At 44.3% G+C, this 71,929-nt stretch overlaps 1 protein-coding gene across 1 annotated transcript; it reads left to right on the forward strand.

Annotated features, from left to right (window-relative positions):
* Window positions 1–20,894: 20,894 nt before the first annotated feature.
* Window positions 20,895–56,084, forward strand: CAPN14 (calpain 14). Its single transcript, XM_070574174.1, has 21 exons — window positions 20,895–21,042; window positions 29,949–30,225; window positions 31,450–31,519; window positions 32,365–32,483; window positions 32,620–32,756; window positions 33,182–33,356; window positions 33,958–34,023; window positions 36,242–36,327; window positions 38,827–38,898; window positions 40,042–40,205; window positions 41,237–41,400; window positions 41,914–41,922; window positions 43,833–44,038; window positions 45,003–45,039; window positions 45,518–45,574; window positions 46,968–47,025; window positions 49,522–49,602; window positions 50,929–50,985; window positions 51,638–51,739; window positions 52,338–52,454; window positions 54,693–56,084. The coding sequence occupies exons 2-21, from the start codon at window positions 30,001–30,003 to the stop codon at window positions 55,064–55,066; spliced, it is 2,376 nt and encodes a 791-aa protein (XP_070430275.1). The 5' UTR covers window positions 20,895–21,042; window positions 29,949–30,000; the 3' UTR covers window positions 55,067–56,084.
* The last annotated feature ends 15,845 nt before the right edge of the window (window positions 56,085–71,929 follow it).

Genomic DNA, 71,929 nt, shown 5'->3' on the forward strand with positions numbered 1-71,929 from the left:
TACCTCTGAATGTCAGCCCTGAACATTTCATTTACTTGGCATCTGTTGACACCTCCACTGTAGGTCTTGATCCTGAAGGGTTGGAAATCTACCTTCTTTAAAAAGGAGCTGAGTAATAATGCAGCATTTCTATACCCTAGCAATAAAGAGTTACAAAAGAGAATTTTTAGAAAGGAACCATTTGCAAAAACCAAAAAACCTACGGATAGATCTAACAAAAGATGTGCAAGACCTTTATCTAGAAAATATAAAACTTAATGGAAAGACATTAAAGAAGTTCTAAATAAATGGGAGAGACATATCGTCTTCAGTCGTGGAAAGATTCCATGTCATAAAGAAGTGAATTCCTCACAACATAATTGCTACATGCAATAATTGATAGAACTCAAAATCTGAACAGGGTTTTCCACAGAATTCACGAGGTGATTCTAAAATGGGTATAGACAATGGTCTGAAAATAGCAAAGATATTCCAGAAGAAGAAAGAAGAGGAGAGGGAGGAACAGGAGGAGAAGGAAGAGGAGGAGGGGGCAGGAGGAGAAAAGAAGACAATAACAACAACAATGGAACAACTAGGTGGACACCATTATCAAGTTGCAGAGGTTAAGATGGTGTGGTTTGGGCACAGAGATAGAACCAGTAGAACAATGAGACAGCAAACAGCCAGCAAATACGGAAACCTGATGTACACAGTGGTTGCAATAGAGATCACATACGTATTAGCACAAGGTCAGGAAAAATTCCTCCAATGAGACACCAAACTGCAAATGAAAAGATAAATAAATTTGGCAAGAACTTTTGTCCAACTAAAGATACAAAAGACAGTGAAAAGATATTTACACATAAAACCAACAAAAGAGCATCCAAAATAGATAATTAATGCCTGAACGTCTATAATAAAAAGACAAACTTTCCGATAGGAAAAAAATGGCAAAAGACACAAAAACTCCTTTTACAAAAGACGCTACATGAATGTCCTATAAACAGAAGAAAAGAGGTTGAACCTCTTTCATAATGAGAGAAACACCAAACCACAAGGTAACACTTCACACCCACCAAAATGGCCAGGAATAAAAAGAGTGGATGCTACCAAGTGGTAGCGAGAATGAGGAGCAATGGGAACTTTCACACACTGCTGGAGGGGATGTTGATCAGCACAAACACTTTGAGAAACAATTTGGCATTACCCAGTGAAGCTGAAGATGTGCATGTCCAGCCCCCCGCCCCCGTCTTTCCACTCCGAGTATTATCTAGAGAAACTCTTGCACCCATGCATGGGGAGATTCATATAAGAATGTTGATGGCAGCATTGTTTGCAGCAGCAATATATTATAAACAACTAAATTTCCTTCACCAAGAAAATGGGTAAACAATTGTGCCATGTTCATATAATAAAATAAATTTCATATAGTGAAATAAATACTATACAGATGAGAAAATGGGGGAACTGGAGCTCCTGGTCCCCAAACAGAGTGCTGAGTAAATAAAGCCAGAGGTCAGCTATTATGCTTAGTGTAACACCACTTTTCTAAAGTTTTAAATCAGGCAAAAACCACTCTCTGTTGCTCGTGGGTGCATATATGTGTAGAAGGTTTTAAAGAGAGAAGTGGGGAATGTAAAACAATCAGGAAGGTGGTATCTTCTGGGGACTAAGAAGGGAGACAGAACTGGGGATGGGTCCACGGCGGGTTCCAACTGTATTTGCAGTTATATTTCTTAAATTTGAAAATAAGTACTTGGCTGTTCATTTATTATTCCCCCTATCCTTTATAAAAAAATATCTGGTCCTTGGATGCACAAAATTAGACTTTTTCATAATTGTGGTTCAAAACAAACTCTTTATACCTGGCTTTATCATTCTATTTTTTCTTCCTTTTATTTAACACACTTTTAAATAATATAATGAACCCGTGGTAAACGCATCAATCAATCCAAGGACTAGAAAATTCACAATAATTTACATCTACCCTGTGTTCTTTCCCTATCCTGTCTCCTGCCTCCTTCCCACCCCAGAGGGAACCGCTACCTGGAATTTAGTGTGGTTTTCTTCCCCTGCTTTTTAAATTATTGTTATCACATATATATGTAAGCCTAAACAACCTACTGTTGAGGTTTAGTGCTTTGAAGCTTTTTAAAAAGCATATCCCACTGCATGTAGTCCCCTGGACTTAATTTTTTCTTACTTGACATGTTGTCAGCAGCGTTTGTCTTCAGCTCCCTCTGGCTCTTCGATGCCTCTCTCCTGCCAGGGGCTTCTTCCAAACCCAGCATGTGGCTTCTGGGTTCTGTCACCCTGGCAGCTCATGGGGGTTCCCAGTAAGACAATAGATAGAGTCCTGGTCCCCCAGCATCCTAGCTGTGTGATCTCAGGGAACAGCTTCAGTCTCCAAGCCTCAGCTCCCTGGTCGCTGGAACGGAGGGAGTAACGATATTTTTTCAGGATTAAAGGAGATAATGCATATAGAGTGCTTAATGAGTGTCTGCTCCATTGAGAGTGCTCAATATGCATCGTTGGCTCTTAATATTATAATCACTATTATTTTTATTCACTGCATGGGCACTGCCCTGTGTTCTGGACCTATTTAATAAGCCAGCACGTAATAAGTCAGTGAGTAACTCCTTTTGGTTCATTTGTATCTTAACTGAGGATGGCTCGTTGACTCAGGAATACAATTGCTAATAGTGGCATTTGTGGCATTTGCTGTAGGCCCTTGGGGTTGATGCTACGAAAGTGGGGCTTTTTCCTTCTCTTCCCTGTTCTCTTCCCTTTTTCATCAAGACCATTAAGGTCCGGACAGAAGTAGAGGAAGAAGATAGAAACTGCAGTGGCAACCTGGAAAAAGAGCTTGGTCCCTGGCTAGGGGAGGTTAGAGGAGTCAGAGGAGAGTTAAAGTGGAGGCCCAGCCTCCACAACCCTAGAACCCAGGCTCCTCTCGGCCTGGCCCTGACCATACGAATAAACCATAGTTTACTCGTTCTGTTGACTTCCGTTGAAGGGGAAAGTACGTCAACTCAGCCAACTTCTATTGTTGAGAATTAGAGTAAGCTATTTACCCTCTTTTTATGACGACATCCACGTCTGTGAACCCAGGCCTAGCAATGACACTTAACAATGCTGTTGTGGGGATAAAACAAAGCAGGGTAGGTGAAGGACCTAATATAGTTTTATAAACCTATATATAAATATCGATCTCTGGATATAATTATAGATATACATATATAGTACTCAGTAAACAGTAGTTCACTTCCCCTTTGAATGAATGAAAATTGAAGGCACACAAGGAAAGGGAAGTCTGGAATAAAAATAAAAAGATTAGGAAATTGTGCTCAGGAAACTTATAAACAGAAAAGGAGATGAAGAAACAGGGTCAGGCTGAGTCCACCAGTCCAGTTGTCCTGGAACAGCTTTTCCCATCCACACCATTGCTGCCACATCTACTTAATTGTTGGGACGTGTGTCTCTCCCACATAGCAGCTCTCATGGGCAGAAAGACAGTTTCATCCTTAGGTGTACCGTGAGCAAAGCCAACCTGAAAAGTCCTCCGTCACAAAGAGGAGAGCCCACACCATGAAAGGCAGTGGTATATGTCTGGCTTTATTAAAATGCCTGCTTGATGAGCCCCCACAGCTCAGTTTTCCCTCTAAGAACCTCATCTCTCAAAGGCAAGACATTTGTTAATTACAAGGTGTGAGCTGTAGTTAGAAAACCTCCCCGTCATCACCTTCATCCTCAGTCTCTGCTTTCATAGCCCATGTGTTTCTAGAGGGTGGACCTTGCCATTGCAGCATCTAGTCCCCACAGCAATCCTGAAGGTGAGGATAAGGACGTTTCCCAGAGAGGGACTATCAAGCACAGACAGGTTGAAAGCTCTGCCCACACAGGTATCCTCTATGGAACTGTCTATCATTCTATCTCCTTTCCCCTCAATGCACAAAAGATGCCGGGCAGCTTACCCAAATCCCTTGAATTCCAAAAATTAATTTAATCTTGAGGCAGTAGATAGGAGAGGAATGGGCAGGTGGGTAGTGAAGTGATAAAGTCAGGGGGAGATGAGCTCACCCAGTGCTCCTCAGAGGTGAGCACCACGTGTGGCTCTGAGCTTCTTGATCAAACAGAAACAAGTTCTTGGTTCTGAGCCCAAATATATCAATCTGTCCCTGAGAGCAGTGTCTTGATTGCCCCATCCCACTAAACAACCTCCCTTGGGTAAGAAAAGTGACAAAGCAGCCAAATGCCAAACCCACAAGAATCCATAGCTGAGAGAGCCTGGAACCAGCCCTGAGCATCTTTCCAGGGTTGTAAATTTTCTCTGTCTGCCCACTAGGGGAGCTAGAGGAAGCTCCTCGGGGAGGAAAGCTGGGTTTTCCTCTCTTTTTAAGCCTAGCACAGGGCTGGTGCTGACCTCCAAACTTGACTCATCTCTGAATTGGCTCTGGATGAGCAGAGAGGGGAAATGTGAATTGCCTGCAGCTGGCCAATAATTACAAAATAATAAGCCTACGGCCATCATAAAATGTCTCTGAGCAGAGGGAACCTGATAAAGGGAGAAGATATGAGCCGGAATTATTTAAAAATACAGAAGCAGACAATGGTGGAAATTAAAAGTCAGCTACTCTGCAGCTATATCTCGCTTCTTCTCTATTTTAAAATTGTATTTATTTTTATTTTGCTTAGTTTGTATTTTGCTTTTTAATTTTGATTATGGGTTTTTTTTTTTGCTTACTGAAGTTTAAAATTATTTTATAGCAAAAGCTATTGATTTTATTCTTTGTGACTTCTTTTGTTATTACACTAAACTTAGAAACTGACTTCCCCTGCTTGGGAATTTGAGAATTTATTTTCTTGAAATTTTTGTATAGTTTAAAATTTTTATATGTGACTTTTAAGTTCAGCATCATCTTTTTTTTGTATAAAGTTGCGGGGCGATGATGTATTAAAAATTATTTCCAGGTTCTTTACCAGTTCTCTGTTGAATAATCCTCCCTTCTCTTATGATTTGTCATTTTCTTAAAAATAAATTATTATAAATTATTAGATAATATAAGCCATATTTCCAAATTATCTATTCTGTTTCAGTGAGCTATTTGTTTTATTTTTAGTAACGTGCATTTAAATTGCTGTAACCTTATGACACATGTTAATATTTGGTATGAATATTCACCCTCCCTTACTAATATGATTTTTTAAATTTCTTAAATCTTCTTACTTTGTTCTTGTCCTCACTATCTTCCTCCTCCTCTCGCTCTCCCTCTCTCTCTCTCAGTCTTGTCTCTTCTAAAAGTAATTACGAAAATTTGGGGTGATTTTGCTTCAGGCTTGTTTCTGTGCATGTATGTTCACTTACCATCTGCTTTTTTTCCCCAGTCAACATCGTACCATGAGTCTTTCACATGTCCGGAAAAACTATTCAAACAATTCAATTGGAACGAATGCTAATATTCAGCTCTATGGAAATTCCATAATTAATTAGCCATCCTCAATGATGGCCATTTAATTCATTTGCAGAATTATTGTTAACAATAATAAAAGCTCTATTTCAGAGTAGTCGATTCTGTGTCGGTGATTATCATTAAAAGGTGAATGTCTTGTACCTAAATCTTCATCCATGGTTTTATTTACTCAATATATATTTTATAAATGGAATTATTGGGAACATTATTAATGCTTTTGATACTGACCACCAAATTGCCTTCTGAAAGAGGTACATCAATTTATATACCTATCACAATGATATCAGAGTTTCTAGAGTTTTTTTTTCCTCCAGCACTGTATGGTATTATTTAAAAATATTCACTAATTTGAGAAGTAGAAAATGTTATCTCATTTTTAAGGATTAGTATAAATATCATTTCAAAAAAGTTTGAAATTTTTCATTTGTTTATTAACCATTTATATTTCTTCTATAATTGTCTGTTTATCCTTCATTTTTCTAAAAATGCTTAGTGTTTTCTCATTGTTTTGAAAAGAGCTCTTTATTTTTACAATAAGGACGTTAATCTTTTGTCTGTGTGTTTATTCATCCAGATTAATTTTAAAGACGTTTTGTCAATGACCTTCTCCTTGTCTCTTCCCTCCTCCACAAAACAGGATCATTAGGATTTTTTAAAATCAGAATCTCATTAAAACCAGAAATTAATTTTAGGAAAAATATCGTCTTCTTAATATTTAATCTTTCCATCCAAGAATATGGTATGAATTTCCATTTACCCAAATATCTTTTACATCTCTATGAACTTTTTGTAATTCTCCTCAAATAGGCCAAAAACATTTCCTTGAATGTTATTCTCAGTTATTTTATGTTTTTATTGTTATTAAGAATGGATATTTCTATTATAGTAAATTGTAACATTAACATGTTATTATATATAGGAATGACATTACTTTAAAAATGTTTATCTTATGTATACTTATTTTACTTAATACTCATTAATATAATTTTTAGTTGATTCCTGGGTTTTCTAGTTATATGAAGATCATCAACTAGAGTTTTTCCTCTTTATTAACACTATTTTGGTTTATAATTATATTTCATATTTTGGTCGGAATTTTCAGAACAATGTTGAAAATAAAAAAGGAGCATTCTTGGTTTGTTCCTGATTTTGATGCCATTCTGATACCTGTCTCTATTTGTCTTTCTTTTGATCCCCTGACTTGGGAGCTGTGATCTCTTTTAACACAATTTTTTTTCCTTTTGATCAGATAAAAATATATTTTACCAAAATAAAGCATCTAGTATGTAGCATCCTCTCAAATTCAACAGACAATTTTGTGTGTATATAGAATCCTACATACATAGTTACATATGTATGTTGTGTACTTTGAGTGTTCTTTCTTGGAAGGCTGGGTTATGCCATTAATAGAAACTGAGACCACAGGAGGAGCAGGTTTGGGGAGTTATCTACTGAGAGCCACAAGAATACTCAAACTCGGTCCCAGCAACTTCTCAAAGAGTTTTTCCTTTATAGGAGGGGATAGAATTCACGTGTTAAAGAGATGAGAGATCTAATTGACAGCAAACTCAACGTGAGTCAACACTGAGATGTACTTGCCAAAAATAATGATAAGGTTCTAGCTACATGAAGACAAACACAGGAGATGAGAACTGTCAACGTTGACTGAGAGCCTGTTACACGGCAGGCATTATGCTAAGCGTTCTCACGTAGATTAGTCATTTTCTTTTCACAGCAACAGTTCAAAGTGTTATTATTCTCCCAGATAGGGAAGCTGAAGACTTGCACCTAGAACAAGGCAGAGCAGAGGACGTGCCTCAGCTTTTATCAAGTGTAGGGTCGTGAACTAATTAATATACCCCAGATGTGGCCTGATATGTGCCATGGTTAACAGTGAGAGAGCCAGTCACCACATTGTGTTGTGAATAATTTAAGGAACTAAAATTTTAAAAGTTGTATTTGAAGACCTGTCACATGAGAGGGCAAAAACTATGAATACAGGGTGAGCCAAAAACAATCAATCTACTACTATGATATTACCCACTTGCAAGATTTCAATGACCATCCACATGCAATCTTAAACATTCATATCTCCAGCCTAGGTGTCCCCATTTTGTAGATGCCAAAACTGAGGCCCTCAGACATAAGTTAGTGCTTCAAGGCTATCCAGCTATTTAAGTGGTGGAGCTGGGTTCAAACTCCAGCTTTATCTGGCTCAAAACATAAGCTCTTTCTAGGACACAAACTCCACAGTACCAGAGAGGGCAGAAGAAGGCAGAACACACCACGCACTGGGGGAGGGGTCTAGAGATGAGGGTGATGAGGTGATTAATGTCGCCAGAGATGCTGCCTCATTCCTGAAAGCCCAGAATCAAAAGCTTGTCAGAGATTTGCTTGTCAGTTAAAGGGATGTTCCATCTTTTATGTTTTGAAAGGCACACGCAAAGCCTTCCACAGAACTGTAGGAGGAAAACTTATTTCAACATGGATTCCTGCCATGTTCCTGCTAAAAACGGTAGCCCACACATTCCAAAAAAATGCGTTGTCTTCTGGAAAAGAAGAAACCCCTTATTTTAGGAGAATCAAGGTTGAGGATGGCTAGCAGACATAATTTTTAAAGTGAGGAATTCCTTTGATTGCAGACCCTGAATCCTCCATACTAGAGGCATCATGTTAGATGTTTACGCATGGCGAAACTCTCAGGAATTGGAGCTACTATGTTGTCAGCTCTACTCGAGTCGTCACCCTGGCTGGAATGCTGCTGACTTTGGGACACTCTCCACCTCCTTTCTTGCATCTTCTGGGCGTTAGGCACCATGTCTTCCTCATTTTTCACCCCTGGAATTAGTCATGGTTTATTTACCATCAGGACTTCTTTCCTAACAGACATCTTGCCACTACCTCTTGGAAGGAAATAGGGAAACCATACTGCTTTCCCCAGCCGTCACTTTCCCCATCTTTAGCATCATAATGGCAAACAAACTTGGTGCCAAGAAAGACAGGCCAAAACACAGGGCAAAAGAAGTACAAACAAACAAATAAATAAACCAAAACAGACAAATAAGTAGAGGTAAAACTGTAAGACACTCAGGGGAAGATGGCGTCAAGATCTGTAGTTGTGTATCGATTGAGACAAGTTTAATGATGCCAAGAACACAATTAAGAATAGAGTCAGAAAATGAGTGATGTGCACTATGAGACTTTAAAAAAAAAGTCTAGACAACAGTTTTTGTGTCAGGGGACCAGACTAGGAGCTAAAAAAGAAATGAAAAAACAAATCACATAGTAGAACTTTTTTTTGTTTTCTCTCTTTGGACAGGCTTTGTTTGGAGGAATAGTCCATAACTTCATAATTGTGTGACTTCTGGGTATACCAGAATGCCCATCAGGCCAAAAGGATCCCCCTACAGTGGCTTATTGTTAGGAGATAAAGCTCTGTGCTTCAAGGTCTATATTTTGCAGTTGAATCTTTGGCACTTGCCAGTTAAACTGTTATCAATCATGAGCATCTTTTCATGAATTAGATGATTATCAGATATTTTCCAACAGTCATGGGGAAAAACCATGTTAAAAAAAAAGAGGCTAGAGTGCTGGATTAGTGGACACTTTATGAACTTGCCAGAAAAATGCCAAAATGCGCTACTTCTCTAACTGAAATGTTTACCCTTGTCATAGGTAAGTGTGCCCCAGTATGAATCCAAGTGCTGTACAAACCTGTTCCCCTGGATCAGTATTAGATCAGAGAAGCGGGGTAGAGAAGACAGCAACCAGAATGGAAGATTTTTATTGTCCTGGTTCTGCTTCCATTTAACCTCCATCCACCCAAGATATAGTGACCAATTCTGCCCCAAGACTGGGGAAATATCTAGGGCCCAATTTAGATATTCTGTGGGGCCTTGAAGTCTATTTCAATAACTTGGTTTGTTTGATATTCTATGATCAAGAAATTGTCTTGCATCCTACCACTAAGGGATCCCTGCCTAAGACTCCTTTCCTATGAGACTAAGGTCAGCCTCACCTCTCCCACCTTTCCAGGAATTTAGCTGTGCTCTGTGGCCAGGTCACCATTGCTGTTTTGGACCCTCTCTGAAGCTGCGCGTCTGGAGCTTGACCTCGGTGTATTTCTGCATCTTTTCAGCCTCACCTACTCCAGGCCATCATGCCCTGCCTCCCTGCTATGCGTGGCTCCTAGTGCATCCCCAGGCCCTTCCAAGATACAGTTTACCTTGTCAATTTGAGTTCACCTGAGTTATAAGTTAGAAATAAATGTCCTTGAAATTCTAATGAGCTCTCTGATAACTTAAGAAAATACCCTCATGTTGAAAAAAATAACTTGTCTGTTTCTATTTCCAAACTTCACAGTGAATTTCTTAAAGAAGATCTTCCTTTGACATTCTGAAAATATTTTTAGTGTGAAAGAATTAATAACTTAAGTCTCAGAATTTACTTTGGAACCTTAGAAATTGATTTTTAATTTGTGAGCTAGCCCACAAAGCCTCTTTTTATTATCTTGGTTTTTGGATAAATTTCTACTGCTTGAAAGTTATATATGGAACCACCAATTTTTTCTTTTCATTCTTCTGAACATGTTATTGCCCTTTCTCCCACTCACAAATCAGATCCCATCTCTTTTCCTTGTTGGATCTTAGTTTTAAAAACATATAACCAACTGAACAAAATTAAATGGGAAAAACGTCAGAGAATAGTAGAAACTGTCAACTGATTTTATGAAGCTTTGGTGCTGCCAGAACCAGCAGGACCTTAAATCCCTGTCTATAGGGCTGCCAGAAGTAATCCTTGCCAGAGCTATAACATCTCATGATTTTCTTGTTTTATTCTTATATCTGCAAAAAAGGGAATCAAGGGTGATAGCACCATGGTGGAGTGAGTTGCTCTCTTTGTCTCTCCCCTCTAAGGTACAACCAGTTGGACATCTAGTGACCAACAGAGGGTTCCCTACACAGCACAAAAGGACATGTAAGAGATCCAGGCATCTATACAGTTGAAGGTGGGTGGACTGGACCTCCGGGGAGGTAGTGGAAGTAGCAGAGCAGCCCCTCCCCTCTCCTGGGTACAGATTTCCGTATTGCTCCAAACACCTGTGAGAAAACAGGCACCACTTGCTCAAGTGCTCTGGTGGGGTCAGAAAAGGTGGCCGGCTGGTTACCTTCATGTCTCCCAGAAGAATTAGCCTGCATGACCTTGAGTTGTCCTGGTGGGGACAAACAAGGCAGATCGGATTACTCCCTGCCCATCTAGCAGCAGATCCAGCTTGCATGCCCCCTCTTCCCCAGCAGTGGCCAGGGCCTTCCAATATTGGGGATAGTATATAAAACTCGGATTTTCCTGGCTGGAGTGGGGTGTTCTGACCTGACTTTTAAAAAGACACTGGCTGGCACTAAAGACCAGAAGCTGCACAGTGAGCAACAACAGACACCTCTCCCCGCTAGCAGTAGCAAGTGGAACCTGTGACCAGAGGCTTCAGGAACCACAGCAGAACCTGTGACCCAGCCACCAGTGGTGGCATCTCCAACTCCAGCTCCACCATCCATGGGGGCTGCACATAGTTCCCAAGGTCCCCTATCCCCTGGAAGTGATAGAGACACTTGTGAGACCAGCACCCTGGCAGTGGTGCAACCAGCACCTGCAGACAACCCAGGAAAAGCAGCACAGGTGGTGCACAGGGCAGCAGCATCTGAGCCCATGGAGAGCTCATGGAGGGCCGTTGGAAGAACACAAGACCCAGGCAACCCTGGAAGCAGTAGAAGTGCTCCCAGCCTGGTGACCCTAGTGGCAACACTTGAGACTAAAGTGAAAGCACCAGCAACCCTGGAGGCACAGGTGGCACAAGGAGGGTGCTGACAATGCTCCTGGCAGAGGCGTTGGAGAGAGGAAAGTGTAGGCTCTCAAATACAACCAGAAGCATCACAGAGCCAAAGTAACCAAACCTGTACTCAAATAAGAAAGTTGGGTACTACCACAAAGTGCCAGCAGAGGATCAATTCATCAACACCACGAAGGACTACAGTAACATGGAAGAACAGAGGAAGAAGGACGACTCTTCAGAAACCAAACTTGAAGTCGTAGAATATTACAATCTGACTGACTGAGAATTCAAAATAACTGTCATAAAGTAACTCAACAAGTTACAAGAAAATAAAGAAAGACAGTTCAATGAGCTCAGGAATAAAATTAATGAACAGAAGGACTACTTCACCAAAGAGATTGAAGCTCTAAAAAAAAAAAAAAAAAACAAACGGAAATTCTGTAGATGCAGAACACAATAAATGAGATGAAAAATAATGTAGAAAGCATAAAAAATAGAGCAGACCATATGGAGGAGAGAATTAGTGAGCTTGAGGATAGAAACTTAGAAAGGAGTCAGGTGGAAGAGGAGAGGGAACTAACAGTTTTTAAAAATGAAGAAATTCTTTGAGAAATATCTGACTGAATTAGGAAAAATAACATAAGGATCAGAGGTATCCCAGAAGAAGAGAGGGAGAAAAGAGCAGAGAGCTTATTCAAAGAAGTAATAGCTGAGAACTTCCCAAACCCAAGGAAGGAACTGGACATGCAAGTATGTGAAGCTAATAAAACTCCTAATTTCCTCAATGCAAAAAGACCTTCTCCAAGGCATATCATATTAAAACTGTCAAAAGTCCATGATGAAGAAAAAGTATTAAGGGTAACAAGACAGAAGAAAATAACCTACAAAGGAATCCCATTAGGCTTTCAGTGGACTTCTCAACAGAAACCCTGCAGGCTAGGAGAGAGTGGAATAATATATTCAAAATACTGAAGGATAAAAACAATCAGGCAAGAATACTCTATCCAGCAAAATTATCCTTCAATTATGATGGAGTAATAAAAGCTTTCCTAGACAAACAAAGCTTGACTGAGTCCATTGCCACTAGACCTGCCTTACAAGAAATGTTAAAAGGAGCCCTCCTACCTGAAACTAAAAAGCCAATGTTTACAAAACCTTGAACAAAGAGATAAAAAGACAGAATCAGAAAATCGCAGCTGTATATCAGAATAGGTTAGAAAACAATTATAACATAAAAGATAAAGGGAAAGAAAGTATCAAAAATAACTATAACCAAAACAATTAGCTCAAAAACTCACAACACAAAAAAGAAGAATTTGTGACAAAAAAACATAGAAGGGGGAGGAAAGGGACAGAACCCACATAGGCTAATGGAGATAAGAGGCTATCAGAAAAAGACCTATCTCGTCTATGAGATCTTTTATACAAACCTCATGGTAACTACAAAACAAAAAAAATCAGAGCAGAGTCACAAAGTATAAATAAAGAGAAAATATATAAAAGCATCACAGAAAACCACCAAACTGAATGGCAGACAGAAAGACAAGGAAAAAGAAACAATGGAAATATAGAACAACCAGAAAACAAAAGATAAAATGGCAGTATTAAGCCCTCATATATTAATAATCACTCTAAAGGTAAATGGATTGGATTCACCAATCAAAAGATACAGTGTGGATAGATTAAAAAACAAGACCCAAAAATATGCTCCCTTCAGGAAATACATCTTAGCTCTTAAGACAAACATAGGCTCAGAATGAAAGGAAGGAAAATGATACTCTAAGCAAACAGCAATCAAAAGAAAGTGAGTGTAGCTGTACTTATATCAGACAAAACATACTTCAGGCTAAAAAATATAACAACAGACAAAGAATGGGCATTATATATGATAAAAGGGACATTCTACCAAGAAGACATAACACTCACTAATATATATATGCACCTAACACAAAAGCACCAAAATATATAAAGCAACTATTAACAGACCTAAAGGGAGAAATTGACAGCAAGACAATAATAGTAGGGGACCTTAAGACGCCGCTTACGTCAATGGATAGATCATCCAGACAGAAAGCCAACAAGGAAACAGTGGACTTAAATGAAACACTAGACAAGATAGACCTAATAGATAGATATAGTACACTCCATCCAAAAACGGCAGAATACACATTCTTCTCAAGTGCACATAGAACATTCTCAAACATAGATCATATGTTGGGAAGCAAAGCAAGTCTCAATAAACTTAAGAAGATTGAAATCATACCAAGCATCTTTTCTGATCACAATGGTATGAAACTAGAAGTCAACTGCAAGAAAAAAGCTGGGTAATTTACAAATATGTGGAGATTAAACAACATGCCACTGAACAACCATTGGACCAATGAAGAAATCAAAGGAGAGATCAAAAAATACCTGGAGACAAATGAAAATGAAAACACAACATGCCAACTCTTATGGGATGCAGCAAAAGTGGTATTAAGATGGAAATTTATAACAATACAAGCCTACTTCAACAAACAAGAAAAATCTCAAATAAGTAATGTTAGACTTCTCCTAAAAGAACTAGAAAAAGAACAAACTAACCCCAAAGTTGGTAGAAGGAGGGAGATAATAAAAATCTAAGCAGAAATAAATGAAATAGAGACTAAAAAAATAGAAAGGATCAATGAAACTAAAAGCTGGTTTTTGAAAAGATAAGCAAAATTGACAAACCTTTAGCCAGATTCACTAAGAAAAAAAGAGAGAAGACTCAAATAAATAAAATTAGAAATGAAAAAGGAGAAATTACAACAGATACCACAGAAATACAAAGAATTATAAAAGAATACTATGAAAAGCTATATGTCAGCAATTTGGATAACTTAGAAGAAAAGAATAAATTCTCAGAATCATACAACCTCCCAAAATTGAATCAAGAGGAAATAGAAAATCTGAGTAGACCGATCACAAATAAAGAGATTGAAACAGTAATCAAAAACCTTCGGAAAAACAGAAGCCCAGGACCAGATGGCTTCTTTGGTGAATTCTACCAAACATTCAAAGAAGATTTAATATGTATCCTTCTCAAACTATTCTGAAATATTGAAGAGGATGGAAGCTTCCTAACTCATTCTATGAACCCAATATTACCCTGATACCAAAACGAGACAAGGACAATGCAAAAAAAGGAAAATAACAGGCCCATATTACTGATAAATATAGATGCAAAACTCCTCAACAAAATATTATCAAATCAAATACAACAATGCATTAAAAGGATCATACACCATTATCAAGTGGGATTTATTCCAGGGATGCAGGGATGGTTCAACATCCACAAATCAAGCAATGTGACACACCACATTAACAAAATAAAGAATAAAAATCACATAATAATCTCAACAGATGCAAAGAAAGCCTTCGACAAGATCCAGCAACCACTTATGATAAAAACTCTCAATAAAATGGGTATAGAAGGAAAGTACCTCAACATAATAAAGGCCATAGATGGAAAACCCACAGCAACATCTTACTCAACAGTGAAAAACTGAGAGCTATTCATCTGAGAACAGGAACAAGACAAAGATGCCCACTCTCGCCACTCTTATTCAACATAGTACTGGAAGTTTTAGCCAGATATATTAGGCAAGAACAAGAAATAAAAGGGATCCAAATAGGAAAGGAAGAAGTAAACTCTCACTGTTTGTGAATGGCATGATTCTCTGTGGATTGGAAGAATAAACATAGTTAAAATGTCCATACTAACTAAAGCAATCTACAGACTCAATGTAATCTCAATCAGAATCCTGAGGACATTCTTCATGAAAATAAAACAAAGAATCCTAAAATTTATGTGGAACAACAAAAGACCCTGAATAGCCAAAGCAATCCTGAGAAAAAAGAACAAGCTGGAGGTATCACACTCCCTGACTTCAAAATATACTACAAACCCATAGTAATCAAAATAGGATGGTACTGGCATAAAAACAGACACACAGATCAATGGAACAGAATTGAAAGCCCAGAAATAAAATTACATGTCTATGGACAGCTAATCTTCAACAGAAGAGCCAAGAGCATACAATGAAGAAAGGAAAGTGTTTTCAATAAATGGTGCTGGGAAAACTGGACAGCCACACACAAAAGAATGAAAGTAGACCATTATCTTACAATGTACACAAAAATTAACTCAAAATGGATTAAAGACTTGAATGGAAGACCTGAAACCATGAAACTCCTAGCAGTATCTTTTCAAATACCATTTCTACTCAGGCAAGAGAAACAAAAGAAAAAATAAGCAAGTGGGACTACATCAGACTCAAAAGTTTCTGCAAGGCAAAAGAAACCATCAACAAAATGGAAAGACAACACATCAACCAGGAGAAAATATTTGCAAATCATGTATCCAACAAGGGGTTAATTTCTAAAATATACAAAGAACCCATGCAACTCAACAACAAAAAAATGAACAACCCAATCAAACAATGGACAGAGGATTTGAACAGACATTTTTCCAAAGAAGATATACAGAGGGCCAACAGGCACATGCAAAGATATTCAACATCACTAATTACTAGCAAAATTCAAATCAAAACTACAATGAGATGTCACCTCACACCTGTCAGAATGGCTATAATTAACAGGACAAAAATAACAAATATTGGAGAGGATGTAGAGAAAAGGGAACCCTCATACACTGCTGATAGGAATGCTACCTGGTCCAGCCACTATGGAAAACAGTATGAAGATTTCTCAAAAAATTAATAATAGAAATACAATATTATCCAGCTATCTCACTGCTGGGTATTTATCCACAAAACTTGAAATCAACAATTTGAAGAGATTTATGCATCCCTGTGTTCATCGCAGTGTTATTCACAATAGACACAACATGGAAGCAACCCAAGTGCCCATCAGTGGATGAATGGATAAAGAAGATGTGATATATCTATATAGTAGAATACTACTCAGCCATAAAAAAGTCAAAATTGTGCCATTTGCAACAACACAGATGGACTTTGAGTGTATTATGCTGAGCAAAATAAGTCAGACAGAGAAAGACAAATCCCATACGGTTTCATTCATATGTGGAAGATAAACAAATACATAGATAAGTAGAATAGATTAGTGATTACCAGAAAAGAGGGGAGTAGGGGGAAGGCAAAAGGGATAAAGAGGCACATACGTATGGTGAAGGATATAAACTGGACTGTTGGTGGTGAACACGATGTAGTCTATACAGAAACTGAAATATAGTCATGTACACCTGAAATTTACACAATGTTGTAAGCCAATATGACCTCAATAAAATAAAATTTAAAAAAAAGAAATCAGTGCAAGTAGTAGTTTTTCCCATTTGTAACTGTTTTGGACACATAGCAGTCTTACTTGTTTTTTAATGTGAGTCTAATTAAATAGCATAAATTACCCATGTGAGTAACAATGAACACTTTTGAGCTGTCATTATTTCCTATACTGAGCACTTTCACTTATTCCTAAGCTGGGCTTTTTCACTTCTTATTCCACTGCCTGAAATTCCAACAATCAGGGATTCATTTGGGTAAGGAGTTTTCTATTTTAAGAAAGGCAAATACCTATGGTGAGGTTAAGGTTTTGTAAACCGTTCACACGTTCACAAGAGCCAGCTCAATCAGATTGTTTCCTGGTGCCCCGAAGGAGTGAGAATGTTGACTGGAGGAAAGGGAGGGAGATGTTTTCGAGAGGGCACTTGGGCTTGTGAGAAGGGCTGGCTTATTTGGGTTCTTGGACTCAGAGAGGAGAGGACTAGGAAGGGGGGATCTCATCCCAGAAGTGAGGTAAGAATGTGCCAGAGACACCCTTGACCTCTTTTGAATGTTTTCTCAGGGCAAGTCCCAAATGGAATCTTAGAATGTCATAACAGCCGAGGGATGATGGAGCACAACTTCCCAGGGTTATGTAACTGACTGAGTCTCAGAGAGAGGAGGTGACTTGCCCAGCATCACGGAGTCAGTGGTAGATCCTGGACCTGAATCCATGTTTCTTGACTCTTGAACCAGTGCTCCTTCTCCAATACTCTGCTGCACAGCACAGGCAAGGAAACGCTTCCTTTCTCCCTCAGGCTTGTCTCCAGGACCTAGAACTCCAGTAAATGCTCAGGTCCTGCTGCCTGGGAGATTATGTAGGCCACCAAAGCTCCCCTGGGAACTTCCGTTCTCCTTATTTCCTCAGAAAAGTAAATTCCTGGTCATAAATCACAAATTCACCAACGCATTTTTGGTCCATAGCCCACTTCTGGGTCAGGGGCTGCCAGTGCTATGCAGAGATAGGCAGAGTCATTCTCAGATGGACCTGACTTCACTACCTTTCTCTCAGGAGCATAGGTCTGTCCTGGGTGAGAAGCAGAAGCCTTGGGAGGGGACATATGACCTCTGAAATACCAAAAGTCATATGTCTGGTGTGAGAGGCCAGTGAGCCTCTCTGGCCCCCTGTTTCCTTCACCCAGAACAATAATTCTCAAAAGTTGTCAAAGGAAGAAATGGCCACTGGGCCTCACCCTCTGCATCTAGAGGGCTCTGATAACACTCAGCACGATTTAGGATAAGTCCAATGAAGACTATAATAAAAACAACTCTGACGTACAGTGAGCCGCAGTCCTGTGCTAGGTATGGAGTGGTGACCCAAGGATGAGAAGAAGCCCCCTGCCGGAAATTCCTGAAACAACGACAAACATTAAAGGGAAGATAATTAAGTGCCAGGATGAAGAGATGAAAATGAAAAAGTCTGGGAGATAGCTTGGAGATCAATAATAACAATGGCCCTCTATGTGTGTGTAGATAGAGCCCTGCAGTTTTTATAAAACATTTTCACATTTATGATTTGATGTGTGTCCTAAATGATCCTCAAGTTGGAGATAAATTTATTATTCTGATTTTTCAGAAGCAAAAACTGAAGTTTTCTTAAGTAAACAGGATTTTATCCTCAGTCTTTTGATTCCCAAATCCACTGCTCCTGTATGCCCCTGTCGACGCAAATAATCCATAGTCAATCTATAAATCCAAATTAGGGTGAGTTTATTATGAGCCAGAGCTGAGGACTAGCCCAGGGCTTTCCTTTCCCAAGGAAGGAAGGGCACCAAAGAAGTGGGGTGTACAGAGTGGTTATATACTGGGACAAAAAGCATACATCACATATGACAGGAATGTCCCTTTTACAACAGTCATGAGATTGCTTTGCTGGCACAGCACGTTGCTGAACACAGCAGGTTGGTGGTCACAAGGTGAGCACAGCAGGTCAGTAATTAATCCTTAGTTTAGGGAGAGATCCTTATTCTGAAGGAAATGCCAATATGGGGGATGTTACATCCCTATCTTTAGGGGCATCATTCTCGTCTTTGGGACATAGTAAATGTTTAAAGCAGATGTACGATGCCTGCTCAACAGGCCACATCAGGCCCTTTTGGAAAAACAAGGTCAGGCCAAATTAGTTTTACACCAAATGGCCTCCTCATATTCTCCAATATATCCTATTGTTTTTCATTTATTTATCACCCATAACACCTTCAGACTGATGAAAATAATGTTTTCACATATTGAGGCATACGGAGAAGCTGTTCTGGTTTAAATTTGATTTGGCCTAAAATTTGTTTTTCCCAGAGCAGCCTGACTTACGGCCCACCAGAAACGCATTGTACACCTGCTTCAAACATTTTCCCAAAGCAAAGAATGGACTCTTTAAAGATAGCGATGTAAAGTCTTGCTTTCTATGATGCTGATACCACCCCTTCTTTGAGGATAAGCTTTTCTTCCCAGAGAATCAAGTTCAAGTGGGCCTGCTGTGTATGTGCTAAACTTTGGCAAAACACCTCCTTGTGACTTTGGGGGAAAAAAACTGTATTCCTGTCATGCTCGATGTATGATCTTTGTTCTGAAATGGTACATAACCATGCTGTGAACCACGCTTCTCTAGAGTGCTTTCTTCCCTACACAGGAGAGCACTTCCACGCCAGTCCTCACATTATGCTCAATAAATATCACCCTATCTTTCTTATCTATGGATCGGTTACTGATTATTTGCATCGACAACACCAAATAGTGTAAGGAGAGTTGGCTGTTCAAGGAGGCATGGCCCCCGTGTGAGATGGAGGCAGGGACTCAAAGAGCTTTGAACTCAGGAGGAAGGCTTTGGATTTGACTTAACAGTGACAAGGAGACACTTTCGTGATCAATATGATGAACAGTTAGTGAAATATGATGTGTCGTGGACTTAGTCCCATCTCAGCTGTCTACTAGCTATAGCTATCTTGGTTAAGTTACCGCTCTGTGCCTCAGTCTCCTGTTTGCAAATTGGGGATAATTATAGTACCACCTCACAAAGTTGGGAAGATTCAATGAGACTCTGCATGTAGTGTGCTTAGTATCATACCTGGCATGTCAAAAGTGCTCAATAAATGTTGATTATCGTCTTAGTCTGCTTAGGATGCCATAACAAAATAACATAGACTAAGTGGCTGAAGCAAAGAAATTCATTTTCTCACAGTTCCAGAGGCTAGAGGTCCAAGATCAGGGTCTGGCAGGGTTGGTTTCTGGTGAGGGCTCTCCTCCTGGTGTGTAGACAGTTGCCTTCTCATTGCATCCTCACATGGCCTTTCCTCAGGGTTCAGAGAAAGAGAGAGATCTCTGGTGTCTCTTCTTATAAGGTCACTAATCCTGTCAGATCAGGGTCTCATTGCTATGACCTCATTTATTTCCTTACTCCAAATATGGCTACCCAGAGGGGTTAGAGCTTCAACATGTGAATTTTCTGGGAGGACACAAACATTCCGTCCATAACAGCTATTATTATCAGTATTACCTTTCTCATCAGCACTAATAAAGTAAGTGAGGTGACAGCTGCACAAAAAGGTCAAGGTGTGAGAGATCAGAGTCAGGGCAAAGACCACTGTGGAGAAGCAGGAGAGAAGGGAGAAGAGCGAGGAGTCCTAGAGGTGAGGTACTGACATGTACTGAGCGCCTACTGGGTGTCAGGCATTGCTCTGCATCCTGGGAACCCGAGGTCCCAGCAAGCACGGGCTCAGGCAAGCTAGAACTGACTTAACTGCTGTGATGACTAGTGTGCAAGTGGTGGTGGGACCCTCGGGGAAGGATCCTGGGAGAGCCAAGAAATCATCACTAAAGAACAACCGTCTGAGTATTAGGAAGTGTTTTGGGGGAGGAATGGCCAGTGTAAAATGTAAGGGAGCCATCAATAGGGGTCATTGTTTCTAGTCCTGCGTGGCCAAAGAAATGAAGACAAAATTGGCAGAAATGGGGGATTCAGGAAGTAGATTTGGGAAGGGAGAGAGAGATCTTCAGCAGCGCAAAGGAGTCACGAAGTTCCTCCTCAGCAGGAAACATCCCTGAGGGCTGCCTCAAACTCTGAAGATCACAAAAGAAAATAATAATTGCTTTATTTCCTGCAATGAAATCATGTTCTAAGTCATATCTCCAAACACCCTCCCTAATCTGGAAGTGAGAAGATGACTAACTCTCTCTCTTGTGAAGGCATTACCGGAAGAAGTTCTGTTTGTGTGGTGTTCTAAGAAAATAACTGGATTTGCAGAATAACATCACGAGTTTCTGAGTGCTCCCCTTCCTTCCAGAGAAGTGGGGAGGAGCCAAGGCTTTCGCCGATGGAGACTCAGACTCTCAGTCAGGCCCCTGTGCACAGAAAGGACCAGAGATAAGGGTGGTCTTGGGCAGTGGGCTTCTGACTGCATTGCAACTAAAGCCTGTCCATTTCCTCAAAGAAGCAAGATCTTCTGTGCAGGTAAATTTCTTTTGCTCCAAACGTAGGTCCGGTTTAGCCCAGAGCCCACAGTAGGCCTCTGTAAGGTCTGGGTTCAGAAAATGTGAGACAGGTAATTACTTCTCTTGGTTTGAACTTTGCAGTCAGAGTGTATGTGGAAAGAGCCCTGGAGTCCGGAGATCAGAATTTTGTTCTCAACTTTGCTGTCACTAGTCAGTGTGACCTTGAAGAGCCGACTTGATTCTTTTTGCCTAGACTCCTCAGTAAAATAGGAGAGTCTTTGGGCCTGAGTGGTCTCTGAAGTCCCTCCAGCTCTGATTTCTCTCCATGGTTATTTGGTGGAGTTACTGATGCTGCTAGGTGCTGTTATTTTACAGGGCACAGAACATCCCAGGGGTCTTCTGAGCCGCCTTGATTTTGGAAGGGGTCTAGAGGTGGCTGGGATCCTGATATTCCAGGAGGCAGGCTACTCTCTGGGTGCTAACAGACAGTAAGGTTGGTCTGACTTCTGTGAAATCAGATGTGAAGAAGACACTGATGACGATGCTCACATTCTGTGAGAGTGAAACTGTCCCTGATGGAAGCCAGAATATGTCACACCAAAATATGCCTCTTTGATATAAAAGATTATTTTCAGCTAAAGGCAATTAAGAAGCAGTAGGCACGGACAAAACTCCCCCTTTTCCGCCCACAGGCAGGAAATAAATTCTCCTTTTATTGGAGACAGACTCTCATCAGCCCAGAGAAGGCACTGGAGAAATCTGAAAATAAACCTTGTTAAACTCACCCTAATCTTCCTAGTTACTTCTTCAACGTTTACTGCCCCTAGCCCAAACCCTCTGTCTTGTCAATCCTTCATATTTTGTGTGTGTGTGTCTAAAAGGTATGAAAACTTCCTGCTCTGCCCACTTCTTCAGGTCTTCATTTCTTGTGAAGGCTCCCACGTATATGTAAAAATTCTGTCAAATTTGTGTGCTTTTCTCCTGTTAATCTGTCTTTGTCAGTTTAATTTTCAGACCCAACCAGGACCCTAAGAGGGTCAAGGAAAACTTTTTCCTCCCCTACATCCCTCACAGGATAATTATCAGCATGGTGCTGGGTGACAGCCCTGGCCCAGACTAGAAATCTAGAAATCACCTTGGCTGGAGCAGTTTGCTGGCCTCTGGACATCAGAAGTCACTGATTGAGGCTCTGAATGACTCTGGAGGAAGGCAGTTAGCTCTCAGCTCAGCTTGTAACCTTTTCCTATGTTTTGGGTGGGTTGCAGCCTGGATATGGCTCAAACATTTTTGTTTCAGAAATGCCAGATGTAGTCTACAAGAGCTCAGGGCTGGAACTATGATCCTAATCTTGAACCAATAGAGCAGACGTAGGTTTTTCAATCTGGGGAGATCTCCCAGACCCGACCGGGGGAGAGGGTATGTTGACTTTCTAGAGTGAGGATTCTTGGGCAGGTGAGTACTGATCATCACACAGACTGAGCACCTCACAGTGAAAAGAAGAGAACTCCCTTAAGAGTGGGAGCCTGGCCATTGGACTGTGACTTCCTTGGGAGACACTCAATAAAGCCTTGTTTAAATGAGTTGAATCTACCACTTTTCAATCTCCCTTGTAAATCTTTTTCCTGACCATAAAACAATCAATAGAAAGGAATAGAATTGATTTAACTGTTAGTGGTATAATTGGTTTTGTGATAAATCTCTCCACCCCAAGGGTAGCCACTAAGCTGATTTCTAACACAGATTGGCACCTTTTTTTGAAAGTTATGTAAACGTAGTCATAGGGTTTCTGTGTCTGGATCTTTTCCCTCAGTACTCTGTATGTGAATTCCACCCATATTGCAGTGTGTAGCTCTTGTTTATTCACTCTCGAAGGTGTGTAGTATTCCATTGTGTGAATATACGCCAGTATTATTTATCCATGTTCATGGGCATGTGGGTAGTTTCTCAGTTCAGGGCTATTTTGAATAGCGCTGTTATGAATATTCTTGTAGTTTTCTTTTGGTGCGTAAATTTAAGCATTTTTCTTACCCAGGAATTGTGTCATAGGATGTATATATGTTTAGCTTTAGTACTCACTACCAAATAGTTTTCCTAAAAGATGTTTTTGATTGACTTGACTTACTTTTTCCAAAGTTTTGCCAGGTTTCGAACTGCATAGCTCGACGTGCCAGTGTAGCTTAAATTGTAGCCTAAAGTGGGAAGCCATCCATCCCTCAAGTCCAGGACTGAGCTTTCAGAGGAAAAGAGGTGCTGTTACCCAGCATCCTCCTCCCCACTTCATGCCCTTGAACAAAGGGCAAGTACTCCATCATAACAGGTTTTCAGGGCAGCTCCTTTACATCAGTCTCTTCCTGTCCCACAAGGTCGGATCAGAAATCCTTAGAATACCTTTGCTGAGCTGAAAACATCTGTGCATCATAGAGGCAACTGGCTGTGAGGAGAAGAAGATAAAATGTGCTGGAGGGGCTAGGAAGGCTCTGGGGAGGGGGGGAAAGCTGAACTGAGCTTTGAAGGATGGACACAATTGGAAGCAGAGAGGGCAAGAAACATCTTGTGTTTGTGTGCGGGGAGAAAGATAAGTTGGGATGGAGCAGACGGTGAGTGCTGCAGGTTGTTTACACAGAAGCGGGCCAAAGCACAAGAGCCTGACTGGTTTGAGGCCACCACGTGCTGTGTGGGTCTGAGGGGAGTGACAGGACGTGGCCAGTTGGATGGTGAATGCAGGATCAGAGGGAAGAAAAGTGACATCTATCTGATCGGGTAAAGCAGCTCTAAGTATGTGACTCCTTTAAGATGTAAATATACCTGAAAAAATAAGAGGAGCTAATATACACCTGTTTAAAACTCCTATTCAAATGTGTTTCAAATATTCAGAAAGGAGAAAAATCAAGACTTGGTCCTTTAGAAGTGTGGAAGGTGGTGGAGAAATAAGAGTAGGGAATGGCTCTAAGACTAGGGTGCTGCCACCTCCTGGGTGGGAATCATAAAACCAGAAGCAGGCTTGAGGGGAATAGAGTGACCCCACTGAGGTTCTGGATGAGGACCCTGTAAGAAAGTGAAGAAGAGGATGTGCCAAAGAGATGCCCCAGGGCTCATCCCAGTCAGGTTGAGCAGGCCAAGAGCCCACTGGAACTGCTCAGAGGTCTTACTTGTACACAGGGGCAAATTCCTTCGAGCCTGATATTTCGTTCACCTGCAATGAGTGACATCAGGGTCTGGTTTCCACACAGGCCAAGGGAATATTCCTAAGTCCAGGGAAAGCTGTCTCCACTGCCTGGCAACTCAAGGTGCAGACTCATGCTCTGGCAGTGTCTGGGGGTATCTGCACTTCTACAAAGATTTATGGCTGTGCAGTGTCTCATGGAGTCAGACGGAAGATGCAGCAGCTGGGAGTGGGTAGGGAGCTCCACCAGCCAAGTTCTTATATCTCCAAATAAGCATGCAATCAGCCCAGAGGACCTCCAGCATCACTAGCTAAGGCGGGGGGCTTCCTGCCTCTCTTCCCCCCAGTCTACCCCCAAGATGCATGTTCCCTTCGGAGACTCCTTTCTCCTTGATGGCTGATCTTGATTTTACTTTGTTCCTGGATCCCACATCACCCCCTGGAAAACAGCCCTACAGCAAGCCTGGGTGAGAAAAGGGGGCTGTTAAGGAGGCCCCTGAAAGCAAGCCTCAACCTCAATCAGTTCTCGGGGATGTGATCAGAACACCAGAAGAGCAACCAAATCATTGACAGCTCACAAAAGGTTTTCACATCCTTTATCTCATTTCAGCTTCGTACCATGAGGGGCAGAGAGGGCTTGCCTTGTCAGTCTTTACATTTCACAAATGAAGGAACATTTGTCCATTCAGCCAGTCAATCAGCCAGTCAACAAACATTTTTCAAGCATCTCTTTATTCATGATACAATGCTGGGCTCTGGGAATCAAGAAAAAAATGTATACTATTCTTGCCTTCAATAGCTCACAGCTAGGCACATTCTTCATTGTTTCCTGAAGGGCAAATGTCTGCTCTATAAATCAAGAGTGCTTGGGGTCTTCTCTTAAAAACTAAATCTAAATGCAGACAGATATCTAAATAGTAAAAACTTACAAGATCCTTTCAAACTATTAATTTTGCAAAATCACATCCGGTTTCAGGAACAGGTCATGATCTGTACATGGAGAGGTGGGTTTTCCTATTCACCATCAGTACACACAAAACCCTCTGAAAACTGCCCAGGAAGTCTGATGTCATCACATCTCAAAATGAATCAGAGGCCAGACTTTAGCAGAGAGAAATAGCAGGCCACATCTTCAAGTCTTTTTGAGACACAGATGTAAATGGAAATGTTTATAGTCTGTAAAGAAATAAATGAATCCACTAGAGTTAAATTCAGTTCCATTAAGAGGAATTCTTGATGATGGACTCAATTAACCACATTCTATTCTGTGAGTCCCTCCTTGGAGCTTACTCCTGTGCCTAGCCCTGGGCAACAACAATCTACCTGAGTGAGCCGGTGCCTTAAGCAAACGTCTATAAAGGGCCAGCCAGGAAATATTTTAGGCTTGTGGGCCATATAATCTCTGCTGCAACTACGCAACTCTGCTGTTGTAAAGCAGACATAGACAGTATATAAACAGGGAAGAGTGCCATGTTTCAATAAAACTTTATTTACAAAAACCAGGGGTGGGCCAAATTTGAACCTTGGGCCATAGTTTGCCAAGCCCTGCTTTAGACTAAAGTTTCTTCAAGCCACTTCACATTGTTACCTCTTTTGAGTCCTGAGAGTAGACAGAGCATGTGTCAGCTCCATTTTATAGGTAAGAAAACCAGCTTAGAGAGGGTAAGGGGTCTGCCCACAGGCACATGGGTAAGAGGCGGCAAACCCAGCCACCTCCTGGGTTTTCTAATTCCAAATCCAGTGTCCACGGCCAGTGTCCAGGGCCTCTTACACAAAAGAAGTACAGTCCCTGCCCAAGATACATCAGGCAGAGCCGATAGTTAGTCTTGTTCTTTTGTTCCAACTGTCAAGAGCATGGGATTGATCATTTTTTCAATTCAACGCTTTTTATCATGTAGACAGAGCCATTGCGCAAGGAGCCTCAGTTTCTATTCCAATTTTACCTCAGACAACTTAGTGGGCTGTGGCAAGATGCCAGAGTTCTCTGGAAATTAATCATCCCCGAGGAGGATTCTACAGGTCCAGAGCACCTGTGAGCAAGGACGTGGTTCTGATTTCTTTTGTTTCCTTTCCAGATCCCCGACGCCACCCTTATAGGTGAGTAAAGAGCTGGGTGTACGTGTCCAGCATAGGCACAGTGGCGAGCTCATAGCAGGTACTCAGTAAACATTGGAATGAACTGAACATCAGGGCGGGGACCGAAGGCATGGAACACACTCAAGTGTCTTGCCTGGTGATGCTCCTCAATGTTCACCAGCTGGTGAGCACTCAAAGGCCTCCTTGGATCATGAGAACTAGGGGTAACCCTCATCATCACAAAGCTCTCCCTTGCACCTAACATACAGAGAGAAGGCAAGCATAGTCAATATGGAAAAAGTGAAGATTGTGGCTCTGACTCTCTATTTGCTGAGTACAAATGAACTCTGACATGAAGAACATGACAGAGGAGTCTCCCACCCTCTGGGGAGCCAAGGAAAGGGCTCTCAGACACGGGCAGCATGCCTTCAGGCTGCACACTCTAATATCTTGTGCCCCAGCTAGCTTTTTCCTGTTTATTTGTATAGCCTTATTTTATGGGCTTGCCCCAACACTGTTCACTTTCAATAGTTAAAAAGAATTTCCAAATACAACCAAGACCTGTCTGGCCCTTTGCAAAGAGCTGCAGCAATCTGAGAATGAGCCAATTTCATCCTCAGCTTATAACCTACAGAAGATAGGCAAGAACTGCCAACCACCCACATCTGTGTCTAGACTTTCTTTAAAATGGCTAAGGAATACTTATTTAAAGATAAGGTGATGGTGTGTGGCCTCATTCTGAAGTTTGGAGGGTGAGAGGATCCTGTGATAGGAATTTTGTCCTCTGAGCCTCACGAGGCACCATATCATGAGATGCAATGTTTTCAGGCTTGAAGAAGAATCTGTGTGACCCAGTGCTCTCTAAGGAGAGCGTGTGCCTGGGTCACATTCTGAAGCCAAGGGACCCGCTATCATTTGTCATGTCACAAGCAGCAAAGGGTTGCTCTCCAGGCTTGTAGGACAAAAATGTGCGACCTTGCCTCTGTGTGGCCTCTTGTTCATTTGTATATGTAAATGTGATCCAAGAAACTTGTTAGGGTTAGGCTGGAGGAAGCTTTGCCTGTTAGTCCATATTAGGAAGAAAGACTCAGGGGGAAACACAAGACTTGGGTAACAGCTTCTGATCCGTATGACTCAAGTTAGGAGAGGGTTGGGTCTTCCCCCGGGAAGATCTGTGACACGCACCTGTGACAAATAAGAACACCAGGAATCTGATTGTCCTAACCTCCGAGCGGGGTAGGGTATGAGACCAGTAGCATTTCCCCAGTGTTAATCCCACGGAGGATGAAACCCTGGCATGGGGCAGAGGAGGTTTCAATACACAACTTGGTCAGAGCAGAGCAGAGGACATTGGAGCCCACAGAGGGGTACAAGGACAAGGCCAGTCCACGACCTGGTTACCGCAGAGCAGGATGAGCTAAGTACAAAAGTAAGGGTAAGTGTTTAGAAACTTTTATAGCAAATGAGCAAGTAATTTTCTGTTGAATCTGAAAAAAAAAAAGTCTTTTAAAAGGAGGGCTTGTATTTTGTCTATCATTTTTAAATTTTATTTTTCTGTTACTTTATTTTCATTAAGTTTCTGATAAACTGGAAACAAAAGAATACAGGTCCTTCACTAGTGATAATTTGAGAAGCACCAATTAGAGGGCAGTAGGGTGCCCTGTGGGGCAGACAGTGGGGCAGAAGACAGTCAGGATGAGGGGAACTCAGTGAAGGCCAGGCACTCAAGGAAGGGGGATCGAGTTGGACTGTGGAGAGTGGCCAAGATCTTGACCAATGAAGAGGACCCTCAGATCACTCCCACAGCCATGAGAGAGTACCCATACTTGGTATAGACCTATTTGCAGGCTGCTTTGACTGCATATACATTCTGTCCCACACACTGTACTTGGCACAAATAGGAGTTGCTGGCATTGAAGGCTGAGCATTGTTATGGGATCAAGGCCCTGGGTTCTGGATAGGGCTCTGATTCAGTTTCCCTGTGCAGCACCAGAAAGATAATTTTATCCCCCTAGACTGTAAGGTCCATGAGGACAGGGACTATCTCTGATGAATGGTGCCTAGCTCAAATCAGGCAGATGACAAGTTCCCAATAAAGTTTTTGATGAACAAATGGATGAATGAGTTTCAGTTTTAACACTCAAATAATGAAGGAGGCTACATAAGATTGGTGGCTTTCAGACCATAAAATGAGAAACCTTTCAAAGATGCACTGAGGTCTGATTTGCAAACTCAAGCCTCCACCCTTGAGTTCTGTAGGATTTCACTTGAAGAAGGAACCCCATCGCTAAAATAATTTTAGGAAATACTTGACTAGATGATTTCTAAGGCCTATTCTAGTTCTGACATTTTCTGGTTCTACATGGATAAGAATGCAAAAAATAGAGGTCATAAAATCATTGACTTAACCAATCACAACCGCACAAAAAGAGATGCAGGAGATGTAAGGATATGCTGGAATATTGGGGTTCGTGGGACCCAACTGGCTTGCAGAGCTCTTAATATGAAGCTCATGGGTGAGCTGAGGGATCCACTGACCCCTAAAAATGTATGTAAAATTTTACATGCCATTGAGTATCAGTTGAGAGTACTATGGCTGCATGTAATAGACATACACACAGCGGATGACATAAAGAACACTGCAAAGTCTAGCCACTACCCTGACTTAAGTAAGCAAATGGTTTATCCTTCTGATGTAATACAAAGTCCAGAGGCAAGCCACCCAAGGCTGGTGCATTTGTTTAAGGAAATCATCAAAATTCAGATTTCTTTTAGCATGTGGTTTTTTCCTTATAGTCCCAAGACAGCTGCTTCATTTCCGGGCATCACATCACACTCCAAGCTTTCTAGGAAGGGAAAAGGGGGAAAGTCAAAAGTAGTGCCAACTGGGGCCAACCCTTTTTACTGGGGAAAGTCACAGCTCTTCCGAAAGCTTCACCTAGTAGAATTTCACCTTCATCTAATGGGCCAGCACTATATTGTGTGGCCAGTTTGCCCTGCAAGAAGTTCCAGGAAATCAAGTTTTATAGCCGGATGATCAAAACTGAGATTCTATTAATACGGAAAAGGGGTGAATGGCAGATATAGGCAACTGTCAAATTTGCCACAATATATGAGTGATTTTTTTCTTACATTGCCAAAAATATCTTCAAGGAAGGAGTTAGTTTTGAAGAGAATGTAGAAGGAGGACAGCCAGAGACAAGGTTCCAGGGAAGACAGAGGAGGACATTGGAGCAGATGGAAGAATGTGTGTGGGCTCAGAGGCAGCAGCAGGCAGGTCCTGCAAGGCAGGACAAAAGGGACAGCCACTCCTCCCTCCTTATCTGGCGCATGGACCCTCAAGCCCAATGAACTGAGCTTCAGCTTCTGCGTCTCTCCTCCCTGCCTGTCCTTTAAGCAGAAGTGGCCCTGTGACATTGGCTCAGTCGGGGGCCCAGGACCTAGCCCCGAGGCTGGAGAGACCCCTCTTTACCACAAGCTTTCGCTGTGGGAGCCTCTAGCCCCCACCAGGAACCGAAGCACTTGAGCCAATGCTCAAGGACCCTCACTCTCTGGGGTAAGAATCGAACCAGGTGCTTCCTCACAGGCTCATTTCTCCTTCTCACATGTTCTCCACCTTCCTCCTCCTCTCTGTGGGAATGGCAGAGCATAAGCAGGAAGTGAGTAAACCGAACTCTCCATTTCAGGGGCAACAGAGACCACCCAGAAGACCCCTGGGGTCCAGACCCACAGCCTGCCATGTCTCTGTGGCCATCTTTCCGAGGCAGATGGAAGCTGGGGCGGAAGGACTCAACGGGGGGCTCCTCGCAGCTCCCCAAACAGGACTACGAGGCCCTCCAGGAAAGGTGCCTGAGGGACAGCTGTCTCTTTGAAGACGACAGCTTCCCGGCCACCCTGAGCTCCATCGGCAGCGGACCCCTGCTGCGGAAGCTGCCACGCCGCCTGCAGTGGAGGAGGCCGCCGGTGAGGGGCCGGGAAGGGGCCTTCGGACACACGCAATAAACCTGTCAACCCAGACCTTCCTTCCGAGGGCTCAGGGCTTTCAGATATCAGGTCTTACTGTCATTGATCCCATGTGAAGGGAGCAGGGTAAGTCCCCTCATTCCCATTTTCCAGACAAAACCAGGGGTGATCCTGAGAGGGGTCTAAGATGGAGCTCTCCCTCAGGACTGCCAGGAAATACACAGAGCAGCTGCAGCCAAAAATATATCAAGGTACTGTTGAGCTCCATCGGAGATGCCAAGGCATCCTGAGTCACCATCCAGAGCATCTGCCAGAGAGACAAATTCTAATATATCTTCACTCCCCTTCTCCAAAATCAGGCTCGTGAAACATGCAAATTAGGAAGCTGCTAATCACTTTACAGAAGTATGCTTCACTTTAGAAAATGCATCAACAATTCCTTTAAAAGTCAATGTGTTCAAGTGCAATCCAGCTCCCTCAAACTTGATTAACCTGCAAGATTTCCAGAATGTGGCTAGTGAACAAGGTGAAGTCAACCTATGCTGCAAATTCTCCCTTTTCTGCTCCCTATTCAGCCATCACCATCAAAGCCTGCAGCCCCAGGCTGATCAAGTCCCTACTATGTGTAAAATTCCCAAGTGGGCCTCTTAAACTAGATGGCAGCCAAGATTCTACTTCTCCCGGAAAAATCTTGGGAGCTGCTCACGTAGAGTCTGTCACACATCTGACCTTGGGGGAACTGTGCCCGTGCAAAAACTGAGAACTTAGACCATGGAGCAGAGAGCATCCCCACTTACCACCCCCACCCCAGCCCACATCTCAGCATGCAAAGTCAAAAAGGCTGTTATACTGGGGGTTTGGGGTGGGAAGGAGGAGAAGAGAGAGAATATGGAGAATGGGAAGATCTCTAGGAAAAATGAGAATATGCCCTAAAAGAGGTGCTTCCATTTTTTCATAGAAACTCCAAGATACAAGTGGTACAAGTGCTGTTTCTCACTACCTCCACAGAGTTCTCCAGGACTCTGACTGACACGACTTGCAAGAAGGAATGAGAAATACAATAGGCAGAGTCTGTGTGCCAGATTTTCTGGGACAACCCTGATTTCACATGTATGCTACATGTGTGTTCCCATCAGTCCAGTTGTGGGGTATGGGAAACTATGGTCATTGTAGCTCCAGGATCTTTGTTCTCAGCCAGAATGATGAGTCCATCTGTCCCCACAGGAGCTGCACAGCAATCCCCAGTTCTATTCTGCCAAGGGCAAAAGGTTGGATCTGTGCCAAGGAGTGGTAGGTAAGTCTGCACAGCCCCTGGAGACACACCTCTGGTGCCTGTGAGCCTGGCCTAGCCAAGGCAGAGTAGGAGGGAAAGAGGGGAATCGAGAGATTTCAAAAGGGCAAATGGCCACCCTGAACTCCACCTTGGCATGCTGTGTCAAATGCAGAGAAAATGATAACAATTGGTCCTCTGCGGTCATGGGAATGCCAAAACTTGCCTAATGGTAATCCTCCTTCCATAAGTTTCATCTTGGGAAAATGTGCTCACTCTTCTTTAGACACCATAATGAGTTCTTCTTGGCACACCAGTCACTAGATAGATGCCCCAGAATAGAACAAAGCAGGCCTATCCTCCACCCAACTTTATTTTTAGAAGACTAGAAAAAACCCTTGTCCCTGAAGGAAGGCACAAATGTAGTGATGCCCACTCCACAGATAGAGAAATGGAGTCCAGAAGGGTTGAGGCTTTCCCAGAACATAAATCACTTGCAGAGACAGCACTTGAAAATGTTTGGTTGAGTTTGGATCCAAGTTCCTGTGGATGGGGCATTTGGGAAGCTAAAAGGTAGTCCAGGAATATGATTCTTGGTATTAAGTCAGGATCCCAGCCAGTGTTCCCCACCACCCTTCTCTGCTCACTCACCATCTTCCTCCACAGTATATAATGCCCTTCTCCTAAATTAGGCTACAAGCCCTGAAAGGATAGCAACTGGGACCAGACATTTCTTGTGTGCAACAAGTCCTCACTAGATTCATGGAAATCTTTGTAGAATTTGCATGTATGTACAGTACATCCATGCAGACACCTGTAGAATGTGCATGCACGTATGCAGATTAATGAGGATACTGTGTCTGGTTTAGGCGACTGCTGGTTCTTGGCTGCTTTGCAAGCTCTGACTCTGCACCGGGACATCCTGAGTCGGGTAGTTCCACTAAATCAGAGTTTCACTGAGAAGTATGCTGGTATCTTCCAGTTCTGGGTGAGTGTCCTCCTGGTGCCCCAGCCTGGACAGGGCCATAATAAAAAGAGTTCTTGGAAGAGCCATATCTTTGCCTCCTGGGCTGACCATCTTCCATGGCAATCTTCACTCACCAGTGGGCACTCTCTCCTTCCAGTTCTGGCACTTTGGGAAGTGGGTTCCTGTGGTGATAGATGACCGACTGCCTGTGAATGAGGCTGGCCAACTGGTCTTTGTCTCTTCTACCTACAAGAACTTGTTCTGGGGAGCTCTTCTGGAAAAGGCCTATGCTAAGTAGGATAACTACCAGAAATCTTTTCCTTTCCCCTTCTTTCCCTTCCCTCCTGTCTGTCTCTCTGTGTCTCCTCAGTGTTGAGGGAAGGCAAGAGGAGGCAGGTAAAGTTTACCCAGTAAGATACTGAGGCACAACTCAGCGAATATAGAAGTGACGTACTCAGAGTCTCTTCTGTAGGGGTCACCCCATCTGAACAAGCCTTCAACAATTTTGCCTTTCCTGATGGATTCAGTTGTTTAATGGGGATAGGAAGCCTGAATATATATTTTCTCCTTTGCCCCTGGGATGGGATAGAAGGAAGGGTTAGCTGACACATGCCCAGAGAATAACCAAGCAGGGTTTCACAAGACCCATTTGAACCATCCCAGGCTACAGCATCCATGCCCCTTCCTTCTCCCCCCATGTTTACTCCTTCCCTGGGCAGGCTCTCTGGCTCCTATGAAGACTTGCAGCTTGGACAGGTATCTGAGGCCCTTGTGGACTTCACCGGAGGGGTGACAGTGACCATCAACCTGGCAGAAGTCCCTGGCAACCTCTGGGACATCCTAACCCGAGCCACCTACAGCAGGACCCTCATTGGCTGCCAGACTCACTCAGGGGTAAGACTGGGCTGGGCACTGGCAGAAATTCCCCCCCTCTGCTCCCGTCCCCTTCATCTGCTGCTCTCATCTCAGTGTAGGCTCCAAGACTTCCACCAACTCGCACCCTAGAGTGCTGATGTTCAAATCACAGCAGCAGAGCTGAGCCCTCAGGACAGGCAAGACCACAGTGGAATACAGATGGTGTTCAGAGAAGGGAGCTAACAGTTATGAAGTGTCAACCACGTGCAAGGCACTTTACCAGCACAGCTGGTCTTCACTGTCTAATTCAATAACAACCAAGAACATGGAACTAGAGTAGGAAGCCCTGGGTTCAGCCCTGCCTCCACTAACAACCGTGTCATCTCACATGACAACTTAGTAGCTCGGAATCTGAGTTTGTCGGCTGTAAAATGGGGTTATAATCATTGCAGAGTGGCACCCTGTCTTACTGATTCGAACGAGGCTGTGGGTGCTGAAGAGCTTTGAAAACTGTAAGGAAACACAGCTGGGGTCTGTCCCACCCTCTCCCCATAACCCGTCTCTCCAGCCAAACAGGTCCCCACGACTCCTGAATAAGCCATACACAGAAGAGGACTGACAAGCTCTCTTGTCTCTGCAGAAGGAGAGGGTGCTGGAGACCGGGCTGGTGGGTGGCCATGCCTATACTCTCACAGGAATCAGGAAGGTGCGTAGAACCAGAAGCCTCCCCCTTCTCTCCTCGGGCTTCTCGCCAAGGCCTTGGCTCATCTTGGTGACTGTCAGTATCTGCGCCCAGTCTAGGGGGTGAAGTCTGCAGTGGGTCCCTCAATGCAGGTGGTAGGCTCCCTATAACTCTGCACCTATTTTCTGGGGTGCAGTGGTGGGTTCAGCCTTTGCCACCTTCAGTGCAGAGCCTCTTTCAGCCTCCTCTCTTGCCATGGGGCAGCCCTAGCCAATCGACCATCTTGCCCTTCTGGGCATCACTGTTAGTGGATACAAACATAGGTTCTTAATCCACCACAGAAGAGGGGCCAAATAAAACTGGAATGCCAGGCTTATGGCAAGGAAAGAGTTTTTATTTCCGGTAACTTCAGCCAGGAGATGAGAGTGAGCCCTCAAATTTGCCTTGTCTCCCCAAAAGACGAGAGGCGAGGGGTTTTCAAGTTTGCAAGGAATGCAGCTTCTTGTAGGGAGGGGGATCCTGTGGCCTGGCTGGTGGGAAATTGCCAACCAGTAGGCTGGTTTCCCACCAGCCTACATTTGACCTTGTGAGGCAGTTTGCAGGGAGGAGATGGTGAGATAAGGGAATGCACAGGTAGATGTTCTTGGTTGTCTGCCTCTATGGTGGATCGTGGATTCTGGTGCCGGAAAGCTGAGGAGTAAGCAGGGAAAGGGGATGAGCACTTTGGTTTTAACCCAATATGTGCTGGCTTTAATGTAGGGGAACTGATATCAGGGCCAGGATCATCACAACCCTTCCTTGAGCTCCACTCTGCTCTGGGCTACCAATAGTAGCCTTTATATCCGGGTCTTCCCTCCCAGATTCCTGCTTCCTTCTCACATACTACTTTTCAGCAGTCTCTCAGTTTCCTTCCATTGCCACTCATCTTTTGAACTCTATTGAGCATTGAGATAAAGATGAATCATACAGGGACCCTGCCTACAAAGAGCTTACAGTCAAGAATGGGGGCAAACCATATTTGAAAATAATAAGGAAACAAAGTAGAAACCGAGAGAAGAAAGCATAGATGAAAGACTTTAAGGGTTCAGAGGTAGAAGAGAAGACATTTACCTTGTTGGGTAGGGGCAAGTCAGAAAAGGCTTTGTAGGGGAGGTGACATTGAGTTAGCCCCTGAAAGATGGGTAGATTTGTAAGAGAGGAGAAGGGTATTCCTGGTGGAGAAAGAAGCAGGAGCAAAGCATGGAGATGAAAAATCAGCAGGTTCCATCTTAAAGAACCTCTGCTGTTCACTGGAGAGCCCCACTTCTCAAAAGTCCTCTAATTCCCTTTAAGTCCGTTTCAAATCTTTTCAGCTCAACTCACACCTGACTTCTTCTTCCTCCTAGATCTCAATCAATTTTGTTTGTGTATGCCAAGAACTTTTAATTTATTTAACAAAATTACATTGCGTTAATATCTGTATTTTGATTTATATTTAACAAAATTATTTAACAAAATTTAGCACGTATTATATGCTAAATATTATCCTTACTACTTTACAAATGTAAACGCACTTCATCCTCACAGCAACCCTAAGAGTAAGTAAGTGTTTAAGAGCCGCCATAACAAATTACTACAAATTGGGTGGCTTAAAACACTAGAAATTTATTCTTTCACAGCTCTGAAGGCCAGAAGTCTGAAATCAAGTAGTCATTAGGATCATACTCCCTCAGAAGGCTCTAAGCGAGATTCTTCCTTGCTTCCTCCAGGTTCTGGTGGTTCCCAGCATTTCTTAGCTTGGGATGCATAGCTCCAGTCTTTGCCTCTATCTTCTTCTCTGTGTCTTTTCTTTATAAGGACATTTGTCATTGGATTTAGGACCCATCCTAATTCAGGGGGATTTCATCTCAAGATCCTTAGCTTAATTAATCCGGAAAGACGATTTTTACAAAGAGGATCACATTGACAGGTTCTAGGTAAACATATCATTGGGTACGGGGGTGGGGTGAGCATCATTCAATCCATTGCAGTAGATGTGACTATTACCTTCATTTTACAGATCAGGAAACAGATACAGTTAAGTAACTTGCCCTAGGTCTCACAGCCAGTAAGCAGCAGAGCCATTTTCTCCTCTACCGACTCTCAGGGCCTTTGATCTTCTACTTCAAGGTCTTGTCTGCAGGCATGAGTCTCATCCAGATATCTGCAGCAATTGCAGTTGGCACCCAGCCCAGCTACCTAAACTGCTTCTAATTGTGTGCAGGTGACCTGGAAACATGGACCTGAATATCTAGTCAAGCTGCGGAACCCCTGGGGGAAGGTGGAATGGAAAGGAGACTGGAGTGACAGGTGAACTTCTGAGATTGGCTGGGCGGGGTGAGGAAGGGGTGGGTGAAGGCTGCAGAGGAGGCTGCCATCTGCACAGAAATGCAGAGCTGTTCTTTTCTTGGTCTCAGTCTGGATCAGGAAGGTTTTCAGACTGAAGGTCAATCCCTCACATTTGTAAGATGCTTAATGGTATATAGATTGTGTTCTCATTCATTATAATAATTAGTGATGGTGTTTATTGAAAGTTTGCCAGAACTGTGCTAAGCCCTTTGAATTTTTATTATCTCATTTAATCCCCCAAATAATGTTATTATAAGGTGGGTAGTTTTATCCCTATTTTACTGATGGAGAAACTGATGCTTAGATTGGGTGAGTTACTTAAAGTCTCACAGAATGACTCAACCAAGGTCTTTGGTATCTAGTCCAGCGTTCTTTCCCTGGCATGGTTCAGTGAACTCTTGGACTTCTTGAGTCAGAGGTAGACAGATCTGATTGGCCACTACATTCTGGTTGCAGTTAGTGACCTATGGGCATTGTGATCAGAAGCCTACATTTAAGTTGTTTCTGCCTAAGGGAAACCCTAAAGGGATGTAGGCTTGCCAGGTTACAAACTGGCTGTAGGGCACAGGCAGAAAGGGAGATTGAGTGTTAAAGTCCTTCTCCCTCTTGCTATGAGGATTTATGATACTTAACTCCGTATAACACTTTAGAATACTGGTACAGGTCCACAGATACATTATCATGTGGTCATTTTTATAGATGAAAAAATGAAGGCTCAGAAAAATAAGTTGAATTTTACTCCTAATAGGATGTGTTGCACTATATTTATTATATATTAATAAAGAGAATTGTCAGAAGAACTGGGTCTATGTGGAAAAATGGAAGCCAGAGATAAAAATAAGTTTTAAAGTGTTACAGAAATATAGCATCATAATGTTGGTGGTGGTGGTTTGTTTCACAGAAGAACAAATATTTGCATTAGAGGTAGGTGGTGAGTTAGGTTAAATTAGTTTGTTAGCTGTGTGATCTTGGGCAAGCTTCTTAATTTCTCTGGGCCAGAGGTATGAGGAGGATTAAATAAAATGATGGGCTTTTATTCCACAGTGTCTAATCTGCTATTAATCCCATCCAGGGTATTTTTTATTTTAGATATTATATTTTCTAATTTTAGAGTTTCCATTTGATATCTTCCACTTCTCACCTCCTTATTTCCCTAGTTCCCTTTACATCCTTGAGGATGTGGAGTGTATTTATAATAGCGTTTTAATGCCCTTATCTGCTAATTCGTCTCTTTCATTTTTAGGTCTGTCCCTACTGACTGTTTTTATTTCTGGTCATAGATCACATTTTCCGTTTCTTCATATGCCTAGCAATTTTTTGTTGAATGCTGAACATTGTCAACTTAAGTTTCTGAGTGCTGAATTTTGTTGTATTCCTTTAAAGAATGTTGGACTTTTTCTGGCAGGTAGTTAAGTTGCTTAGTTTTTGATACTTTGAAGTTTGATTTAAAGCACTTTTAGAACAGATCTAGAGAAAGCTTTATTTCAGGGGTAATTTGACCCTACTATTAAGGTATAGACCCTCTGGAATTTCCACTAAAGTCCCCATGTATTTAATAAGGTCTTTCAACTCTGGCTGGTGGGAATTCAAATGATTCCCAGCCTTGTGTCAGCTCTGGGAATTGTTGTGTGTATAGTCTTATGGGATTTCAGTTTACGAATGCACAGATTTGATTTGGCCAACAACTCAAGGGAACCCCTATGAAGTTCTCTGGAGCTTCTTCCTCATGTAACCAGCTCTTCTCAGGTACTTCCCTCATGGAATTCTAGCTGTCTTGGCCTCCCTGAACTTCAGACTCTGCCTCCTCCACTCAGCAAGACTTTTAGGTTCTTTTGGGTTCCACTTCCCTGCATTGCTGCTCAGGGAATCAGTTTCAGGCAGGAGCCTAGGCAATGTTAGGGCTTACCTCATTTGTTTCTCTCCTCTCAAGGTCACAATCCTGTACTGCCTGCAGTCTAATGCCTGAAAACAGTCATTTCTTATATCTTGTGCCATTTTTAGTTGTTTATGATGGGAAAGTGATACATGAAAGCCTTAATCCTTCATGGCTAGAAATAGAAATCCAAAATGACAGGCTTTGGAAGTAAGCAATACCAATGTAGGCTCAAATGCTAGCTCTGACATTTAATAGCTTTGCAACTTCAAGCAAGTGATTTAATCTCTTTTAACCTCAGTTTCCTAATCTCTAAAATGGAAATAAAAATGCCTACTTTGCAAAGTTGTTGCTATCCTTAAAGATATAACGTACGTCGAGAGCCTAGCCCAGAGCTTGGCTCATCGTGAGTAATGAATTAATGGTACATGTTTCTTTCATAATACAGGATGTGGCATTTAGTTGTCTGCAAAGCAGCATGAAGAAGAGAATAAATAATGACACCATAGAACATTTACAAAAGAATTTCTCATATGTCTTCCACAATCTTTTCATTCTCCGTGAAAACATCTCTTTTCTGTTTTCAGCTCAAGTACATGGGAGCTACTGAGCCCCAAGGAGAAGATTCTGCTGCTGAGAAAAGATGATGGAGAATTCTGGTATTTGACTCAGGGACTCGGGACAAATGCCCTGGCTTACATTTGGACATCCAGCCAGCAAATCTTTATTGGATGCCTCATGTATGCCAGGCACCTCTTGTACAGAGATCAAGAAGGTCCTTCAGGAGCTCAGAGTCTAGCAAAGAAGACCACTCCTGTAAACAGTCCCAGTCTCTGTGATGAGAGCAGTGACTGCTGGCGTGGAGCTCAGCGGGTGCTCAAAGCACAGTGTGGGGGTGGCCGCCTCCTCCTCTCTGACTTCCGCTTGCTCTCTTGCATCACTCAATACACTCAATCCCAAGGTTTTGCCTTTCCTGGCCTAAGAAGGACATGAGGAAAGAAGGGACTACAAAATCTTGTCAAACTGTCAGCCACTTCACTTTTGTCCTCCAAAGCAAAATAGCACTACTCTCACCCATCCCAAAGCCACTCGCCCCTTTTTATGAAAGGCCACCCAGATGCCCTGAGCTGATGCTGTTTCTGGTATCTGACATGGAACACATCTGTTCCCCTTTCTCTTCACTTTTCACCTTCCTATGAACTTCCACTCTGTTCCCATGGGCCTCTCTTCTCCCATTTCCCATCCTTTTCAGACCACTGTGGCCCTCTCTTTTGAAGTGGTTGCTGATCTCAAGAACCCTGCCAATACTATTATTTCCACTTTGCAGACAAGTAAACTGAGCATCAGACAGTATGAATAGCGTGCCTTGGGTCACAAAGTTAGCAAGTAGAGGCAAAGATTTTTAACAGTTAATGATTGAGAACTATTTGCGCAATTCTTATCAAGCATTTACGAGTCAATTGACTAGCTATGAATGCCTCAACTCTGCTTTATCACTGCACTCAGTGAAACAGGAACATTTCTCTCTGACAGCCATTGTAGGAGGCTTAATCCAGCCACAGGGTGGGGTTTCTTGGTAGCTCCACTTCCCCATGATGGCCCCTCATACTGGTCTAGCCAGCCCCACCCTCATGTGTCCAAGGCCAGCTCCGCTCTGCACAAGAGCATGGAGGATGAGGGCCTGGACCTGAGAGAGGGCTGGGCTGCCTATTGCTTAATACCAGCCTCCCCTTTAATTCTGAGGACGAGACGTCGGTCGTCATTTTGTCTGTCTCTGTGTTGTTCCCTCTTCCTCTCCACAGGATGACACTGCAGGACTTTAAAGCACATTTCATGCTTCTGGTCATCTGTAAACTGACCCCAGGCCTGCTGAGTCGGGAGGTGGGCCAGAAGTGGGCGTACACCATGAGGGAGGGGAGATGGGAGAAGGGGACTACGGCAGGTGGCCGGATGAAGTCATCCCGAGGTGAGTGCGTGCACAGGAGCTGGGGCTATTGGATCTAGAGTGGCAGCTTTTCCAGGCAAGGGTGGGGATGCAGGCAGAGCCACTGTGGATGGCTGTGCAGCTCGCGCCCTGCATGGGGCATCTGGCTGAGGGTGAGGGGCTCTGCTGGCTGAGCTGTGTGTGCTGGCCCTGGGCTGTGTCCATTGGGAATATGAGGCACCTTTGGTCCTAATTTGCACAAAGGCGTAGAATTCTCAGTGAAGCTGCCAGCCTGTCAGGGCTGCATCTTTCCAGAGGGTGTCTTTTCCTGCTCAGCACTGGGAGGCCACAGGCACACCTGCATGGTAGAAGGGTGGGTTCAATCTTTCTTCGGTTACAGGACAAGGACATTTATGTACTGAAGTAACCACTCCTTAAAGGCAGGATTGAAATAGTATTTATATCATATGTATCAGACCCTCCTTACCTAGGGTTTGGTAGAGAAACAAAATCAAGGACTCCCAGTCATCAGTTACAGGAGACAAACGTGTCTATATTCTCAAAATGGAGCCATTTGGTGACAATAGCCCTTTCTCCACAAGGGAGGTACTGAGCGATCCCTTTGAAGGAAAGACCTGTGGGATATGGTCTCAGTGGTCAAGGCGCCCCTAGCTCTGGCCTCCCTTCCCCCCGCAAAGTTCCCCCCAAAAGGCTGAAGCTGCCCATAAGCTAAGGCTTGGTCCCCGTTAAAATGCAGATCCCCCTGGGATCGTGGACACGTTCTCCTCAGTCAATTAGTACAGTCACTTACTGGGCAGCAGACGTTGATGGGGCATGGAGTCTGTGCCAGGCACCCTGCTGGGCAAAGGGCCATAGTGGTGAGAGTCAGTCTCTGTGTGTGAGGTGGAAGAGGAGGGACGACGGGGCTGAGGTGGAGGAGCCCCCGACTCTGTCCAGATGGGCCGTTGGATGGGATTCCCAGGCAAGTGCCTGGTCTGTGCCCCTCTCAGTGATTTGGAGGGGGATGCTAGGGCAGCTGGGGACCTGTCTCACCTTGCTCTGTTCTGCCCCAGACACATTTTGGAAGAACCCACAGTTCCTGCTATCCGTCTGGAGGCCCCAGGAGGGCAAGAAGCTCCAGATGCCCTGCAGAGTGCTGGTGTCCCTGCTCCAGAAGCCCAGGCATAGGCACCGCAACCAGAAGCTTCACTTTGCCATCGGCTTCTATGTTTTTAGGGTATGTGGGCCCCCAGGGCACACAGCCTTGTGTGGGGTCTCCAACCGTTACTCTTTCTCCCTGTTTCCTGTCCTCTTCATCATCTGTCTCTGTCCACGCACAGACCTGGGTACACATTCTGGCTCTGTCCTTTAAGAATATGTGATCTAGAACAAGCTACCTCTTTGCCCTTGAGCATCAGTTTCTTCATCTGTAAAATGGGGACGATGACATTTATGCGAAGGGTAGAGTAAAAGAAGATCACGTGGCAGTGCTGATCCTTGTGCCCGACATATGGTCGGTACAATCAATATTGATGTCCTTTCCCTCTCCCAAGAAGCCTAGGGCTCCTTCTCTTACTCTTTTCCAGAATTCCTGGTGATGGATTAAAATGTCAGTGATTGGAACAGCAAGTCTTGTGGGAGGGAAGGGCCTCTCGCTAGAGTCTTCTTATGTATCGGCCTCCATTAGAGTTAGTGCTTGTGAAAGAGCTGGATTCACTGCCTAATGAGGTCTCTGTTTCTTGTTTCTCAGGTGAGCAAGGTGAGCTCCACACTGGACCAGCTGGCCCTGGTTTGGAGTGATGTCACATGTGGCCGAGCGGTTCGGTTTGACTGTAGCAGCCTTGTGTCAGGAGCTACGGGAATGTCTGACAATAATGCCAACTGCCTATGTGTGTGGAAGTAAAGAGCATCTGCTATTCCTTTTAACCCAAGGATCCCAGGATATCTTTATGTATCTATAGGGAGGTCTCTGAGCCTGGTGTAGAACCGATAAATTTTGGAATTTATTAAATGCCTACATACATACCTAGGGCCAATATTGAAGACTGTCACAGCACAGGAAAGATGATAAATCACAATCCTGCCTGAGTTCTGAAGCCCATAAGAAAATAGATCTACAACATATAGGACATCAGGAGATGATGCGACCCACCTCCTTTGGGACAAGGGACAAAGGCTTGAGAAAATGAGACAGAAATACAGACAGAGGACAAGGACAACCCTGTATTTCAGCTGCAGTGGCAGCCTGGAGAAATCAGTTAAGAAGGTCTGAGGGATCCCAGCCCCTGAATGGTGGCAGCTATTATTTTGTTTCCCGAGGAAACAGGAATGGAAAGTTTAATTTTCCCAGATTGGACTGAGTTGAGTAGAAGGATTTTTATAAAGAAACCATTTTGCATTGGGTGTCTTAGGCCGGTTTTGTTTTTTCCTCCTCTGGGAACACTGAGTGCACACAAAGTTGCCTATTAATTTAAAAAGAAAAGGTTATTTAAATTATGCCTATTTCTAAATAGAATTTAGGTCAACCTACAATAAAATTATAAACAGAACAAAACTATATGCCAGTTACAAAATTTAAAAGGTAAGAAAGAAGTAATAAATGGATGAGGGATAGGTAAGCAGTTGACTCTACCAGGAAAACTAAACCTAGGACAGCTACTATGGCTGATTATAAAATTTAGTTCTGAGATTCCTAGTAGCCAAAGCAAAGATGGCAACAGGATGATTCCCTGGTTCTCATCATCTGATAAAAGAAAGCAGGCATAATCAGGAGATACATTGTGTCTCTGCAACCCTGAGTGGAATTCGTGAAATGTCTTTATTTGGGTGGGGTGGATAATGTCTTTGTTAGCAGCTGTATGTAAACTGGAGAGAGGATCCTCCATATGGACCTCCTCTCCCTCCACAGCCCTGAGTGAGAGCAAAGGGGAGAGGAAGCAAGAGAGAAAAATGGGAAAGAGGGGAAGATAAAAGAGGCAGAGAGAGAAAGGGAATATGAGATGACCATGTGCCTGGGCCATGTCAGAACCAGAGGCCTGATTCAGGTCCTCTGAGCTCTTGTCCAACTTCATTCTCCTTTATGAGGCTGTTTTCCCTGAGATGACCTGCAGCGTCTGGTTTATCTATATGTAGCTGTTATGATGTAGGTGGGAAGATGGTTGGTGGCCCATCTTTATCTGTAACCATAATCATGTCATAATCAACCTTGCAGTGTATCACATACATGGAGGCAGCACCAAGAAGTGTCAAGAGCATGGGCATGGGAGCTCAGCTGCCCTGAATTCCAACCCTGGTTGGGACTCTTACCAGCTGGGTGACTTGGGGCAGGTGATCTAACTTGCCTGAGTCTCAGACCCTTAACTCTAAAATGGAAAGTGCAGACACAAGGCATTCCTCACAGATTTTGTATATGATATTGTTTTTAGTGTAATGTCAAACCAGTTGACATGTTAATTCAGCCACATCTAGGGTTCCAGCAAAGGTGCCCATTCCCGAGAGGTTCTGTTCTTTTCTCTCCACTCCTCACTCCTTTATCCCGTCCTCCACTGGGGAAGGTAGGATTTGGCAAATCAGAGGGCACCTTAGTCCTGCTCCTGGCCGAGGGCCTCAGGCCTGGCCACAAGCTCTGGGTGATTACCTCAACTGGTGTCCTTCTGTCCTCAACCACAGGACTATGAAGACCAGAGGAGACTGCCTCGTGGGTTCTTCTGGAAAAATGCTCCTGTGAGTTGGCCTAAGGAGTTTCTCACAGAGAAAGAAGTGAGCCAGGAGCTGTGGCTGGAGCCAGGGACATACCTCATCGTGCCCTGCACATCTGAGGCACGCCAGGAGTCCGAGTTCGTCCTCAGAGTCCTCTCCAGGAAGCATGTCTTTTAGTAAGGGCACGGGCCCCTCCCGGTTGGGCCAGGGGAGGCACAGAGGGTGAGGGGGAGGTGATGGAGCGCTGAGGCTCTGTGGCCAACACAGAAGAGAGACAGGGAGAGCAGGAGAGGAGGGCAGCTCGCTGCAGAGAGAACAGCCCTCAGCCCTTCTTCCTTCCCACTCTCCTTCCACTAACAAGTGAACGCTCTACCAGGCATTAGAGATAACAAGATAGAACGGGCCTGGCCCCTGCCCTCCAGAATCCCAAGGTCTGGAAAGGACATGGACATACGAGCAGTTATTTATGTTATACTGTGCCCTGTGCAAGCATTTATCTGCACAGGATGTTAGAAGAGCATCAGGAAGGAGCATCTGGGCCAACCTTCTGTAGTCCTGGGGGAAGTAGAGCTGGCTTCAGGGAGGTGGTGATTCCCAAGAGATGTACAGGGGTTGTTCCATTGTGGGGAGGCTGTCATCAACCAGCAGGCTCAGACAAGCCTAGTGTTTGCAGGTGACCAGGATACACACCTCCCAGTCAAACTTACTATTTTGCCTATGACTGTTCTTACATGACAACCCTTCAATGCTTAGAATCCAGTTCTCATTTTTTTCTCCATGTTTTGGTCATATGTCATCTGAGTTTATCTCAGGCCTCGCCGCCATGCCAGACTGCTGAGTCTTAAAATATGAGTAAGAGCAGGTAGATGAGGGTGGGGGAAGTAAAGGGCTTGCCAGGCAGAGGGCTGGGCACATGCAAAGGCACATAGGTGAGAAACAGCACCAGGCACATGTGCCGTGCCACGTGACAGGGCTGTACCTTTCAAGGAGAAGCGAGTGTTGAGGCGTGAGAACTGGACACTCCCACATGGCCCATCAGCTAAGAAACTTGGAAGATGAGTTCTCAGGGCAGGGGGAATATTGGCCAAAATTTTCCCAAGATGCTCCCCAAGAGGTAATTCTGTCTTTTGTGTCCCTCAGTGAAATTGGAAGCAATTCCAGTGCTGTGTTCTCTAAGGTGAGTAGTCAGGTGGAATTCCATGTGGCTGGGACTCTTACAAAGCCAGGATGAGGGGTTTCTCCCCTCACATTCAGGGGTCGGGGAGGAGGCCCGCAGATCCTGTGGCACACATACTACATTATCTACTGTGCCCTAAGAGTACCCGGCTTCCGCTGCCTTTGCGCCAAGAGAACTGCCCTTCTGGTCAGGTCCTCATCATTGAGCGCCTAGAGCCCCAGCTGTATGAGTTACACCTTATTTTCCCCTGCTTCTCTCTACCTGGTGTTTCTTTGGCCCATTTCACTGCTCGCTACCTCCCTAAAGTCAGCAAGAATTGGAGAAACAGAGGCTGTGTGAATGCTGTAGTAGGAAATTTAAGACAGTGCTCAAGGTCAAATGTATGGATTCTGGAGGCCTGGGAACCATGAGACATGTGTGCCCGAGAGTCGAGTTATCCAGGTGAATGACTTAAGTTTTTCTCTATCTGTTCCTACAGGAAACAGGAGACCAAAACAGAGGGCAGGATGAACTTTTCACCAAACTCTTTGAGAAGGTAAGTTGACCTGGCATGGTAGAGAGGTGGGCGGAGCAGGGGACAAAGGGGAGCATATCATTCCATGGAGTTAGGGTTTGCATCTGCATGACACTGTGTATAAAGTGGGATTTAAGGCCACTTAGTCCCCAAACTGCCACTTTCTAGTCAGGTCCTCAAGTTTCTAGACACAAGTGGAGATATTGTCTCCGGAAGGCTCCCGTGAAATGCATGTCTGTTCTGGGAAGCTACATTGATTAGTTGTAGCAGAAGCAACTTTAATCTTTAATCTCTGAGAAAATGGAATATAGCAGAGTTGAGAATCAGTATTAAGGGGGCAGGGGCATGGCAATGATAAACCCTGGGGTTCTGGGGGTGGGCCATCTGGGGGAAGCCCAGGGAGAGAAACCCCTTGGGTAGTCACCTGGAGCCAGGGTTGGGACTGGTAAGAGGGCCTTGGGGAAGAGGAGGACTTGGGGACACACACCTGGTCCCCTGGAGTTCTTCCTTGGGCTTCCCCAGATCAGAAGGCCAGCCGTGTGAGTGCAGGGCTCCGGAGGCCACTTTGTCCCTAACGTGTGGGACACAAAACCCATCTAGGAAGAGGGCAAGAAATGCACTGGAAATCTGGGGTCTGAGTGATGTCATTAAAACTGGAAGAGCATGAGCGTTAGTAATGCTCCCAATTTAATTCCCAACTTGCCTGCCCTCCCATCTTCTCTTGTGTTCACCCTGGTACTTTACTTAACGTAGCCAGAGAAGATATGTCAGCGTCTTACCTGTGTTGGATAGAAATATTTTCCTCCATGCCTGGGGTTCCAAACATTTTCTGCTGCAATCGTTTTACCAAATGAAGTCTCACAGAGAATCCCAATGTATATAAAACAGATAAAAAGTGTATATTATGAATATGTATTTGTTTGTAACTTCAAATTTATGACATTTGCATTTCATTAATATACTTTAAAGATAAATGTTAATGTAAAGAGCTGCTTCTGATGAACTCTAAAATTGAAATCCGGAGTCTCGGCTGAGGATATTTATTAAGAATAAAATTCAAACCAAATTTTTTGCTGAGCTTCTGAAGCATCTCTCTAGAACCTGCTTGAGAACTGCTGCTCTCTATCAGTCTACTTCCTGGGAGTCCTGTTCTGCTGGGGTGCTCTGGACTTGCCACTCAATTAAAAACTACTGTAAAAGTTCTTATGAAATCCCAGATTTAATGACATGTCTAGCCGCATTCCTTATGTGAAACATAATGGTGTCACTGATGTCTGCTCAGAAGTGGCATATGTGCCCTGCTCAGCAGACGCTGGCGTGGACGGACGTCCCAACCCCTTTAGCTGCGGCCCTTCCGCATCTAACGAGCCTTCGGTAACGATCGTTTTCTCCTGCCGCTCTGCTTCCACTTCAGCATCCGGAAACAAATGCAGCTCAACGGCAGAAGATCCCAAACCACTTGACCTCGTCAAGTGAGTATTTCAGAGTCATCCTGTAGGACTCAGGGGACACAACTGTTCTGAAATCTGGGTCTGTTTCTCTTTCCCGCTGTGGGGCGTGTGAATTACTGCATGCTGGTCCCCAGAGCAGCTGTGTCTTACACAAGGGTGGGTCATGTGGTCTGACAAGCAGTAAAGGAATTTATTTAGCTTGGAAATTAACTCTTTTTGCTTAGTTTTGGTGTAGAGATATATGGCAGTGAAAATGAAGATTTCTGCTATTTTGATAATTTAAGGAGAACAGCTGAGTTCTTTTTTGCATATAAACTTCATATGGAAGCACTGCACCCATTTCCTCAATCTGGCAAAGAAATATTGAGTATTGACTAGCCCACCCAGGGAGCTCGCTGTTGAACTCATTTAAATTGATCAACCTACAAACGTTTGAGAGGAGGGATCACACCACGCAGGACAACTGCAAATGGGTAGTGCGGAGGCCTTCATGTGAAGCCTGGGATAAATTATTAGGAAAGCCTAAAGTCCATATAAAAATATTTTATATGTGTATTTTGAGTGAGAAGAACACGATTTCTCCAGGGAGGAAAATGAACTTCAAAAAGAAAAAGTAAACCAAACAATTAAAGGGTATTTCCATCTAAGATGTGTGATTGCTTCTCCTTTGTATGAAACCAAGACTTCAAACCCACACAAGTTACAGTCCAGAGTATTGTATAACTCAGGGCTTGAAATAATTTCCTGATGGTTTCTCAAAGCCTAATTCAGATATTGTAAAAGAGCCAGAAGAGAGGCCTCTAGCAACCCCACCCCAAAATCATTCTAGAAAAATTATCCAGAAGAGACAGCTTGTGCACATTTAAAAATTTTTAAATGCCTTGCAAAATGGCTTTCCAAAGAATGTAGGGACAAATTACGTTCATTTAGTCCCATGAGACAGTTGCGGGATTGGTAGATCAGTGGATTTTGGTGAAATATTTGATAAAGTTTTCTATGATAAACGATGAAATGTGGGTTGAAAAGTAGTGATATGAGATATATTTACATGTCTTATCCCCATTCCCAAGAGTTATATAAATATAAAACAGGCAAAGAATTCTATGTTGTAGATGGGAGCCTAGATGACAGTCTTTGTGGTTTCTGCCCTTGGTGTCACCCCTTCACTTCCTCAACTTTTATCAACGGCTCAGAAGACATGAAATGTAGGCTCATCAGACGTGCAGACGGCACAAAACTGAGAGGAACCACTAATAGAATAGACAGCAGAATTGAAATCCAGAATGTTCACAAGCTCTGCCCAAACCAAAAAGACGAAATGGAGTCAGGATGGTAATTAAAAATGCCGTTTTGTTATTTTTTCAAAAATTGGTTGCACGAGTTCCTAATAGAAGAAACCTCATTTTTGTGGCAGTGTATGTGAAAGATATCTGCTTAATTTAGTTGACCTTGAGCTTAACATGAGCTAATAGTTTTGAGTTAATGTGAAATAAGCTAATTCAAATTCAGACTGTGTTTAATGGAAGCATTTAGATTTGTGTTTTTGAAATTGTGTTTCAAGGGACAATAGAAACCCATAGGTTTTAGTAAGGAAATGGAAGGGGTTAGGTTCTGTGGTCAAGTGCACTTGGGAAACCCGACGTTAAACAAAATTTCAATGTTGGCTCCCCAGTACCTATCATATGCTAAGGTGCATGGGGAATGGAGAGAATGGTCTATAGATACAAAGCATTTCAAATTTATTTCAACTCAAAACCATTTCTTTGCAGAACATCTCCCTTGGAACATAATTTGGGAAACGCAGACTGAAAATTTTGCAAGTGATAGACCCATTGTACTCTGTTTAATCAAATTGCATCTGAAGGAGTGTGTTGCAGTCTGGGTCCCACATTTTAGAGAGATACTGGCAAAGTGTAGGGTCTAGAAGAGGATGATGGGGGTGTAGAAACCATGTCGTCTGGGGAATAGTTGGAGAAACATTTAGAGGGGACAGATACCTGTTTATGCTTTTCTGGACTAGTGAATGAATTTTACAGGAGGTTCCTTTGGAATTAAAATAAGAAGTTTCTCCTGACTTGAGCTATCCATCCATGGGAAAAAGTCAACACCCATGATCAATGGACCATCTATCAAGACATCCGAGGAAAAAATCCCCTAATTTAAGTGGGAGCTTGAACAAGTTGATCTCTTCGATCTCGCTCAGATTTGGGAGTTCATAATTCTGCGATCCTGGCCCTTCCCAGATACATAGGGCTATGTCTACCTGACCCTATATGTAGGCAAAGCCAGGCTACCATCGATGTTCTCTGCAGGGTTTCACTGTGCTCCTGGCGTGCAGGGATCACCACCAAATCTTCTCTCTCTCCACTGCCCTCTCACTCCTTCCTCCCCACATAAGTGATGGTTATCAGAACCTATGGCTGGTCTAGACAGCACTGCCTTGTCCTGTTCAGGGAAAGGCCATGTTGTGCCTTCCTGGGGCCAGCCCCCATACAGACTCTGTCTGTTCCTTTACAGGACTGGGGAGCACCCAGCTCCTCTTCAGTCTCAACACCTGCCAGGGGATCCTGGCCCTACTGGACATATCTTTTCAGGTCTGTGGAAAGATGCATGGTGCTGGTTGGAAGTTTCACCCTCAAGCCAGGCTGCCTGGCTTTGAATCCCAACCCCAGCGCTCACTAGAGGCATGATCTCGGGCAAGTCACTTAGCTTATTGTGCCTCCCAGTCCTCATCTGAGCATGGAGATGGCATTAATCCTAGTCTGGAGGGTCGGTGTGAGAATGCAAAGGGGATAACCCATGTAAAGTGCTAAGGGCAGAACTATCTTAGAATCCGTGATCTCTATTAGCTGTTAATAGCAATAACCTTACTTCCTCATGGTTGGATGCGGCAGCCGCAGAGTGGTGGGTAGTAACAATTCTTCAGGTATACAAGAAGCTTTAACAAGAGATTCAGCCCCCTAGGTTTTTCATTTGGTGACCAGGCAGTGCTGTCCCCACTTACAGTTCAGGAAACCAGAGCTCAGGAAGTTCAATGACATGGTGCAAACTCAGCTCTCCCTGTTCTCAGCCCTGCTATTTTTCTAGCAAAACCTCTGCCTTTCTAAAAGGATGATTTAATCAAAATTTGGCTATCCATACAAAAGAGAGGCATAAAGAACGGATAATGTGAGGAGGGTTGCAAATGCACAAAACAGTGTTTGCAGGAACTTTGCAGTGTAGGACAGTGTAGGACGGTGGCCAGGTGTACAGGCATTGGAGCAGGTCCCAGCCTTGTCGCTAGCTGTATGAACTCGGACAAGATCGTACTCTCTGAGCCCTCATTTCGTCATCCAAAGCAGGGGGAAGTTAATACCTACCTCACCTACTAGGGGAAAATGAAGTAACATAGTAAAGTGTGTAGCTCAGTCCTGGGCCCACTGTAAGGGCTCAAATAGAGGTGGCATGTGGTGGTATTCTGACCCAGTCTCTCTGATGCGGGGGTTTTGGACATTGTCTAAAGGCCAAGCACTAAGTTTTAACTTTTCATAAAAAGACTATAAGAGGCATCCTTAGCCACCCTGTGCCTGACCCCTTCCATAAGTTGTTTTTAACAACAATGAAAAAAAAATTACTGTTTTTTATTTAAATCACATCAAATTGGCCATGTCAAAGTATCCTGCTTCATTAAATGGTAGCTGTTGCATCTCCATCATCAGCACTTCTTCCAGTGGGGCTGTGTTCTGACTCATTCTGTCCTTTCCTAACAAGGGTGAGGGAGCCCTGGCTGGACTGACCAGTCAGGAGAGGCCGATTAGGGATTCTGGAAGTGAATGGGGCCATCCACAAATTGCACACTGCTGTGTGGAGGACCAGTCACTGCCTCCAGAGGTGTGGATGAATCTCCCCTGGTGGCTTTGACCTTAACTTGCTATCGGCTTAAAGCATCAGGTACCATGTGTATCCAGGAATTCAGCGACCTGTGGAAGCAGCTGATGCTCTGTCAAGAATCAGTTTTGATCACATCTCCTTGCAAGATGTGTAGAAATGGCCATTCTGCAAAGTATGTGAGCTACTCATCTCTCTTTCAGCCCTTTATACCCAATCACTCACCTCGTCTTCTCTGAGCTATCTTCAGCGAGACCTCCTACTTTTTATCCCAAACTCAGAGAGCATGTTGCAGTCGTCTCCTGGATTTCTAAAGCACACATCTGACCATGCGGCTTCCTTACTAAAAGGCTTTTGAGACTCCTCATGGCCTTCAGAGGAAGTCCCCTCTCCTTGTCATGACATTAGAGTCCTTCATAAATTGCCTTCTTCTGACTTCTCCAATCATTACTCACAACTCTCCTCTTTGTCTCCTGAGTCATAAATTTGGAAGCCCTTCAAAGTTTGGATAATGTGCTTAGATTAAGCACACTTACCTATGCCCAGACTGTCTATCCCTTGTGACAAAAAGACTGCTCCCTCTCTCAGAAGCCTTAAGAAGAAATGGAAGAGGGGGTCTGATCCTGGCACGGACCCTCTGCTGTATTCTCGTCCTGGCAGCAGGCCCTGTTGGTGGAGCCTCACACTCACAGCAGTCGCCTGCAGCATTAACACTGGGGCGCAGAGGGGCTCCGCAGTGGGGCCTGGAAATGCCTGGTTTTCTCAGCCTTTGGTGTGGGTTCTTTACAGGAGGTTTTCCACAAGCAAGACAGTAGCCGGTCAGGATACCTGAAGTGGGCCCAGCTACAGGCTGCCATGAGGGAGGCAGGTAGGCACAAGAGGGAGTTGGCGCTGCAGGACAGGAATGGGCATGGAGAGGAGGCGGTGCATGACATTCTGGAGTAATTCTAATGGGCGGTTACTCTCCCAGTTCAGAGGTCTAAACACGTAGATCTGCCAATAGCAGAAACATTTATTATTAGGATCACTCTGATCATAGCTAACAGTTATTGAGGGTGGATATTTAATCTTCAGCAACACTCTCTTATAGTCCCCACTTCACAGAGGAAGAAATTGAAGCTCAAAGAAATGAAGTAACTTGCATGGGGTTTAAATTCAGGACTGCCAGGCTCCAGAGCAAATGCTGTTGAGCACTAACAGACGGCCTCCTGCCTCGGAGGCCAGGGACCCGCTCGAGAAAAGATCCTCATGGCGGTTGCCTACAGGGGCGGGAATGGGGAGTGAAGAGAAAGTAAAATTAATGGACTAAAGAATTAAACAATTCACTATGAATCCCATAGAAGAAGATCCTCATGCCATCAGCATTCAGATCCCAGAAGTCGAGGGACAATTTAAGGTACTTCAAGTGGGAGGAGAGCTGGGTATGAGATCTCCAGCACCCACGTGGGAACCTGTGTTCAATGCAGGAATCGTGCCCAGCGATGATGTCTGCCAGCTGATGCTTATCCGCTACAGCGACCCCAGCCTCCAAATGGACTTTGTCAGCTTTGTCCACTTGATGCTGTGTGCCGAGAACATGGAGGGTGAGCTGGTAGGAAGGAGGGAGGGCCGGGGCTTCCTCTGCACTCCTCGTGGATTGCCCACTTGCCCCCAGTTCGAGCAGGAGAGAGGACTGCTGACATTGAAGAAACCACAGGCCAGGAAGCTATGGGGAATGCTGGCTCCGTGCCTGTGAAAGCTGGCTGCATAGATCCAAACTAATTTCTCCTCTGCCTGTTCCAGAGGCAAAGGTTTGATGCAGCTCACTTATGTTAAGTGTGGTCACATGTGGTTGCCCACAGGCTGAAATTGGGTTCCCAGGTGAGGGGACATATGGCAGGAACTAGTTCATAATGTTCCCAACACACATTAGCTGTGTTCCTTTCTGCTGCATCACAGATGTCTTTCAAAATTTAACCCAAGATTGGCAAAGGGATATACCTCCAGAAGCCAGAGGGAGGACTTTCTCCATGGGGTTGACTCCCATCATCTTAGGTAGAGACAGCCACTGCAGGTCCAGGCTCTTGTGAAGGAGAAGGGTTCTGGGGGCCCTCTGTTCTACTGAGTTTAGGGTGTAGCACTGCATTCATTATATGCATTCATTCATTCATATTTACTGAGCACTTACTCTGGGCCAGGCACATAGAAGGGAACAGGAGACTTACTCAGTGTACGCAAAAACTATGACCACAATAATGCCACGTGACAAATCCTCACAACTTCAGCACTGATGACAGCACTTATATAGCTCCCAAGTCACATGGCTGGGAGTCAGCAGTCTCGGCTGCTGTGGATCAGCTGGGGTTTTGCCAGGTACCTTCACTGAGTAAGCCCTGGCCAGGCTTGCTCTTCTCAGGACAATGGCAGAAGCCCAGGAAAGTGGGATTCAATACTCAAGGTCTCTGAGACCAGGGCTCCCATCTGGTGCATCATGCCTTCCAACTCATTCTGTTGTCCAAAGTAAGTCACATGGCCAAGCCCACTTCCAACAGATGGGGAGCTAGCCTCCTCCTCTGTTGTGAGAATAACTTCAAAGTCACCTGCAGAGGGCATTGACACAGAGAGAGGTGAAGACCTGGGCGAGCAATGAACTCCAGCACAGGCAGTAATAGGAGAGCTGATCTGGATAGGGCCTTCCTGGAGGCCTTTCTGGAGGATGTGACATTGAAGTTGAAACCTCAAAGACAAGTAGGGGCCAGGCAGGCAGAGTGGAGAGTAGGAGAGGCCCAGCCTGGAAGGGACAGTGTCTGTGGTCCTGGCTAGAGTACAGAGAATGAAACTGGTTCAAGATGAGTCTGAAGAGAGTAGGGTCAGATCAGACAGGACTTACAGGCCAGAAATAAACCTCATGTCAAAGGCTGGCTTAGCCTTCCCAATATGGGCAGGGGTTCTAATCTTGTCTTTGTGCCCTCTTCCCAAATCTCATATAGTGCTTTGCATGTAGTAGTTGCTTGACAAATGTTTGTTGAATGAACAAGATAATATGCCCAGGAGAAGACAAATCCATGTCTGACATCAATTGTCTCTGGGCCTCACCTTCCCTTATGTGTGAAATGAGTGGGCTGGGCTAGGTGGTCTCTAAGATTCTCTCTAGCTCTGACCATCTCTGGTTCCATGAGGAGGAGATCCTTTGGGCCATCCAAGGAGGTCCACAGGAATGGTGGACCAATTGTTGGAACTGTTGGAATTTCACTGTAGGGTTCTCTCTGATACCATTGGTAACTTCACCATTATCATCTTCATTGTCACCAGCATCACCATCATCATTCTGATGTAATTGGCCTGGGGAGTGGTCTCCCCAGAGGTCTCCTCCATGTGAGTTAGAGGGACCATTCATCACACCCACATAAAGCCGTCAGACAAATGGGCCCATTATTGTAAACATGTAAAATATGCTCTAATGGATTTTTGCTACCCAGTCAGTCCACACACCTGCACAATGCTGTCACAAGCATGCGAAATTGAATTCGTGGGGGAAAAAAATGCATTGAGAATTGAACACAGAATCAGCCTGCCTCTTGGCTGTCATCGTTCACAGGCACCATGAGAAGTCGAGGCTGATTATATTTCAGGTTGATTTATACTTACTACCAGATGGTGTGGTTCCTCTGGCTAAACCATCCATTAACATCCTGTCTCCATGGCTTCTCAAGAGTGAGGGGGAGGAGACCCCAAGTCCAATGTCAGACTCTAAGATACGGTGAATGAGAAATGAAACATCCTTACCTGCATGTCAGAGCTGGATCTGAACTGACCATAATTTGCTTCTCCATTATGTCCAGTTGCTGATGATGACTCTACACTCCTGAGAAGGCTGGAGCCTTGTCTGCCCTCACTGAGGACTCTGCATATGGCCCCAGGGTGGTCTTTGGCTGACACCAACCCATGCCCAACCCACTTGTTGTTCTTCAGGACCATGTGTCCAGCCATCACCTCCTCAGCTGGGAAGATTTCTCTCCTGCAGATCGCCCCTTTGGATGGCCAGTGTGCAAAAAGGAAAGTAAAGATTGCCTTGGACTTGTTAAGACTAGCTCTCCTCCTTGTGGCCACAACCTTGTCACAGCAGAGATGTAACCTGACACGGCCTAAGCAATCTGACTCCAGAGTTGGTGTCTTAACCTCTATACAATACTCCCTCCACAGCTATCCAACTTAAATGACCTTAGATGTGCCAACTGTCATCACATTTGGGGTAATAGTCCAGGTTTCAAGATCTTAAGAGGGAATGATACGTCCTTAGACAATTGTGCCAGCAGCTGTAAGTTGGTAGAGGCATAAGCTAAGTTTCAACTGTTTAGGGGTGGGGTGGGAATATGCTGAGCTCAAGAACACAGAAAATAACAGAATTTTCAGGGCCCAGACAGGGTAGGCTGGCTCTGGCATCTGAGGTCGCTGGGTGGTCCTCAGCTGACAATATCTCTAAAGGATTGGATCTGAGGGGACCAGTGGATTTAAAACACCTGAGTTCTCAAAACACTTCCTGCATGTGACAGGTGTCGGTCTGTTTACTTGACCTATAGACTATCAGATCCATTTCAAATCAGTCCAGAAACCCTCTGTGTACCTACTTCAAAGAAGAACAACAAATCCAAGCTATATCGTGGAGTTAATCAGTAGATGGTCAGAATATCTGATTTTTTGAACTACTGTCATGGCTCCCTTTTGTGGCATCCCTATCAATCCAGAGCCCAGGTGGGAAACCAGAACAAAGGCCGTTTCCCAAAGCCCATGAATTTTACTCATAGGTTAGCACCTCAGAGCCATTCATTAAAATTCTATTTTTCTAGATTTACCAACTATTCTAACAAACATGGATATCTGGTTTCCAAGTCTATAGCAGACAAAATGAGTAGGCTGAATGGTGGGCCCATTGCCAGAACTAAAGGAAACTTGAAGCCTGATGATAGATGGACACTGTAGAAGGAGGGAGCACTTTCAAAGCATGGCTTAAGGTATTTTATTTAGAAAAATCTTTGTGTATTCCAAATGATAAAACGTAAAATGATACGCCATAAAGTGCCAGATACGTGAGGTATTACTGATTTTATAAATGATAATCATGTATTTATAGTCGTTTCAAAAGTTTTATGTCCATTTATTTATCAGTATCTCTGTTTTTAGATTCTGCCATTGTAAATATTTGTTTTAATTAAATAGTTATTGCTTTGACCCACGAAGGCAATTTTGGAATTTCTTTGAGTAATGAGAAGATGGTACCATTTTCTTGTTCATGACACTTGGACTAGAGTGTGATGGTTTTGAGTGGTGCAATGGGATCTATATCAAAAGTAATTGTCTGATAGAGCCCCGCTTCTGGTTTCCTGGTGGTCTGAACTGCCCTCCTATGTCACTTATGTGTTACCCTCCCTCCCCTGAGTCTATGTAGCACTGTGGCAAATCGGATATGCCCTGTGCCCTGCTGACCTCCACCCCTACTGATTTCCTCCATGCCCCCTAAAGGTGAGTACTAGAGATCAGGGGCAAAGCCATCTCCCATCGAAATATATTCCCCTCATCCTCTGTCACTCCAGGGGATGAGGGGGGCAAATAAAGATCTGGGATGGAATAGACTGGACAAGGGTCAGAATGAAGTCAAGTTGAAGGTCTGAGAGGTGGACATCAGTGACTCCCAGAAGTCGAAAGCCAAAGGCTTATCATGGCCAAGACAAGTGGAAAGTGTGCATACCAGAAGTCCGGTGAAAGAGGAGCAAGGAATCCATCCTCAAGTGCCAAAACAGGCGAGGCCAGGGAATCTGGAAGGTTGGATTGTCCACAGTCCAGCCGCAGCAGCTGGAGCATGCTGGGGTGAGCCCTGTCCTAGGCTGCCAAGCCTCAGGAAAGAATGACTCACTGGTAAAAGAAATTGACAGTGTAAGAGGAGACTAAAATACTTTTCTTTATCCTTGTTTTTTCTTTTTCTTCTTTCATGTTGTATATAAAAACTAAGTCATCAAAGAGAACCTTCCACATTCCAGCTGGGGCCCGGGGCAGGTCAGTCAGCAGCTGTCTGTAAATAACACAGCTTTCTCGCCATCGTCACACTGGGTTAGAGAAATGATTTTAGCCTCCAGGATTTTCAATCTGATGTTTCTCCAATGAAATATATGTATTTATATTTATAATGGAAAAAAGGAGGAAATGAGTTTCATGGGTTGTGGGTAGGTAAACATGGGCCAGCTCTGGCTGGCTTTGTGGAGGAGCAAGTTGTATGTCCAGCTCTTGGGGGTTTCTAGGAAGACAGCCCCAAATCCCTGCCTTGACCCTTAGTTCAGGGACCTTGGTCAGATTCTTTCACCTGTCCGAACCTCCACAGCCTCATCAATAAAATTGGGAGAACAATCCTCGCCTCACAAGATGAGTGTCCTAAGATAACCTCCCAGCGTTACTGGCATTTGGCGGTGCACTTAGAAAACGTGAGCTCAGCCTGATTTCTCTGGAGGAAGGACAGCACCTTCCTTCCTTCATTTGTGGCAAGAGCTGAGGCTGATGCCGGCACTAGATGGTGCTCTGTTCCCGCGCAAGGGCTCCTTCACGGATGCAAGACTGACACCGATGCAGACGACAGTTTCAGCCCCGGTCTGGGACACTTGGGCTGACTTAGCACCCTGCCAGCCTGACTCAGCTCAAAAGGCCAATGTCAGCCCCACATGGACTCTTATTTCTTTCCTTGCCCCTTTTTTTTCTGCTTAGTTTTTAGTTGATGTACTGTACTGTATTTTTCACAGAATATTTGTTTCTGAAAAAAGCAAACCATGTTCCCAAGCACTTGTTTTAAATGCATCTTCTTTCTTTAATTTTGCTTTAAATTGGTACCTGAGCTAACAACTGTTGCCAATCTTCTTTTTTTTTTCCTGCTTTTTGCCCCCAATTCCCCCCAGTATATAGTTGTATATTTTAGTTGTGGGTCCTGCTGGTTGTGCTATGTGGGACGCCACCTCAGCATGGCCTGATGAGCGATGCCCTGTCCACACCCAGGATCTGAACCAGCAAACCCTGGGCTGCCAAAGCAGAGCACACGAATTTAACCACTGGGCCACGGGGCAAGCCCCTAAATGCATCTTCTTGATGCATTTAAAATGGCACTCAGCCCATTCGCCCTTGTACCCCAGCTCCTAGTTAAGTGCCTAGCTCATGTTTGGGATTTATTAAATGAATGATTTTTGAAGTAATTCAGGTGAATGCCATCATTTAAAAAGTCAACATTGGGGCCAGCCCGGTGGCGCAGTGGTTAAGTGTGCATGTTCCGCTTCGGCAGCCCAGGGTTCCCTGGTTCAGATCCCGGGTGCAGACGGCACTGCTTGGCAAGCCATACTGTGGTAGGTGTCCCACATATAAAGTAGAGGAAGATGGGCACAGATGTTAGCTCAGGGCCAGTCTTCCTCAGCAAAAAGAGGAGGATTGGCAGTAGTTAGCTCAGGGCTAGTCTTCCTCAAAAAAAAAAAAAAAAAGAAGTCAGTATCTATTTGAGTTGCTAGTTGAAAATATAAGTATGTAAGATTTACTTTAAAAGACAGCGACTTTGCTCTGAAAGCATCCCTCTGATGTTGCATAATGTGCAGCTTCACTCTGTTGCCAAGCGCTGTGCCCTGACTGAGGGGCAGTTCAAACCACCGTTGAAAAGCTCATCAGACTCTATCTGAAGACAGTCTTCCTATCTTGACATTCCAGGGACTCAGGCCTCATTTTCTCTTACACGTTCAGAATTCATCCTCCCAGAAGGATTAACCAGTTGGGTCAAGTTCCAGAGCCTTTTGCTTTCAGGTTGTGACAGTAGAAGCTCTGAGCAGTGGGAAGTGGGTGGTCCTCAGCCAGACCCATACCCAGGTGAGGCCTGGTTGTTAAGCTGTCATCTCCATCCCAAGCCTCAGCTTGCACAGCCTGTCCTGCTTGCAGAAGAAAATTAGGCCAGAAGTTGCACAGCCCAACATAGGCGGGGTGGGGTGGTAGAAAGAGCAGGCCTCACCTTGGCAGGCAGACTGGGTGCTTTTTGTTCTCTGGAAGAGCTGTCCATGGGGCCATAGATGAGTTCCCTATCAATTCAATTATTTACAAAAGTTATGTGTGCACTTGGGGGAGGTTGGACTGTATAACTTCTAAATCTGCTTCTGGGTGGAGACAACACATTTGCCGAGAGCACAGGGAGGCTTTAAAAAAAGATGCCTGCCTGAGTCCAGCTCCACTGTTTACTGGTGTAGGTTACTTTTGGGGAGTCGTCACTGTTCATGTCTGTGGTCCAAAGGACGCTGTGTGGATCAGGTGGTCACATACTAAGCTGCTGAGCACAGGCCAGGCCTCTGGTGTGGTTTACAGTTCCCCTTTACAGCCATGTTGGCCCCACAGGAGGGGCCCACCTCCACTCTGCAGTGGCCCAGGACTCCATCGGGGGAGATGCCAAGTGGTTTCTGAGCCAGGGCAAACCAGAGTCTCCAAGGCTGTGATGCCTGAAACATTCAACTCTGCCGGAAAACATCTATTTGAGGGCTTTTGTACAAAGGATTCATTTCCCAGATTCATTTTCATATTGGCTGAATGAAATGATAAAAATGATCGTTGTCTTTGTTTCAACTTCCCATTGGCCTCACATCAAGTCTCCCCCAAGAGGGAGCTTCACCAAGCTTGACGTTCCACTCACCCAGCGATCAGATGGATTTTCTCATCAGCAGTAACGGCCAGAGGCCACACAGCTGGCAGCAGCAGCAGCACGTGCTCAGGCAGAGCCGGCAGACCAGGCCGTGGGCCCCTGGCTGGCCCCTTCCACTCTTCCACCCTCGGTATTGCACACACTTGGAGAAGTGGGCCCGATTCAGGCCCCACAGCAAGGCTGGCCTGTGTGCTAACCCTCACTCCCATTTTGTGTGGTCTGGGGTTCCCTGTACGGTTGACTCATGCAGAACATTTTTTTCCTGATCTTTGGCTTCCTTGAGAGGGAGAAATCAGGGGTTGTTAGCATGCCTTTGGCTCAGGGTTTAATGCTGCAGGGCTGTGGTGCTCTCGGGGTGCAGACACTCCTCCCCGAAACTGCTGCTGCCTCTGCCTGAGAGGACGAGCTTCTGAGGGAGCGGGCTGCGGGGAGGCCTCCTGCGGACTTTGCAGGGCTGTGAACTAAACCTAGAAATGGTCCCATGAGATTGTTGTTGAGGCCTGCTCACTGCTGCATATCCTTTCTCTGTGAAGTTTGTGCATGTGCATGTGCATGTGTGTGTATGCACATGCACGCGTGTGTCCGACACCCAGGCTTCCAGAGTGATGGTTTCCTCAGATCAGGCTGTACCAGGCTGTGAGGCTCAGGAGCTGGGAGGAGAGGTCTGAATCCTGTGAGTTCTACTGTGAGAGTTGAGGGTCTTTGAAAGAGTGAAAATGATCCAGGGTGGGCTCGTGAAATGGGAAACACACTTGACCAGATGCCAGATGCCTTGAGCTTATGTCTCCTCTGCCATCAACTGGGTGAGTGATTGTGTGGCCGAAATGAAATGTCGTTTAAGCTCTCCAAGTGTCAGTGTACTCATCTTCTGATCTGGGACGGGAACTCCTGCCTACAGAATTGTGGCAAAGATTAAAAGAGATTGTGGATGTGAAAGAGCTTTGCAAATTGTAACATGGAGTTCACAGTTGGGGTTACCATTCTAGTGGACAGAGCTGATGTCATGTGAGTTTGCTAGATTATTTGAGAATATTTGATTCTGCTTAGAAAAATAAGGGAAACAAACAGATAGGAAGGATAGACAAAACTAAGTGTAGAAGCAAGTGGCTTGACAGACATGATAGACAGAGATAAAGAAAGTGAACCACATGTGTTAACACAGGTAGGCAGGGATGAAGGAGCTGAGTAGGCACTGAATATTCATGATTCACACTAAATATACATGAGGCACGTGAACCACCAAATACTCAGGATACATCAAACACACACGAGACTCATGAGGCACTCGATCGTCAATCAGCCACGCATTGGTGACACCCATATGGTCCAGCTCTGGCCCCTAGAAATGCAGATAAAACAGCCATGGCTTTCAGCTGACTGATTGGTAAGTTGCAGCTGTGGCCAGCCATCCCTGCCCGTCTCTGTGATAGAGCACCTATGTGGCTGGGCCCCTTACTCAAACCTCAGCCTGGGTGCTTATGACCACACCATCAGCAGGAAGGGCTGATGAGGCAGAGGGACAGGACAAAGGAGCATTGCATACCCCAGGATTCAGTCACATGATCCTACCAGCCCTCTCCCACCATGTTCTAACTGTAACTACCCGTCTCTCACCCTTTGCTTTCCCTACCTTTTAAATGAAGTCAATCGACCATGCAAGCTGAGCCTCTTGCTTTGGTCTGCAAGCCCCTTCAGTCTGGGGACTGGAATAGCCGGCTGGTAGTGGGCCTGAAGGCAAGGTAATTTCAGCCATGACCCCTGGGGCCAGAACAGGGGAATGGGGGCTGGGGCTGGAGGATTGTGTGCTTCAAACCATCTGGCTTGGCTACTGAGATGTGGGTGCCATGTCTATGTGTGTGGTGGGTGAAGGGGGCCCTCAGTCTCCCCTCCCATTAGCCCTCAGCAGGTGGAGTAGCTCCCACACAGAGCGCTGAGCAACACCTAACACCACACACCGTGGACAGTTTCCCAACGACCCTGCTGCTTCCTCCCTTTATCCTAAGAGGACAGAAAGTGAAGTGATTTCGACAACCACTTGACAGAATCTCATGCTCTCCTCGCTGGCCTGACCACTGTTTCAAGAACTCTCTCACCATTGCTTTCCTGTAAACTCTTCCAAAAGGCATCCTCAAGAGGCTGTGTGTCAGAGCTCAAAGAAAAGTGGGTCAGAGTCTAGCCTCTGTCGCACACTAGCTGTGGGATTTAAGCAAGTCACCTAAACTCTGTGCCTTGGTTTCTTCGTCAGTAAAAATGACTCCTGACCAGGCTCTAGTAAGAGCTGATGTTTATTCAATGACCCTGAGCACAGATAAGGTAGGTAGTTCTTTGTTTTACTTTACTTCACTTTATTTTATATTTATATACTTTTTTGTTTGAAAAAATAAATAGGCACAAAGGCACTGGGCTAGATCCTAGAATAGAGATGAAAATTCAGCTCCTGTACTTAAGGAGGTGGCAGTCTGATTGGGAGGAAACATAAGGAAGTCAGCCCAGTGTAGGATGTGAGGAACACACTTGGGGAAGTCAGATTAACCTGGGAGTCTGGGGAGAGTTCCCGGAGGATGTGGCACTTGGTTTGAATGCTCAGACATGTCCAGGGAGAGAAAGATGATCTGGAAGGAGTAGCATCGGAAAGGATGGCATTAGGAAGCAGGTCCATCAGGAGAGGGACGAGTGGTTGTAATGACAGGTAGTTGTAGCAGGATATAGGCTGTTCTGGAGAGATTGTTCTGGTAGCCTAGCAGAGGACAGATTGGCAGAGGTGGAAATTGGAAAAAGTTCAGAGAATGTAAGTGACCTACCCAAGGTCCACAGGAAGTGGTAGGTCCTCATGACTTAACTCTTTCTGGGCCTCTTCTCAGGTGTCTTACAACCCCAAAAAGGTCTGTAGGTGCCTTTCCAGTCAAGTCTGCTGCCAACTCCCACCCTCATGACTGCAGAATGAGCCACTCTGGGAAAGGGGTGCAAAGAGGATGTTGCTCGGTCCCACCTCACGTCCTCAGAAACCCAGACAAAGGCCAGGTTGAGAGGTTGAGAGTGTGATGGGGAGAGGAGTAGCTCTGGGATAGGCAGGGGTGTAGAGGAGGCTCCCCAAACTGCTGTCAGCCCAGGCCATCTGTTCTCAGGACGGTCCTGGGGGAGGGAGAGGAAGAAAGGCAAGGAAGAGGAGGCTTAGCAGCAACTTCAAAGCTTTTCTTCAGTTTTGGCATTCCTTACTCAGCCAGAAAGGCATTTTTGTTCCATCCATCTTGTGAGAGGCACAGCAGATATAGCCCAAGAAGCAAATGGGGCATTCAGTGAACAAGGCAAGGCCTTCCCTGCCAAGACTCACACAACGCAAGACCAGGCCCTCTGGGCAGGGGCTTTAAAGGTCCCTTTTTACTACCATGGAATCTTAATGAGCACTCAGGAAACCACTGGATACAGGGCGCCCTTTCCAGGGGATGTTTTTGTGTAGGAAACCATCTTATTGTAGGGATATCTATCGGATCCAACAGGAGGGAGAAACCACACCTTATGTTGAACAGAGAAATTTCATATAAAGAATAACAGGGGATTGGAGTCTTGAGCAGTAAAACACAATGAGAGAGCTAAACAGTACAATAGCGGGTGTGAGGGCATTGACTATCCCTAGGGCTGAGCTAGGGGATCAAGGAAGTTCCCTCTCCCCACAACCCAGAGCTGATCCAGACTTTGATGGAGAGGGCACATCTGTGGCCCATTGAACGGCAGAGAAGTCACTGTGGTGCTATGTGGCAGAACTTGCTGGAAATCTGAACTCTAGAATGTGCTCAAATCTGCCCTGCAGAACTTTCTGGAAACCTGCCCTCTAGGGTGCCAAGGAAAGCTGTTCACCAGAAGGTGTCTCACCAGGCACTCAGTTACTCGACTCTCCCTTTATGTGTGCTTTCTTCACACAAACTACTGAAAAGGTGTGAGTTCAAGGGTCAAGATTTAACAAAATTAATCATTTTTATGGCTTCATCAAAGACACTCAAATGAAATTGGCTTTTTTTTTTCCTTTTTTACTGTAAGTATGTGGTGGTGAAGAACATGATGACAGTGTACAGTACAACTGTGCTAATTCTTGCTTAGGCACCAACAGTTTATCCACCCCTTCTTTGGCACCATCTGTGTAAATGTCAACACAAGTAAAAAGGACAAGAACAGCTAAGTCCTATTATTCAAATAGTTTTGACCCCACAAGGCCCCTGAAAGGATCCTGAAATCCCAGGGGTCCACAAAACACCCTTGGAGAACCGAGTTAAATGACTTGCCCAAGCTCCTCTACTAGGAAGTGATGGAGTCAAACTTCAAATGTTGGGCTCCTGGCTTAAACCCTGTGCCCTTTCCACCAAAATTGTTGGGGGCCTCAATAAATAGTATACCTCTTTCTCGTCCAGATTCTTAATAGGTTGAGAAATAAAATAAAATTAGGGTCCAAATGTCATTTTTATTACTGATAGAGACAGAGTTGGAGCATGTGACATTAGGTCTGTCAACCAAGTGGGCTTGATAATGCCAAACCCAATCAGCCATGCAGCACTGGCATGGAAATAGGCCATATGCATGTGGGGGTGGGGGTTCATGGGGAGCATTGCCCCAGAGACATAGAGCGGGACATGGGCTGTCTGCGGCTGCTCACTCTCAGGAGGTAGAGGGCAGAGCTGAACTGAGCATGGTCAGTTATTCCTAAATCAGGTAGGTCTCTCGACCTTCATAAGACAGGGAAGAAACCCAGCCTTAGAACAGGATTCTCAGAATCTTAGGGTCCTCACATTCCACATTTGAGATGTTTTCCTCCACCTCCTGTCTGTATCCTCATTCTGCTCAGCAAAATACAGTCTCTATGTAGCCAGTTCCCAGGATTTCTCATCATTTCTTGGATATGCTTAGAACCCCTCCCAATGCCTTTGCAACGTTGTTCATCCTAGATTAAAGGTAATCAGATGCTTTTTTAGACAAATAAGGCATGTTGGAAGCCCCCTTACTTAGAGGCAGTGGGAGGCTGGGGAAGAGAAAACAGGTTAGTTTGTGGCCAGGCCTCCGAGGGGCTGTACTGTGATGGGACCTTCACAGTTCAAGGCTCAGCTGGTCAGAAACCCCCAGGTCAGGGCACCCAGAAGTGACCAGTCTCTGGGAAACGGCACCCCCACCAGTCATGCTCATGTACTTGTAAGGTGTTCTGGGGATTCGGTCCATCAGTTGTCAATGGAGGATGCACCTTTAGAGCGACCAGATGCTATGTCCACCCTCCAAAGAGGGCCACCTCTGGGCACCTAGAAAAGCAAACAGATCATTAGGTGCTAAACAGACTTAAAGCCCAGGGAGTGAGATCAGCCTGAGCCACTGCAGCACAGACCTTTCTGGTGATTAAATATTTGTGCTGCCAGATGCGCACTCCCTCTGTCCCATCGGACGGCCCTCCACCACAGCGGTGAGCCCTGCTTTCTGCCGGCGCCATGATCAGCTGTCAGTTACTTTTATCCATCTGCTTGTGCTTGTATGACATCACCTTCTTCATTTGAACACATGGAGCTTTTGCGGCAGGCCACGCTGTCCAAGTTTACAGATCATTTTATGTTGATTGCATTTTTGAGCGGCTGCTTCCCTGAGTGTGCAGAGAGGGCCCTTAATTCACAGTGGGCACTCTCCCAGTCACTCCCACAGCCCAGTTCACTCCTGGGAAGATTTCCTTTTAGACAGTTAATCCCCACCAGGAGTGTGGGTTCCTATTAGGCCTGATCAAAGAGATTCTCTGTGATCCCTCCCTCCCTTAAAGCACCACATGTATTGGTTTATTTAACTAATAGCTGCTGCCTTTAATGTTGCTAGGAGCCTGTGGGAACTTATATTAATATCCTTTAAGCCAAAAACAATAGAAAGTGTGCAGGGGCCTTAAGTACAACCAACCTTTGAGTTTAAGAGTTTGGGATTTTGAAACCGAAACCTTTTCCTCCCCTTACAAAGAATCAAAAAAAAAAAAAAGACAAGCAAACAATTAAATGTTGTTAATAGGCATTTAAAAGCTAATTTTCGGAAGAAACAATGACCTTAAAGATAAACTTGGGGTGTATCTTTAAGTGTGAATTCCCCCCCTTAGACCCCACATTGATGAAGTTTCATTTGGGGGTTATCTATTCATTCCCTCTTCATTGTTTGAAGAGTTCTCACTATTAAAGTCCCTTCATAAGGAAAAGGATCTTTAAAGGAGCCAGTTTGCTTCAAAACTGAGGTTCTTGGGGGCCATCCCTCCCAGCGGCATAGCAGTAAAGTTTGCGTTGCTCTGTTTCAGAGGCTCAGGGTTCACCAGGTTGGATCCCCGGCATGGACCTATACACTGCTTATCACGCCATGCTGTGGCAGGCATCCCACATATAAAATACAGGAAGATGGGCACAGATGTTAGTACAGGGCCAATCTTCCTCAGTAAAAAGAGGAGGATTGGTGGCGGATGTTAGCTCAGGGCTAATCTTCCTCAAAAATAAAAAAAACAACAACTGAGGTTCTTAATCGTTTAGTTGGTTTAAAGGTTGACTGGAGAGGTTTGGGTAATTTACATGTTGTAGCAACCTGGATAGCTCCTTAGTGTGTCCGGCCAGTGGGATCCTAAATCAGAACCACCTGGGGAGATTTTCAACACACAGCTTTCAGGGTCCCATAGGTCACCTTCTCCACTTTAACACATGGCATTTCGTGGCATGACACATTCTTCAAGTTTACGGATCATTTTGTGTTGGTTGCATTTAAAGTAGCTGTTTTTCTGGCGCGCAGGGAGGCGCCTTAATTCACCACTTAACTCCAAAATTCTGGGCCAAGACACGAAAATTCAGTTTTTCACAAAAGCTCATGTTTTCGCAAAACATCACTAAAATGATTCTGATGCATGCAAAGACAGTGTTTCAGAAGCTGCCAACTTCTCCTTGTCAAGTTTTGTCTGTTCTGTCCCTCTCCAAGGTGGGCTCTGGTCCGTCAGAGGTTTCCAGGACACGCCAGACAAGGTACCTCTCAGATGGGCGCTGCAGCCCTGACCTCTTGGCACAGTGGAAAACGTGGGGCATGTGTACATTTCTTCATCCTTCCCCCGGGGCAGTTCGCTCAGACCTGCACCTTCTCCAGAGCTCCCCAACCTAAAGTAGATCTGAAGATGTTGAATCTGACCTGTCGGCAGCGGTGTGTCCTTGTCGAGAAGAGGATGAAGTGAGCCTGTGGCTTACTGGTGCTGGCATACACACATTAATTTTAGGGTCTTCATCTGCTTTGGTAGATAAATTACAAACATTTCCATGAATAACCACGTCTGTTATGCAAATTGGTTTCCCTCTGCTGGTCTGTTGAGAATAATGTTCCATAATTACAACAGTTATTTACTTATGGGCAAATCAGCTTTCTACCACCTTCTCCGTTTGAGAGAGGACTCCAGCAGCTGCAGGAGCCCTGGTGTCTGGAAGGGCTGGAGGACTCTGCCTCTGTGAGCCTGGCGGTCGGAGTTTGCAGGTCCTGGGACAGAAGAGGTTTCAAACACCTTCAGCCAAGGAGTGGGGATTAGGCCCCCTCGGGCTTCTCTGCACCAAGATGCCTAGGACATAGTCCTCAAGGGTTTTCTAGCTAGTGAGGAAACAAGTTACATGGAAGAATTAGAAGAGGATTAAGCCCTAAAATGTATGGTTCTACTTAGGATCAATGCAGTAAGTATTCAGCAAGGAAGAAATTGGGGTGGCCTGAACAATTCTGAGATGGCTTCCTGGAGAGGAACTTGCCCTGGGCTTGGGAAGATGGGAAGGCTTCCTGGAGAGGCCTCATTCCAGGCCCAGAGCAGAGGCTGGAAGAAGGATCTAACATATCATGGCCTGTCAGGTTGTGGCAATGTGGGCCTCCCAGCTTGGAAGTAACTGATGTGTATTGAGCCACTGCTCTCTGGCCCATGTCATGTCAGGCTCACTTAGTTGTCTGTTAACAATAGTGAGGTAGATAGGAGTATTTCCAGATAGGGAAGCTAGGGCGGGGAGAAGCTAAAGTAGATTGCCTAAGTTTACAAAACCAGCAAAGACAAGGTTGGAAAAGGAAGCAGGATTGGATGACAATGGAAGTTCTAGAATTTCAGGGAGAGTAATTGGGACATGACTGTAGGATCTCGATCTATGGGGAAATGACAAACAATGTTGAGAGGATGAATTGGATTAGAGGTGTGGTGGGAAAGTGGGGGTGGGGGTCATGATCTTTTGTCTTCCCTCCCCAAAATGTATTTTTCATCTTGATTTTGTAAATTGAACCCAATAATAATCTTATCCATATTTTTGATTTCCATCTTTCACAGATAAGGAAAATGAGACCTAGAAAAACTATGTCACCAGCCATTTGGTCTTTTTCACTAGTTAGTCACAGAGTGCTGACTCTCTTTGGATGAGGTCTGTCACCTTTAGTTATAAGTAACGATAATATTGCTATGATAGGAAATTCACTCCATACTTTAAATACTGCCCAGAATACCTGATAGAATAGATCCTTGTCTTCAAAAAGCTTCCATTCCAACATGGAAGAAGTCAAAGTTTCATTGGGCGGGGGCATAAGAGAGCTACTGGACCACATGTTGTAGAGCCCTCTTCATTTACCTGGCTGCCATCTTGGTGGGAAAGGGTCAGGAATCTGAAGACTGAATATCCCAAAGAGCATAAGTTATATAAAGAGGCTGCTAACAGATAAAACCAAAATTTGAACTGGAGGAACTAAATATAGTATTTTTTCCTCAGTGTCTAGTAGATGGAGGGCAGGGTTGAGAAAGGAAAGGAAGGCTTGTGAGGAAGGTCAGATCAGCTATGGAGAATAAAGGAGTAACACTTTCTCTGCACAGTAGTTATGATGTCAGTAATTTTGTGGCCTGATCACAAGAGAACAGGGAGTTTTACAGAAGGAGCAATTTGTGCATCACTCATTCACACATTTATTCCATGAGTGTTTGTTGAGTACTTACTCCACGCCAAGAACTGTGCAAGGCTGGGTTTTCAGAGATGAATAGACCCAGTCTTGTTCTCCATGATTTACAGTCTAGTTAAAGAGACCCAAATATTCAAGGAATTAAAATCAGGGTGGCATTCTGATGAGGGGTGTTAGGGGTTATGCAAATCCAAGCAGGGTCTGTAATCCAGTAAGAGCGTCCAGGCAGGGGAGACATCTGCTCACCATGCTCCACCCACACTGGTCTTCTTGCAGTTGCAGATTCCTTTTTACTCCAGGGCATTTTCCCCTACTGTTCCCTCAGCATCAAATGCTGTTCCCTCTCCTTTTGACTATCTACTCCCATACGTCTTCAGTAAACACCGTGGCATAAACATCACTTTCTCAGAGAGGCTTCCCCTTACCTCATTCCCCCCAAAACTAAATGATGGTTCCTCTACTATTTTTCTTTTCTACCACCCTATTCCTCTCCTTTACAACACAAATATATTTGTATCTATGTGCATCTTTAAATAACTGTTTATTTTTCTCATTAGCATGTAAGCTTCTCAAGGTAGACTTTCCTTTTCTGTGTATGCAACAGTGTCTGCCACACAGAGGACACTCAGTAAACGTTGGTGGGATGCATGAATGCAATTACCCAACAAAGGCAGGTCAATCTCAGTTTCTTCATCTGCAAAATGGGATTTATGTACCTACTTCATAGGGTTTCTGTAATGTAGTTGGCTGAGCGATGTCCCCCAAAGATTTTCACATTCTGATCCCTGGAATCTCTGAATATGTTACCTCATATGGCAAAAGGGACTTGGCAGACGTGATTAAATTAAGGATCTTTGAGATGGGGAGATTATCCCGGAGATAGGTTTGACGTAATCACAGGGGTCTTTAGAAGAGGGAGGCAGGTGATCAGAGGGACAGAGGCGATGTGGTAACAGAAGCACAGAGAGACTTGAAGGTGTTACATGGCTCACCTTGAAGATGGAGGAAGGGGCCACAAACCAAGGACTGCACGTCAGAGTAGGCAAGAAACAGATTCTCCCCTGGAGCCTTCAGAAGGAACCATCCCTGCTGACACCTTGATGTAGCTCTGTGAGACTCATTTTGGACTTCTGACTTCCAGAACTATAAAAGAAAAAAAATTGTGTTATTTGAAACCTCTAAATTTGTGGTAATTTGTTACAGCAGCAATAGAAAACTAATACATGGAGGCATCAAATAAGATAATGTGTGGGAAGACTCTTGGAAAAATACAAAGTCAGGAATCATTATTAGTTTATGTCAGCTCAGCCCTTGTTTATTCCATTTCTGTGCTGTGCTATGTAGGTTCCAGCTACCATAATGAAGAGAGATGCTTGAATAATAGCCCTACACCCCAAGGAAGGGTATTTTTTCATGGTTTATAATTGCCATAGAGCTTGAAAATCTTCCAGGTCTTATAGTTCTTAATTATGTTCTCATGCATATGCATCAATTACCCACATGCTCCTACCTAGCTTCTTACTGCAGAGATATTTATAAAAAAAAAATATTTGGAACAGTTTCCTCTGTGTGCATCTCCCTCTGAAAATATCCTATGAAATATTTCACCTCCACTGCAATAATCTGCTCCACTTGGGACATGCTTGCCAATCTTCCCCTGCACGACTGAATTAAACCTCCGCTCTCATCTGCTGCGGTCCCAGGGCCTGCTTATTCTACCTGGCAATTCTCTCCTCATAACTCCCAGGGGCTTAACTGCAGATTTGGTTCTCTGGGTTTGTGTCTGCTTTGCTGGGTAAGGTCTGCAATCCAGGAAGGACCCAGGAACACCTGATCCAGGCAGTTGTATTTAAATGGCAGTGGAGGAGGAAGAAAGAGTGTTGATATTTTTGCTTGCTGTTTCTCCCTGTTAGAAGTGGCTCTGCAGGGTCTGTACTTCTGGCCCACTGACTTCTAGCTGAGTCTCAGTACTAGAGAGGCAGTTTTATCTGCAAATCAATGACTTTGCCAAGAGATAGCATGTGAATTTCCCAGGTGGCGCTTCTGGTGATTTTCAGTCCCACCTGGCTCAGTTTACCAATCTGTCAGTCAATTTTCTTCTTTTCTGATCTCTCCTCTTCCTTCTGTTCCTTCTCTCCCTGACTACTACCCCTGTCCCAGAGATGCCCATAGGGACTATACCTGCTTGTTTCTGTTGGGAAAATCACAGTAAATCTTCGTGGGACATTTTCATCAACTAGACCAATGTCATTCTGTTGGTGAGCTAAAAGGTGCTGGTCTGCCTCAATTTTTGACTATTAGACTAAAAATTTCTTTTGTGAAAGCGATCTCACCTTTGGAAGCTACATTTCATAGTATATGAGTTGCATCATTCAATAAATCCCTTACCTCTCTGCATCTCGGTTTCCATATCAGTAAAATGGAGATAATGATATAAACATGATGGTGTTGTTGGAGGGATTAAATGAATTAATATGTAAAATGCTTGTCACATACAGAGCACAGTCACTTGGGAAATACTTGTTCCCTCCTCTGCCCCTCACTCCATATTCAAGCTTGAGATGCATATGCACCCTGGGGTGAGTTTGCTTTAAAGCAAGATTCTAGGGTCTTAGTCCAGAGGGTCAGATTCAGTTGATCTCAGGAGAACCTGGGAATCTGTACTTTGAGCAAGCTGCCCAGGTGACATTGATGCAGGTGGTTTTCAGAGTCAGCTTTTAGAGACTGTTCCATGGGCTGTGAAGACGGTGAGCTTAGACCATAAGCATCTTAAGAGTAGCACCTATGTGGTATCAACTTGTATATAATCACAGTGCCTGTCGCAGAGGAGACACTTAATACACATTGGCTGATGTTAAATGAATACCTCTATACACTTTCAATGTTACCTCGTGTAATTTTTCAAGTTCACTTCTCACTGGACAATTAGAAGGCTGTGTATAAAGTACATTAGTGCAATAACCCATCATCAGAACCCTGAAACATATCCGTAGGGGACATCTAGAGTCCCCGTTACCCCCTATTCCAGCATGTTTAAATTTAACCATCTTTCAATAAGCCCCAGTTCAGAGCCATGTTCTCTGTGACGCCTTCCTTGGTTAGAGTTAACTCTACTCTCCTCTTCAACCAGTTTCTCCATGTCGCTTAAAACAGGTTAACTCAGTCAGGCTATGGATGTGCATTAGTTCTTGCAGCAGATTGCATGCTCTCGATGATTTTCCCCCTAATAGCTCTTAAATCCATCCCCTTCTCCCACTGGGGCCACAGTTGGCCCAGTCTCAGCTTCATCATCGTGCTTGTATTTACTATACTAACTGCTTCTTTGGTCTGTCCACACCATTCTAGCCCCTTCCAAATTGTTTTCATCTTTGTAGCCAAAGAGAGTCTTTGAACACAGGAGTCTGATAACATCATCCCTCTGTAACACTTACCCACCTGCCTCTT

This window comes from Equus przewalskii, chromosome 14, assembly GCF_037783145.1.
Source record: "Equus przewalskii isolate Varuska chromosome 14, EquPr2, whole genome shotgun sequence".
Classification (NCBI taxonomy): domain Eukaryota; kingdom Metazoa; phylum Chordata; class Mammalia; order Perissodactyla; family Equidae; genus Equus; species Equus przewalskii.

Excerpts from the sequence above, each read along its gene's own strand:
- CAPN14 (XM_070574174.1), top strand. The coding sequence starts at position 30,001 with ATGTCTCTGTGGCCATCTTTCCGAGGCAGATGGAAGCTGGGGCGGAAG. Across the intron at positions 34,024-36,241 it reads CTCTCACAGGAATCAGGAAG|GTGACCTGGAAACATGGACC; the intron begins GTGCGTAGAACC and ends AATTGTGTGCAG. Across the intron at positions 52,455-54,692 it reads GTGTGCCGAGAACATGGAGG|TTGCTGATGATGACTCTACA; the intron begins GTGAGCTGGTAG and ends CATTATGTCCAG.